Source organism: Leucopleurus acutus (assembly GCF_964270905.1).
Source record: "Leucopleurus acutus genome assembly, chromosome: 2".
Classification (NCBI taxonomy): Eukaryota; Metazoa; Chordata; class Mammalia; order Artiodactyla; family Delphinidae; genus Leucopleurus; species Leucopleurus acutus.
In genome coordinates this window covers 160894467-160966555 of record NC_139143.1, presented here as the reverse complement: position 1 = coordinate 160966555, position 72089 = coordinate 160894467, and the positions used below count along the sequence as shown (strand labels likewise).

Genomic DNA, 72089 nt, shown 5'->3' with positions numbered 1-72089 from the left:
ATGGTACTTAAAGGGCTGAGAACCTAAAAGCCTTCTTAAACTCAGGAACTTATTGGAAAGAACCAAAAGAACACCATTGTTGAATAGGTTTAGTCATGTGAAGAACATTTCTGTATCATCTTCTAAAACATTTTTTTATAAAGTCATTTCTCTTTAAGAAAAATAAGCAATAATATTCTGTCCTCCTATGCTTGTTCATTCATTACAAATAATGGTTGCAAGCCTCCAGAGTTGAGAGACTTCTGAAGACACAAAGTAGGGAACAGATCCAACTGATCCTACACTTTACCAGGAATCACAGGGACAAGTCATAGATGAGGAGTTCCTTTGCACTTGTCCCACTCTCCTTGGAAATATCCACTCCTGTTCCATTTTTCTGGTGACTTCTTGGTGCAGGGAGTGCCATTCTGGAGTGTCCCAGCTTTGGTGGAGAGCAGTGGTTCTTGCATCATAGATGTCCCATCTCCTCCCTTCCCATCATTTGGAAGAGGTGATAGAGGGCAGGACTGAGAGGTTTATGGAGAGAGGAGGAACTCTATGACCTCGCAAATGTTTCACACACACTGCAGCAATACCCATCTCTCTCTTGGCATTTGTTGGAGATTGCCTATTTCAGAGATTTCACAGGAGAGGGCTCTGGACAGGAAAACAGAACCCTGGTTCTAGTCTGAGCCCTGTCCTTCTCTAGTTAACCTGGAGCTAGAATCTGGTTGGAGTCTGCATTTATTCTGGTGATACATACAAAATTTAATGACTAATTCTTTGATTCCTCAAAGAAGTGATTCTTAACCTTGTTTGGGTTATGCATATTTTTCAAATCTAGTACCCACTCCTCAGAAGAGTGAACACACCCACACACCCATGAAATTTGTCTTATAATTTCAGAGGGTTGACAAGGCACTAAAGTCCATCTATGGACCCAGGTTAAGATACCCTCCAAGCTTTAATGATGTTAGGAACATTGTGAAGTTCAACCTCCTCAGCACAGCAGACAAGGTCCTTTATAATATGGCCCTTTGTTCCTTCTCCAGCTTTTCCTAACACTCATCACATGTACCCTTTCTAACAATTCACAGTTCTCCTTTTCCACTTCTGCCTTTTCATGAATACGTATATCTCTGCCTGGAATGTCCTCCTGCTTGATTGCCTGGAAACTTACTCTATTAAGACAGAGTTAAGCACTTCTTTTTGTGTGTTATAGGTACCAAAACAGGGCATTTTGATGGGCTGTTTGATCAATGGTATCAAACAGTCACTATGTCAAATCTCCATGTTAACATGTAAAAACAGTGTTTCTTTCAGCCAGTGTGACTGGAGAGGATTTTCTGTCCCCTCTTTCCTCTATTCCTTCCCCTGCTTATTTCTAATGGAAAGGGATTCTTTCAGCATAATGAATTATGATCAGAACCACCATTCCATGAGAGGCAGATAATATTAATAAGAATTCGATTTCTATGTCTTGTAGATTCTCCCATCTGAAGAATTCGCAAGTTCTAAGGCTACTTTTGCAGAAGAGTGACAAAATCTTCTGCTGCTTTTCCAGGATGGGGTCAGGAATGATGTTATCTATGACTCTGACCATCATAAACCCTGCGGCAGATGCTGTCTGCTGGCTGTCCACAGCCATTCCCAGCCCCCTTCTCCACTGTTGCTTTCCAGTATAGGGCCTGGAAAACCAGTCACACACTTTCCCCACCACCTTTGTAGTTAGGGGTTGAGTCATGCAGCCTGGTTCTGGCTAAGGAGCCTTAAAGGAAAGTCTGCTGGGAGGTTCTGGGGAAAACTTTGCTTTCTTGATAAAAGGGATTGAAGGCATTCTTTCTTCCTCTTTCTGTCTTCAAAGATGATGTGATATTTGGAGCTGTGGCAACTATTTTGTGACCATGAGGTGATTAGCATGAGCAGTGGTTCTCAAACTTGAGTGTGCAGCAGAATCATGCAGAGGGTTTCTTAAAACACAGACTGCTGGGACCTATTCCAGAGTTTCTGATTCCTAGGTCTGAAGTGGGCCTGGGAATTTGCATTGCTAACAAATTTTCATGTGATGCTGATGTTGCTGGGCTGGGGACCACTCTTTGAGACCCACTGAATATGAGAGTGGAAATCCAATAGCCTAATGAGGGCAAAGCAGAATGATAGAGTCTGGGTGATGATGGCCTTGTCAGGTAGCTTAATCAATGTAAATAACTGCCCCGCCTGTGGATTTCTTGTTCTGTGAGAAAATAAACCACTGTTTGTTTAAGCTGTGGTTATTTGGCTTTCTTATGACTCACATTCAAAAGCATTCAGAACTTACAGAGAGCTGGACTCTGTGGGGAGGGCAGATGGAGAGAAAAATCCAGAAGGATGCTTATTTGAGGCTAACTTAGCATGGAGTAAAAACCGCCTCAACAGGAAATATTTTGAAACATTTCTCAGAGTCCATGGGTATGATTATAGTAAAATTGTGGTTTTTTAAAAATGTTAGGTTAACTAAAATTTTTTTTTATCAAACTAAAATGTTACAATATATTAAAAGTCTAATTATGCAAGGCTTATAATGACAAATGATAATGACCTGCCCTACCCCTACCCACCCTGCTCCTACTCCTCTGAGGCAACTCTTTTCAGGGGTTTTTTTGGGGTTTTTTTTTATCTTTTTTTTTTTTTTTTTGGCAATCGTTTTTTTTTAATAAATTTATTTATTTTAGTTATTTATTTTTGGCTGCGTTGGGTCTTCATTGCTGCGCGTGGGCTTTCTCTAGTTGCCGTGAGCGGGGGCTACTCTTCATTGCGGTGCGTGGGCTTCTCATTGCAGTGGCTTCTCTTGTTGTGGAGCACGGGCTCTAGGCATGCGGGCTTCAGTAGTTGTGGCTCGCGGGCTCTAGAGCACAGGCTCAGTAGTTGTGGCACACGGGCTTAGTTGCTCCGTGGCATGTGGGATCTTCCCAGACGAGGGCTTGAACCCATGTCCCCTGCATTGGCAAGCGGATTCTTAACCACTGCACCACCAGGGAAGTCCCTGGCAATCGTTTACAATGCCTCTTGTTTCTTCTGGAATTTACAAATTTACCTAAATGACATGCTTATACTACCATTATATATCTTTTTGGCTTTGTTTATTCATGTCCTGCTATGGAAGATGAGCATTTAGATTTCTTTTTCTATATCCTTCCCCCCCACACACACCACCTACTTCCTGTCCCACATCTTCCCAATATAGTTAAATAAAAATATTTTGCTCAATTAATACTCAATGTCTCATATTATGACTAAATATTATTGACTGCTGAGCCTTGTATTCACTGATTACATTTTTTTCTGGCTAAACTATTTTTTCCTCTGGAGTCAATAATTGCTCCATTTTTTATTTGCTTAATTCTCTATGAATCTATGATTAATTCATACCCCTTATCCTCTGACAGAAGAGAATTTCCTCTTGGTTCCAATACATCACCTAATCTATAAATTTCATTTTTCTTGGCACTGGCCATTCTACTGCTCCAATCTGGGGTAGCTACTCTGCTGTATAACTGTCACCCTGGAATTTCCCTTCTCCATCACACTGGGAATAACCTCTATCTTTTTCCTGTTGAATTCTCTCTTTTTTGGATTTGGTGTTTCCCTTTTCCTTGATTTACTCTGTCATTTTGGACAAAGTATGCATGGGAGGTGAATCAGTTAGGTTCCAACAGGAAGCATATGGCCAACACAAAGAGGGCAATTGAAAAGAGTTTAAAGAAGGGACCATTTTACAAAATGTGGGCAGGGTTAAAAAAAATTCAAGGGGCATGATGTACCTCGGGGCTAGCAACAGCCGGAAGCTGCTACCCTCAAAGCTGAAAGGGGCAAATGGAGCTGGTGTTCCCAGAAGGTGGTGAGAGCCACAGCCACAGGAGAGGGCCACCCCATAGGCACTCTGGCTGTCACTTAGGAATGTGGTGGTTCTGCCGGCAGGAAGAAAGCAGAGAAAATAAATAATTCAACTTCTATTCACTCCTGCCCTCTGATATCCCACTCATGCCTCCAACTGGCTGAATTCAACCAGAAGCCAGTGTGCAGGGGAGCTGAGCTGATACCATACACAGAAGTTGCCTCTTCGGGCACAGAGCAGGGTGAAGGGTGGAGAGTGGATATGGGGGGTGGGTGCAGTGGAGCACAGCCAGCATAGGAGGTAAAATTTTGAAATCTAGTGTATCTGAAAGTGTCTTTACTCAGTGCTGCCTCTAGAGCAATAGTTCTGCTGGTATAGAATTCTGGGCTGGCAACTCTTTTTTTTTGCTTTTTGAAAACATTCTTATTGGAGTATAGTTGATTTACAATGTTGTGTTAGTTTCTGCTACACAGCAAAGTGAATCAGCTATACATATACATATATCCACTCTTTTTTAGATTCTTTCCCCATATAGGGCATTACAGAGTATTGAGTAGAGTTCCCTGTGTTATACAGTAGGTCCTTAATAGTTATCCATTTTATATATAGTAGTGTGTATATGTCATTCCCAATCTCCCAATTTATCCCTCCCCCACCTTTCCCCCTTGGTAACCATAAGTTTGTTTTTTACATCTGTGACTCTATTTCTGTTTTGTGAATAAATTCTCTTGTACCATTGTTTTAGATTCCACATATAAGCAATATCATATTTTTCTGTGTCTGACTTACCTCACTCAGTATGACAATCTCTAGGTCCATACATGTTGCTGCATATGGCATTATTGCATCCTTTTTTATGGTTGAGTAAAATTACATTGTATATATGTACCACATCTTTTTTTTCTTTTTGAATTTTATCTATTTTTTATACAGCAGGTTCTTATTACTTACCTATTTTATACATATTAGTGTATACATGTCAATCTCAATCTCCCAATTCATACCACCACCACCACCCCCGCCACTTTCCCCCCTTGGTGTCCATATGTTTGTTCTCTACATCTGTGTGTCTATTTCTGCCCTGCAAACCGGTTCATCTGTACCATTTTTCTAGGTTCCACATATATGCATTAATATACGATATTTGTTTTTCTCTTTCTGACTTACTTTACTCTGTATGACAGTCTCTAGATCCATCCACGTCTCTACAAATGACCCAATTTCATTCCTTTTTATGGTTGAGTAATATTCCATTGTATATATGTACCACAACTTCTTTATCCATTCATCTGTCGATGGGCATTTAGGTTGTTTCCATGACCTGGCTATTGTAAATAGAGCTGCAATGATATTGGGGTACATGTGTCTTTTTGAATTATGGTTTTCTCTGGGTATACGCCCAGTAGTGGGATTGCTGGGTCTTATGGTAGTTCTATTTTTAGTTTTTTAAGGACCCTCCATACTGTTCTCCATAGTGGCTGTATCAATTTACATTCCCACCAACAGTGCAAGAGGGTTCCCTTTTCTCCACACCCTCTCCAGCATTTGTTGTTTGTAGATTTTCTGATGATCCCCATTCTAACTGGTGTGAGGTGATACCTCATTGTAGTTTTGATTTGCATTTCTCTAGTAATTAGTAACGTTGAGCAGCTTTTCATGTGCTTCTTGGCCATCTGTGTGTCTTCTTTGGAGAAATGTCTATTTAGGTCTTCTGCCCATTTTTGGACTGGGTTGTTTGTTTTTTTAATATTGAGCTGCATGAGCTGTTTATATACTTTGGAGATTAATCCTTTGTCCATTGATTCGTTTGCAAATATTTTCTCCCATTCTGAGGGTTGTCTTTTCGTCTTGTTTGTAGTTTCCTTTGTTTTGCAAAAGCTTTTAAGTTTCATTAGTTCCTATTTGTTTATTTTTGTTTTTACTTCCATTACTCTAGGAGGTGGATCAAAAAAAATCTTGCTGTGATTTATGTCAAAGAGTGTTCTTCCTATGTTTTCCTCTAAGAGTTTTACAGTGTCCGGTCTTACATTTAGGTCTCTAATCCATTTTTTTAAATTTATTTATTATTTATTTTTATTTTTGGTTGCATTGGGTCTTTGTTGCTGTGTGCGGGCTTTCACTGGTTGCGGTGAGCAGGGGCTACTCTTCGTTGTGGTGCACGGGCTTCTCATTGCAGTGGCTTCTCTTGTTGTGGAGCACAGGCTCTAGGCGTGTGGGCTCAGTAGCGTGGCACATGAGCTCTAGAGCACAGGCTCAGTAGTTGTGGCACACGGGCTTAGTTGCTCCGCAGCATGTGGGATCTTCCCGGGCCAGGGCTCGAACCCATGTCCCCTGCATTGGCAGGCGGATTCTTAACCACTGTGCCACCAGACAAGCCCCTCTAATCCATTTTGAGTTTATTTTTGTACATGGTGTTAGGGAGTGTTCTAATTTCATTCTTTTATATGTAGCTGTCCAGTTTTCCCAGCACCACTTATTGAAGAGACTGTCTTTTCTCCATTCTATATCCTTACCTCCTTTGTCATAGATTTTCACAGTACTGATTCTTCCAATCCAAGAACATGGTATATCACTCCATTTGTTTGTTTCATCTTTGATTTCTTTCATCAGTGTCTTATAGTTTTCTGAGTACATGTCTTTTATCTCCTTAGGTAGGTTTATTCCTAGGTATTTTATTCTTTTTGTTGCAGTGGTGAATGGGACTGTTGCCTTAATTTCTCTTTCTGATCTTTCATTTTTAGTGTATAGGAATGCAAGAGATTTCTGTGCATTAATTTTGTATCCTGCAACTTTACCAAATTCATTGATTATCTCTAGTAGTTTTCTGGCAGCATCTTTAGGATTCTCTATATATAGTATCACGTCATCTGCAAACAGTGACAGTTTTACTTCTTCTTTTCCAATTTGTATTCCTTTTATTTCTTTTTCTTCTCTGATTGCCGTGGCTAGGACTTCCAAAACTATGTTGAATAATAATAGTGGTAAGAGTGGACATCCTTGTCTTGTTCCAGATCTTAGAGGAAATACTTTCAGTTTTTCACCATTGAGAATGATGTTTGCTGTGGGTTTGTTGTATATGGCCTTTATTATATTGAGGTAAGCTCCCTTTACGCCCACTTTCTGGAGAGTTTTTATCTAAATGGGTGTTGAATTTTGTCAAAAGCTTTTTTTGCATCTATTGAGATGATCATATGGTTTTTATTCTTCAATTTGTTAATATGGTGTATCACATTGATTGATTTGCATATATTGAAGAATCCTTGCATCTCTGGGATAAATCCCACTTGACCATGGTGTATGATCCTTTTAATGTGTTGTTGAATTCCGTTTGCTAGTATTTTGTTGAGGATTTTTGCATCTATATTCATCAGTGATATTGCTCTATAATTTTCTTTTTTTGTAGTATCTTTGTCTGGTTTTGGTATCAGGGTGATGGTGGCCTCATAGAATGAGTTTGGGAGTGTTCCTTCCTCTGTACTGTTTTGGAAGAGTTTGAGAAGGATGGGTGTTAGCTCTTCTCTAAATGTTTGATAGAATTCACCTGTGAAGGCATCTGGTCCTGGACTTTTGTTTGTTGGAAGATTTTTAATCACAGTTTCAATTTCAGTGCTTGTGATTGGTCTGTTCATATTTTCTATCTCTTCCTGGTTCAGTCTTGGAAGGTTATACCTTTCTAAGAATTCGTCCATTTCTTCCAGGTTGTCCATTTTATTGGCATAGAGTTGCTTGCAGTAGTCTCTTATGATGCTTTGTATTTCTGTGGTGTCCATTGTAACTTCTCCTTTTTCATTTCTAATTTTACTGATTTGAGTCCTCTCCCTCTTTTTCTTGATGAGTCTGGCTAAAGGTTTATCAATTTTGTTTACCTTCTCAAAGAACCAGCTTTTAGTTCTATTGATCTTTGCTATTGTTTATTTTGTTTCTAATTTCATTTCTTTCTGCTCTGATCTTTATGATTTTTTTCCTTCTACTAACTTTGGGTTTTGTTTGTTCTTCTTTCTCTAGTTCCTTTTGGTGTAAGGCTAGATTGTTTATTTGAGATTTTTCTTGTTTCTTGAGGTAGGCTTGTATTGCCAAAAACTTCCCTCTCAGAACTGCTTTTGCTGCATCCCATAAGTTTTGAATCATCGTGTTTTCGTTGTAATTTATCTCTAGGTATTTTTGGATTTCTTCAGTGATCTCTTGGTTATTTAGTAATGTATTGTTTAGTGTCCATGTGTTTGTGCTTTTTGCGGTTTTTTTCCCTGTAATTGATTTCTAATCTCATAACATTGTGGTTGGAAAAGATGCTTGATATGATTTCAATTTTCTTAAATTTACCAAGGCTTGATTTGTGACCCAAGATGTGATCTATCCTGGAGAATGTTCCATGTGCACTTGAGAAGAAAGTGTAATCTGCTGTTTTTGGATGGAATGTCTTATAAATATCAATTAAATCTATCTGGTCTATCGTGTCATTTAAAGCTTGCGTTTCCTTATTAATTTTCTGTCTGGGTGATTTGTCCATTGGTATAAGTGAGGTGTTGAAGTCCTCCATTATTATTGTGTTACTGTCGATTTCCTGTTTTTTTTTTTTTTTTGTGGTACATGGGCCTCTCACTGTTGTGGCCTCTCCCGTTGCGGAGCACAGGCTCCAGACACGCAGGCTTAGAGGCCATGGCTCACAGGCCCAGCCGCTCCGTGGCATGTGGTATCTTCCCGGACCAGGGCATGAACCCGTGTCCCCTGCATCGGCAGGCAGACTTTCAACAACTGCGCCACCAGGGAAGCCCAATTTCCTGTTTTATAGCTGTTAGCAGATGCCTTATGTACTGAGGTGCTCCTATGCTGGGTGTGTATATATTTATAATTGTTATGTCTTCTTCTTGGATTGATCCCTTGATCATTATCTAGTGTCCTTCCTTGCCTCTTGTAAACAGTATTTTAAAGTCTATTTTATCTGATATGAGTATTGCTACTCCAGCTTTCTTAGATTTCCATTTGCATGGAGTATCTTTTTCCATCCGCTCACTTTCAGTCTGTATGTGTCCCTAGGTCTGAAGTGGGTCTCTTGTAGACAGCATATATATGGGTCTTGTTTTTGTATCCATTCAGCGAGCCTGTGTCTTTTGGTTGGAGCATTTAATCCATTCATGTTTAAGGTAATTATCAATATGTATGTTCCTATTATCATTTTCTTAATTGTTATGGTTTGTTTTTGTAGGTCTTTTTCTTCTCTTGTGTTTCCCACTTAGAGAAGTTCCTTTAGCATTTGTTGTAGAGCTGGTTTGGTGGTGCTGAATTCTCTTAGCTTTTGCTTGTCTGTAAAGCTTTTGATTTCTCCATCGAATCTGAATGAGATCCTTCCCGGGAAGAGTAATCTTGGTTGTAGGTTCTTCCTTTTCATCACTTTAGGTATATCATGCCACTCCCTTCTGGCTTGTAGAATTTCTGCTGAGAAATCAGCTGTTACCCTTATGGGAATTCCCTTGTATGTTATTTGTTGTTTTCCCTTGTTGCTTTCAATAATTTTTCTTTGTCTTTAATTTTTGTCAGTTTGATTACTATGTGTCTCTGCATGTTTCTCCTTGAGTTTATCCTGCCTGGGACTCTCTGAACTTCCTGGACTTGGGTGGCTATTTCCTTTCCCATGTTAGGGAAGTTTTCGACTATCATCCCTTCAAATATTTTCTCGGGTCCTTTCTCTCTCTCTTCTCTTTCTGGGACCCCTATAATGCGAATGTTGTTGCGTTTAATGTTGTCCCAGAGGTCTCTTAGGCTGTCTTCATTTCTTTTCATTCTTTTTTCTTTATTCTGTTCCACAGCACTGAATTCCACCCTTCTGTCTTCCAGGTCACTTATCCGTTCTTCTGCCTCAGTTATTCTGCTATTGATTCCTTCTAGTGTATTTTTCATTTCAGTTATTGTATTGTTCATCTCTGTTTGTTTGTTCTTTAATACTTCTAGGTGTTTGTTCTTTAATTCTTCTAGATCTTTGTTAAATATTTCTGGCATCTTTTTGATCTTTGCCTCCATTCTTTTTCTGAGGTCCTGTATCATCTTTAGTTGTTTTTCTGGGGTTTTATCCTGTTCCTTCATCTGGTACAAAGTCCTCTCCTTTTCATTTTGTCTATCTCTTTGTGAGTGTGGTTTTCCTTCCACAGGCTGCAGAATTGTAGTTCTTGCTTCTGCTGTCTGCTCTCTGGTGGATCTGGGCTGGCAACTCCTTTTCCTTGGGATTTTGGAGGCAATTTCCATTGTTCCCTGTCAGAGTTGCTGTTGAGAACTCTGTGCCATCCTGATTCTTGATCCTTTTTATGTGACTTGTTTTTCCTTTCTGGAAACTTATGATCTTCTCTTTGCCCCAGTGTTCTGCTATTTGGTGAGGGGTAAGTTTCTGTTATTATACAACAGGGTCCACAGAGTAGGTCAGGCCAGGTATACTTGCTGGATCCCTCCTAGGCCTTGAAAATGCAAGAAATATGAATATCTGTGCCCACTCCCCTGCATCATTACATAGTTGCAATGCAACTGCTCACATGTGATGTCTGGTCACTGTTATGCACCTGCAGGCAACATAGCATGATTGTAGTGATGGTGAGTTAGGCTGGGATTCAGACACTGCTAGTACAGACAACTCTGCCTCCCCTCCCAGATTCGTACTGGTTGATAGTCATGGGAGGTTTTATTGCGAAACTAAGAGAGAGAAGGGAGAACAGAGATGTTTAGTAGCAGTAGGGAGCTCAAGTTGTCTTGAGGAAAATGGTGAATTTATATGGCATTGAAGTCTGTTCCCCTCAGACTCTTCAGGTCCCTGGGCAATGGACCTGAGCCCTTAGGTTAGAGGGAGAGGTTCAAACCCAGCTAAGCTGCCTTTAAGAAAGACTCTGTGAGGACTTCCCTAGTGGTGCAGTGGTTAAGAATCCACCTGCCAATGCAGGGGACATGGGTTCAAGCCCTGGTCCAGGAAGATCCCACATGCTGTGGAGCAACTAAGCTCGTGTGCCACAACTACTGATCCCGCACTCTAGAGCCCACAATCCACAACTACTGAGCCTGCATGCTGCAACTACTGAAGCCCGCGAGCCTAGAGCCCATGCTCTGCAACAAGAGAAGCCACCGCAGTGAGAAGCCTGTGCACCGCAACGAAGAGTAGTCCCAGCTCGCTGCAACCAGAGAAAGCCCGCATGCAGCAACGAAGACCCAACGCAGCCAAACATAAATAAATAAATAAATAAATTTTAAAAATAGAAAAGAAAGACTTTGTGAGACTGCACACCAGTCATATGGGGCCCAGATGAAAATGTGTGACAGAGCTGGGGAGAGGCCATCCTCTCTGTCCTTGCAGGGAACCACCACTGATCACCTGGAGTCCTGAGAAATGCTATGGACAGCAAGAAATAGTGCTGTTGACAGAGACACAGCTTTCTCACAGTGCGCTCCATCAGCAATGGAAAATCGAGGCTCTTCCTAAAGTCTCAGGTTGTGGAAATAGACAAATGGGAAGTGGAGCAGGAGAGCAGGGGCATGTAGCTCAGCCTCAGAGCTCAAAGAGTTGGCTTATGGAGCAGATATACACTCGCAAGGCAGTGGATCTGCAATCCACTGCAAGGCAGGGGAAGCTTTTAAATAATCACAAGTTCTCTACACTGAGAAAAATATTGAGAGTTGGCTGAAGAGAGTTATTGAATAGACTATGAGTTCACTTGAGACCCTTAGTTCATTTACATGTGACAAATAGTACAGAGCTAGCAATAAAATGGAGAACCTAATTATCCAGCTTTGTTTTTCAATTTTTATTTTACATTGGAGTATAGTTGATTTACAATGTTGTGTTAGTTTCAGGTGTACAGAAAAGTGATTTCATTTTACATATACATATATCTATTTTTTTTCAGATTCTTTTCCCATATAGGTTATTATAAAGTATTGAGTAGAGTTCCCTGTGCTGTACTGTAGGTCCTTTTGGTTATCTCCGCTTTCTTGATGAAAGTCATTTTATTGAGTATTACCCTGAATTGGTAAAGTGTCTGACCAGTGGATTAGAAACTGCTTTATTTCAATATGTGACTCAGAAGATGTGATCTCTTAGCAAGAAGATATACTAATGATATTCTCCCATAGCAACAGTCCCAAAATATTCACCATACCATTTTTTTGGTAGTATTCTGGGCATTTTACCACAGTGACTATTCTAATATAACAGTTTAAAAACAAGTTTCTATTTTGTACTTTTATTTATGTGAGTTGGGGTTTCAAAATATTCTGATATAAAGATCAAGAAGAGAAATCACCTGGCAGTTGAGTATATGTGGTGTCAGGTCTCTTCAATTCATCCCAATTTTCTGAATTCCATAGGTATAATGCAACCAAACTGTATCCAGTAGCCACTGAGACAGAGAGGGAACTCTTCTCTCTGGCAGTAGCTAATGTGAAATAGTTTTATAACAAGGTAACACAGTCAGATTGTGGAATAGAGGGAACATTTTTGCAAGAATTGTCAAGGAAAAATTCAAGACTTCAAAAACAAATATATGTCCTTGGGGAGAGAAGAAGTTTGCTTTGGTCATTTTCTCAGACCCTGGGATATGCATTCACTTTCCTCTGCTTTTTTTTTTTTTTTGCCACGCCACCTAGGATCTTAGTTCCCCGATCAGGGATCGAACCCATGCACCCTGCAATGGAAGCATGGAGTCCTAACTACTGGACTGCCAGGGAATTCTCTCCTCTGTTATTAATAATAATAACAATAATAATAATAGCAGCTAATACTTGATGTATCAGTTGGGATAGGCTCCGTTATGCCTGGGGGTAAACAAAATTCAGTGGCTTAACACAAAGAAAGCTGATTTCTTGCTCATGCTACATATCCTTTATGGGTTGGCAACGGGCTCTCACTTATTAGCTACTCAGGAATTTAGGATAATAGAGCAACCACTGTTATGGACTGAATGTTTAAGTCCATAATTCCCCAAATTCATATGTTGAGATCTTGCCCCCTAACGTGATTGTATTAGGAAGTTCAGCCTTTGGAAATTGATTAGCTCATAAGGGTGGAGTCCTCATGAATGGGATTAGTGCCTTTATGAAGGGACCCCAGAGAGCTCTATAGCCCCTTCCGCCATGTGAAGACACAGTGCTAAGTCCCCTGCTGTGAACCAGGAAGCGGGCTCTCACAGAATCTTTTGGTGCCTTGATCTTGTACTTCCCAGTCTCCAGAAATAAATTTCTGTTTATAAGCCACCCGGTCTATGGTATTCTGTTATGGTACTAAGACAACCACCATCTTGAACGTTGATGGTTTCCATGCCAGAGGGAAAAAGAATCTGAGAAGTCTCAAAGCAGTAAATAAATGCTTCAGGCATGAAGTGACACATATCCTTTCTGCTCAAACTCATTGGCCACATCCAACCTTAAGAGGGCCATGAAATAAAACCCTACCATGCACCCAGAAGGCAGAAAGCCAGAGATACTTCGTGAAGAGCATTAATTGTCTATCGCTCACTGAGTGCCAAGAGCTATTCTAAATATATTACAGGCATTACCTCAGTTCAGCTTCACAAAAATCCTATGAAATAGGTGGATTTAATATCATTATCATACACATTTTACACAGAGAGGTTAAGTTACATGATAAAAGTCATACAGATAGTAAGTGGTAAAGCTCTTTTAAAGCTTTAAAAGATTTAAATCCAGTCATTCTGGTCCCATAGTCTGTGTGCTTAACCACCAGACTAGGCAATCTCTCTCTAGATGGGAAATTTTGAGAAGGATTGTCATAGATCATGGAGAGCCACTAAAGGGTTTTTAATCAGGAGAGCTAGTCAACCAGATTTGCCATTTAGAAAGCTCTCTCCAAAGAGTGGGGTGAAGGATCAAATTAACTAAGGTTAGACTATAAGGCGAGAAGGCTATTTGCATAGTGCAGGGATGAAGATGAGAATTTGAACAAAGGCACAATGATCGCAATTAACTGGGTAATCTTGAGCCTTTCTTTCATCAACTTGAGACTCTGTTTCATCATTTTTTGAAAAATGATTATGTTAATACCTATCCTGATGGGGTTTTCTGAGGATTATAATATATAACATAAGCAAAAACTCTGATAGTACTAAGGCTCTTGAATCATAGAGATCTAGGTTAAAAATCCCAGCTCTACTACTCCCTAGATGAAGGAGTTTATTTTTCTAACTCTCAGTTTGCTCACTTGTAAAATATGTGTTAAAATAAGAAAATTTAAGTAAGTTAAAGTAAGAAAAATTATTACAAATGGGATATAGGTTGAGAAAATTAGCTTAGGAGGAAGGCAGAATTCCTTCTAGAGAAAGAACTGAGAGTTTGTTTAGGAAAAATACCTTAATGAACATTTTTGTTTATGAAAGTCAAATCTCCTCAGGCATGGCTTAGAAGGAAAGAGCTTTAGACAGAGAATCAAATTGTTTTGATTGATAAAGTAATAGAAAATTTTAGTTTTTCTCTGATGAAAGTTTTCAGGGCATCCTGATGTTTGGGGGAAAGTAAAGAGATGGAGGAGAGTTTGCCTAGAGATAAGATAACTCTGAGCATCTGGTCTTACCAGCTTCCCTGAACCATTCTTCCCATAGCAGCAGTGACCTTTTAAAACCACTAATTGAATCATGTTGTTCCCCTTCCCCCCAGGACAGTGCCTGATACTTAGAAGTTTCTCAGTAACAATCTGCTAAGCGAATGAATGAATGGAATGAGTGAACAAAAACATTTGCCAGATGGCAGGTGGGTCCCTAAAGAAAAGGACAGCCATTGAGAAATTCTGTACTTACTACACTCTGTAGTGAGGGTGGCTTTGGACAATGGTGTTTAATAATCATTTTAAAGTAGTTACCTCTTCTTTTACTGTAATTACCCCTCCTCTCCACCCCACCTCCCCAAATAACCTTCAGTAAAGGTCTGCTGCACAAAACTGCACTATTTTGGGAGGACTGAGGAATGAAACAAGAAAGTATCTAGGCACCAGGCAAAACAATGCCCAAAGATGTCAGTAATCACAAGAAGAGACCTAATGAATAGGGGGACCAGGAATTCAGCAGGAGCATGCATTCCAAGTGAGAGGTAACCAGAATCCTCTGAAAAGCTGGGGAAGTTGTGATGTCCTCTTATCCTGGGTTAGGAGGTTGGGCCCTTCTATTTGGCTGTTGAAGGAAAGAATAAGCTGGAGGACTTTGGAGTATCCACAACCACCACGTTACATAAGGATGGTAAATATTTAACTCGTAGAGAGGTTTTGGGATTATATTGGGATAATGCATATAAGGCGCTTAGCACAGCGCCTGGCACATAGTAAGAGCTCAGCTAATGTTAATTGTTGTTTCCCTTCGCTTGCCTCTACTCTCTCCACTCGCTTTCCTCCGGCTCCATTCATTCTTTTCCAAGGACATGCAGGGGGCGGGCCCACTTCCCCCTCCGCCCCACCCAAGCTCCGCCCCTCACTTCTGCCCCGATTGGTTCCTGAGAGGCGGAGCGGAGGGAAGAGCCCAGTCCGAAGCGGTGGGGGCGGGGCGCATGCGCGGGCTGGGAGGGGTGGAGGAGGAGAGGAAGAGCTGCCGGAAGTAGGCGGCAGAGGTGGTGGCAGGGCTGGCAGCAGCTGCCAGGGAAACCGAGGCGCGGGACGCACGGCTCACAGACAGGCAGGCCTGGGAGTCGTCTCTGCGCCCGGCACGCAGGAGGCCTGAGCGCCCCCCTTGCCTGGGCTGAGGGTCCCTGCCTGGTCCGGCAGCCTCGTCGGGACCCGGGTCTTTCCCTAAGCCCGCCAGGGGGCGCCGCGCTGAGGGGCTGCAGAGTGGGGGGCGGGCGCGGCTGACCCGAGAAGGGGTGCCGGGCCGGGCGGTGGGAGAGGTCTCTTCCCCGCTCAGGAGGTGCCCCTGGGCGGGGGACCAGGAGTCCTCACCTCTGGACTGAAGCAGGGGTTTCTGGGGGCGAGGAGGGCGCGTCGCCCTCTGCCCCCGCCGGCACCCTGGCCATGACGGGCAAATCGGTGAAGGACGTGGATCGGTACCAGGCGGTCCTAGCCAACCTGCTGCTGGAGGAGGATAACAAGTTTTGTGCGGACTGCCAGTCTAAAGGTAGCGCATCCCTCCTGGCGGGCGAGGGGTCCAGCCTCCGGGCAGCGCGGGGGAGGCGGCCTGTGTGGTGAGGGGGCGGTCTCTGGAGCTTAGGTGGCCCGGATCATCTAAATGGTAACGCGTGCTACCGTTGCTGATGAGGCTGCTAGGTGTTCTGCCGCGCCGGGATTGGTGTGGGGAGAGGTTGGGAGGGCGAGCGTGTGTGGTTGGGGGGTGGGGCGGTGGTGGTGTGGGTGGAAGTGGCGTGGTGTGTGCAGGTGAGAATGTCTGTATTTCAGGGCTCTGAATGAGTTCTGGGCCGACTGTCAGTCCAGAGGCAGCCCAGAGCTCTCAGCCTTCCGCTTGCAAAGCTGGGGGCGAACTGCGGTGGTGCGCGCGAGGGTGGGGGTGGGGGCGGGGAGAAGCGAGATGACGGGGAGGAAAACTGCTTAAATGATTTTTAAAGGTGGTGAGCGTCGCTGCCTGCTATTTGGTTAGCAGTTCCATCTGTCATTTTACAGCCTTGCTGAGATCTGACAGAGCGCTTAGGTGGCTTTCCTCTTTCTGGATGTGTGGAGGGGGGAACTGCCTTATGCAGTGACACAGTGCGGACTTCTAGACAGCCTAGCCCTGGCTTGTGGAGTGTGTTGGAGGCCTGATGTGTGTGTGGTGGCATAAACTAGCAGACTGTGTCTGTAGTGCAGGATTGGTTTAATCAGTGCGGAGGAGGAAGCAAGGGATACATCGAATTTGTTGCTTTCATGGCCATCACCCTTCTAAAGGTGAAATATGACCATTGTAGATTGGCAGAGCCATTTAGTCTTTGTTTTCTGTGCCCTCAAAGATTCATGATTTGATACAATTACAAATCAGTATGCTACGAAAGCTTGGTTATTAGTGAAATATTTGCACTCGAAATTGATTATAAATATTTTGTTTCCTTATTTTCTTTCTGAATTCTTTGGAATATAAATTGGAGAAGTTGGGAAAATTCTTTTCCTTTTTGGTTTGGGTAGAAAGGGATATATTTTGGGAGCTATTGTTAATTTACTTTTGTTCATAATGCAGTGAATTTGCCTGGATTGTTTGCCATATAGCATGTTGGGCGTATAGTACACAACAAAGGTTCGATTGTATTTATCAGTATTGAGAAAGGAAGTACATGCTTAATTGACGCTTTCACTTAATTACCTTTTATTTTAGAGAAGTAAGGTTTTGTTTTTATTTTTTGGTTTTTTTTTTGGCTGCGTTGGGTCTTCGTTGCTGCACGCGGGCTTTTCTCCGGTTGCGGCAAGCTGGGGCTACTCTTCGTTGCGGTGTGCGGGCTTCTCATTGTGGTGGCTTCTCTTGCTGGGAGCACGTTCTCTAGGCACGTGAGCTTCAGTAGTTGTGGCACACGGCCTCAGCAGTTGTGGCTCGCGGGCTCTAGAGCGCAGCCTCAGTAGTTGTGGTGGACAGGCTTAGTTGCTCCATGGCATGTGGGATCTTCCCAGACCAGGGCTCGAACCCGTGTTCCCTGCATTGGCAGGCGGATTCTTAACCACTGCGCCACCAGGGAAGTCCGAGAAGTAAGGTTATTTAAGGAGAACAGGAGACAGATACTTTTATTTGGACACCTCGTAGGATATTTTAGTACCTTTACCAATGGATAAATGACATTAGGAAAGCAGGTCCCCAGACTTCTCTCCTGAATTTTTGCATTGGCAATAATTCATTTTAAAAAGTACTTTAGAATCAATTTACATTGAGTAAGTTAATTTCTTATAGTTGACTCTTGTGAGATCTTGTGCTAGATCTGTTGGAAGATTCGGTTTAAAATTTAAGAGTATATCTCTTGGTTTTACTCAAATTCCCTTGTGTCCTCAGTTGACAGATCTTGAGTCACAGTGAAGCAACCCACTGGAGTGAGCATGGCTACATTTGGGGAGTCAGATGCCATTCTGATGATTAGTACCACCCCATCCCCTATTTTGCATACCACTCTTATATTTACTCATATTCCTATAAAATATAACACATGGAAGAGTGGTTGATTCATCACTTCTTCCTCCAAATTTTCCGTTGCTCTTTATCAACAGAATTACTGGGGATCAGGTAATAAAACATTAGTCAATTCATTCTTAATGAGAGCTAGTAACTGCTTGTTTGTAAACTTTATTAACTGCTCTTGATAGTAGAATTCTGGTTTCTGAAACAATTTCTTTTCACAAATTAGCTTTACATTTTGGCTTGGTGGCTTCAGTGACTCGGCCATTGTATTAAAAAGGAGATGACAATGTGTCAGTCAGTCATCTTTCAGTTAAGACATTTGTTGTGGCCTCAGTTTATCCAGTTTGTGAATTAGCTAGCCCCTTCCACTCTTTCAACTCCTTTTACTCATTTTCCCTCTCCTTTTTCCTGATTTTAGTTGTTGTAATCATCATGTGGACAAATGTCAGACCATGGAAGGAGGAGACACTTGCATCTGTAGATTAAGTAAGCTGTTAAGCTCTGGTAAAAATAAATAATAATAATATACTTAGTGGGAGGAGGAATTTTAAAGCTGTAAGCTAAAATGAGGTTTGTACTTGAGTATTTATCTGTAGGTCTCATGTCCTTTCTTCCTTAGAAAACTGAGAGCTTAATTGTATAGGACCTGGTGAGTGACTGCTTGCTAATCCATTAATATAAAATCAGATGATGTAGCCCTGAACTGCAGACCTTTGAGCAGGTATTTTTGTAATGTTCCAAAATAACTCTGGCAATAAATCTTTTTTTAAAAAAATCTTAAACTGATTTAAGAATGATATTATCTTTAGATATGTAATTTGAACATCAGAATAGAGAATAAACATGTGTTCTCTTTGTATAGTACAAGTTTTGTTGGTCCTGGGGTTTTTTAACTCTCTTGAGCATAAGACTCACCAGTTTCCGGTACCTCTAATGCATTGAAATAATTTCTGTGTGGGAACGGAGGCTGCTTTGGTATTGCCTTTAAAAAAATGCTGTGACTTGCTTTAGGCTGAAAGATGTGGTTTCATCACCCAAAACCCTTAAGTTATTGTGACCTTTAGGGTAAAATTTTGGACTGACTTAAGTTGTGGAAGAACAGAGGACAAACATACTGGAAATTTCAGATATGTTAATGGTTAATTCCATCTAGTTGAGGCCAGGTCCCGTTTTTGGATAGACCCTTGGTGGGGTTATACTGGTCTAAGGTTTAGTCTTTAGATCTGCAGTTGCATATTTTATCAGTGTGCCTGGAATAACCGCTAATCAACTTCGTCAAAGACTGGTTTAGGACTTCCCTGGTGGCACAGCGGTTAAGAATCTGCCTTCCAATACAGGGGACACGGGTTTGAGCCCTGGTCCAGGAAGATCCCACATGCCGCGGAACAACAAAAGACTTGTTTAAACTGGACACTATCTTATTTACGATGAAAGGATCTACCTTTCTGATGACCTTAATACTCATATACACTGTTGGGACACTCCTTTCTCAGTATCAAGTTTAGTGAAAAGTTGAGAGCTGTTTAATGAGCAAAGAATTAGAATGAAAGAAGTTTGATGGTCTTGAGGAATACTTACTTCTAACTGTGAAATACCACACGGAATTCTGGAGTCTGACAAAAACTTTGTGATACCTTTTTACTTCTCTGTTCTTCTGCTACATCCCATTTCTGAAATGTTTCACTTTGAATCACCTAACCATTGCCTTTGTTCCAACTCCCATTATGTATTCTTAAATTTCAATTCACTCTTTGCAAAACCACTTTCATGTGGTTCAAAATTTAAAAAGTTCAAAAGGGAATATGTACAGTGAAAAGTTGTGCTCCCTAGCATTCATGAGTAATAAACTTTTGAATGCTTGCTTGAAAAAAAAAAAAAAAAAGTTGTGCTCCTGTCCCTGATCCCTTAGCCATCATTTTCCAGTGCTTCTGCAAGTTACCACTGTTAGTAATTTCTTATGTGACTTTTAAGAGATAGTATATGCATGGACAAAAAAACCTACATTTAAATATATTTCTTTTCAGTGTTTTTATGCAAATAGTAGCATGTTACCCACAGTTCATGGCACCTGGCATTTTTCAGTCCACAGTATAACGTGGAGGGCATGGATATTCCCTCTCCATGCACATTAAAGAGCGTCCCCATTCTTTCAGGGTATTAAGTTGAAAGATATGCGTAAGTGATTTGGAAACGGCTACTCTCATTGAAGTCATCTTAGAAAGTGTCCTAGGCCCATCCATAGCACAGGTAGGCTCACCTTTCAGGTGGCAAAGAATCAGAGCTGTAGACTTTTGATGTTGGAACATACAGTTAAACTCCATTACTCTGATTATTTTAGCTTTGTGACCTTCAGCACACTACCTTTCTCCGTTTAATTTTCCTCATTTGAAAAATAAAAATGCGTCGTAAACTAAAGTGTTACACAAATGTAGGCATTATTTATTATTACCATTGCTGAACTTGTTTATTTTATCTTGATTTTATTCATTTCACTTTCAGACTTTATTCCCTTAAATACTCTAGTTACTGGAAGCCACAGTTAGAATGACTCACTGAATAACTCACCAAATAAAAAACCACCTAGTTTTTAAGCCAAAACCATTTCCTATAGGACTTTATGGTACCCTTGAGGATGGTCTCTGGATGAAATTTCCTGACTCTTCAAAGTTGTATGAAAGGTTAGACCAGGGAATCTTTCTGTAGACTTTTTTTTTTAATATTAGTCCCAAATTTTAACTCTGGTAAATTAATCTCTAGCTTTGCTTTACTTTTGTTTTCTGTCAATAGCTAAATCATTGCTTGTTAAATATCATTCCTTAGAAATGAACATTCCTATCAATTTTTAATTATTTTAGCTGTATCTGTGGCACCTCTTAAGAGATTTTTTTAAATTGCATCAGATCTGGACAACAGAAGGAATTTTCCTTCCATCTCTAGTTGTTAAATACCCTTCTCCAGCCAAAATCAAATAACTTTCTGGCTTTTTACAGCTAATGTACCTTAACTCTGACGGTTGTAGTCAGGTTGACACAGTTTTACTGAAAGTAATTTATAAAAGTCCCCATTAGGTTGTCTTTTTTTTTTTCCCATTTGAAACATGAATTATTTTATTTACATTACTCTTTAGTTCAACAAATTTTAACAATATTTAAAAATTATCTAAATTCATAAAAGTAGTTCATAAATTTCAACATTTAATTATTATGTACATACTAGGTTGTCTTTTAATATTAACTTGTTAAACCTGTTCCCTGGGAGATACTTTCCTATTCGTTCTCCTTGCCATTATCCAGTGGCAGTGGGATAGATAGAGAGTACAAAATGCCTTATCTTTTAAGAACTCTTTGCAAGCCTGAGAGTACAATCCCACACTATATATATTCATTCAGAAAATAGTTCTTAAGCACCTGCTTTGTGTCAGACACTGTACCAAGACATGTAGATTAAAAGATAGGGCCTTTGGTTTCAAGGATTTTATAGTCTAATGGGCAAGCAGATGTGTAAGCAGATACATGATGCAATGTAGTAATTATCATTGTAGGATTGTGTACAGGGAGAAATGAAAGCATTGAAGAAAGCAAGAAAGTCTGCCTAGGAGGTCATGGCTCAGAGAGACAAGTAGGCTATGTCTTGAATGATAAGCATGACTTTGTCAGGTGAATTTACGGCATTCCAGGCAGAGGAAGCAGAATGTGCAGTAGGCAAGATGTGCTGTACCGTGTGTGTGTGTGTGTGTGTGTGTGTGTGTGTGTGTATGTGTGTGTGTGTGTGTGTGTGTGTGTGAGATTCTTTAGTATATTCTCACTACATGTTGGGGATTGACAAGGGATAAGGTAGGCAGAGACCCATAAGGTTAAAATCCTAGCTCTGTAGTTGACTTGCTGTATGGCATTGAGATTATGAATATGCTTTAGACTCCCTGTTGTGTAAGAAGCCCCTAGTATTGGAAGCCCACCTGCTACTCAAATGGAATTATAAATATTGCAAACATGCAATGTTCTCTAACTGCTGAGTAGTAAGGAAGGTCTGAGTATTGTGCCCACTAGATCTCCATGGAAGTGTACCCTCATGAGTACATTAAACTATCTTAGAGAAGTCTAGTGAAATGTCAGCAGTAGATGTCATGCCATTTCTGGAGTTGATGACGTTGAATTTTGAGGCTGAGCGTGCTCTCATACTCAAGCAGTCTAAGAGTGTTGAATATTTGAGTGTGTCCTTGGTTGTTCAGTGCTTAGGATGTGTAAACAGGCAGTTGCAGCCACATCTCTCAGTATACCTTTCAACAAATCTATTGCTTTTAAATAAATCAGAAAATTTCCTTCTTTCTGCATTTTTCATCTGATGTCATTATGGTATGTAGGTGGCAGCTTTCTTGGGCACAGTTGTCTATATTACTGTTCACCACATGAGTCATTGTCGGTTTCTGTTCTGCCTGAAAATTCCATCTTGGAAATAATGTCCTGCAGCTGGAGACCACAACACATTACTCATTATGAACATTGCAGCTGGCTTTGTGTGTTATGTTGAAAGCTACCTGTGCCATAAGGAAGAGATAAAGTGACTTATTAAGTGGACTCAGACTCAATTCCTCCAAATGATATCCCCTGTGAAAAAGATGTCCAACAAGAATCTGCATAAAACACAAATGTGTTTTACATTCTAAGCATACAGTGCCTAACTTTTGTCATTGTGTCTGCTTAAATCCTTATCACAGTTATACTTCTGTTTGAGCAAGTGGCCAGTTTAAGTAGATACTAACTTTGAAGAAGTTCTGTGTTGGCCCCTGGAGTGTGACAGTTCAGCATACCACATTGAAAAGGTAGGAACCAAGTCTATGTAGAGTAGAACCCCTTAAAGTTAATTCACTTTTACCAAATTCCTCTATTGTTAGAGAAATATTCCTCTGCTAGTTAACTTCTTAAAATTGTAACTTGCTACAGTTAACGCATCCACTAGAATGTAAGCCCCATGAGGGCAGGGGTTTTGTGCCTGTTTTGTTCACTATAGTATTCCTGGCACCTAGAACAATGGTTGGCACAGGTCAGGCTCTCAGTAAGTATTTGTTTGAACAGTATAAATCCTTTGTTTCTTATTAGAAGAAATCCTTTATATGTTATCTGAATGTTTGTGTAATTCTTAGGAAAGCTAAGTTTTAAAATATATTTTAAAGGTAGGGACCCTTCAGAGAGAAACAGAAAGCACTGTAGTTAGTACAAGCAGAGGGAATTTAATATGGAATAGTTTCCATAGGTGATACAAGAGCCAAGAAGGTCAATGGGGTGGTGAGACAACCCAGAGATTGGCAACACCTGGGAGCTCCTAGGCCCCTAAGGAAATTAGAAGGTGCTGGTGTCACCAAAGGCTAGAAGCCTGAGCCATCTGCTGTGAGCTAGAAGCCTGGAAAGAAGAGCTGTCTGGTGGCAGCTGGAACTCGGACCAAGTAAGATAGAGAGCATTACCCTGGCTTCCCTCCTTCTCCTGCCTTTCCTCATCAGTGCCTCCCATTGGTGGAACTTACTCATAAATCAGTTGGCAAGGGAGCCTGGGGGATGTAGTTCCCTGTGATAGTGTAGAGCAAGGGGAGGATCCAGGCTGAGACAGGCAAAGGCACAAAGGCACTTAAATCTCCAAGATGTAATTCTTTCTCCTTGTAAGTAAACAGTTATTTTGAACAAGCAATAAGAAGGGTTTTCAGGCAGATAACCTCTTGTGCTTCAAAAGGATCTAGGATCTTAACTGTTGCCAAAACAATAATTAGTCCTGGGAAGTAATGTAACTTTGTATAGTCACGTAACAAGTAATGTAAGTTTTATATAGGCATTGCCTATATAATTAGGATGTGCGGATTCTGTGGGATCTGTATTTGACTTTTGGTCTCCACCAGGACAATTTATCATTTGGTTACTCAGAAGATAAGTTCCCACCCTGTTAATTCTGGGAAGGCTTAAGCATGATGTGTATGCACTGAGCTTGTCCCATCTACAACTAAAAGCTTTGAGTAACAAAGAACACTTAAGATGTACAAAGAGAGTTTTGAGGATTGCAGCCTTAAAACGTGGTACAGATTAGACTTTCCTTGATAGTTAAGGAAGTTTTCCTTGTGCCACGTATTTTTTTAAATAGTTTGATCGGTTTGCCCGTGCCACCTGCCCCCTGATTCAGTCCAGTTACCACTGGGTGAGAGAGGTAAGATCCCTGGACATACTATCTTCTATCCTGAACCTGAAAAATAAAAAATATTTTGTCTTATTTGGAAGGTTGCTGCTGCTCCATTTAAAGACAAAGCTTCTCAAGTTATGGCTACTAGTTTTCTCCTTGATTATAAAGTGTTTAATGAGTTACGTGATACAAGTTTAGCACTTTCTAGAAGTGCTTTTTTTGTCAATCAGGTCACCTGCCTTTGGGCGCCTGCCACGTTAATGGAATTGGTGGAACTAGGCCAACAAGGGTTTTCAGTGGAGTGTGAGTATGTTTGCTTTTAGGCTGTTATTTTCCACAGAAGCTATGGATAAGGAACCTTCATTGAGTAAAGTTACCAACGGTAAAAAAAAAAAAAAAAAAAAATTGCATAGGTTTCATTGTTTTTCTGTTTTCTCCCAAAATTAATTTCCTCTTAGCAGGTACTACTATAATTCACAGATGTGATTGAAATGTAATTTGGTATTGTAAAAAGCGTATCAGCCTGCTTCCCAGAGTACCAGTTGTTCCCATGCAGTCCATTTTACCTTAAGAGGTACATCTATGCGTTTTTGAAGCCTCATGTTTAATAACTACAATATTTCACTACTGTATTTGACTCTTCCATTTTCCAAACTTTCTCCTTCCCTACCCCACTCTTCTGGATCCTATATCTCCCCACAGGCTTTGTGGATGCTGGTCCATTGATGGCTGAACTGCAGGTCCCTTCCCAGTGAAAAACCCCAGAGATGAGCCAAATCTGCCTTCATCTGTGGCCATCCATCAGTGTAAGGTTGCCCTGGAGGTCGTCTTCAGTTTGTCCACCACTCGCCTTGACCCCCATGCTCCCTCCTGTGTGGCTGAAACGCCCTGGAATCCCACCTTTGCAACATATTGCTGGGATTTTATTATTGCTGCTCGTTTGCATTTTCAAGTAATGTTAAGTAGTTTTCTGACCATTTTTGTTGACCGTAGCCCTCTTTTCCCCATTTGTATATTTCCTATGGATATTCTGGTTTGATTTTTACATACCTGTAGGATATGGTTTATTTAGAAAGTACTGGACTTCATAAGCCCACTTGGAAAATGCTCTGTTGATCCTTATTTAATTTCAAGTCAAAACTTTCAAAAAGAAATGTCTTAATCGGAAACAATGAGAACTGGATCCCTCAGGCTTCATGTCATTTCTCCACACCCAAAAAACAAATGTGTAACTTTCTCATTTTATCATGTGTTGAAAATAGTAGAGCAAATACAGGAGGAAGAGAGACCTACTGTCAGCTGTAGCTGATAAGCCTGTCCCAGCACAGAGATGTGAGAAAATAGAGCACCTTTTCTTTTCCTCTATTGCAAATAGCCATACTGTCTTTCACAGCAGTTGCTAGTGATGGGAAGACCATAAATCCCCATGCCTCTATCTCAGAGCTTATACCTTTAGATGTGAGTTTACATGTTAATCCTACAGTGTTACTTCCTGAAGTGCACACGAAGTAAATTTTAACTTCTTCCTCTTTTCTTGTCTTAGTGGAAGTCCCCTCTGTGTGTGTGTGTATTTAGAAATGAGATCTCTAGTGTTTCAAGCCTTGAGTTAAAAACTTTGTCTTAATATTGTTTAGACGGTTTTTGTTCTAATGCCTTTGAAAAATAATTTCGTACAGAATTTTCCATGTGAACTGGTAATATCATATGCTGGTGAGGGAAGAGGCATTGGTGTCTTTTCTTGTTGATACTTTACCACTTGGGTTATAACTGACCCAAGCCCTCTGATGAGAAATAGGAAGGAAATTCCCTGTTCTTATCATGATGCTTGTGTTCAAAATAGCTGGCAACAACGGACCTAATGGAAACCAATTTGTGTGACGGCTGATTTGAAAAAGAAAGAAAGAAAAGATTCAGGCTCTTCTGCTGTGCTGAAAGCATTTTTATTGAAATAATAGCTGTAAGGACTGGGGACTTTGTCTCTCTGAAGGTAGATGTGAGGGGTTGGGTTGGAGAAACTGTTTCAGACCGAGGAGAATTTTGAGCAAAGGTCTTTCGTAGAGTGTGAGTGCCATTATTAACGTTACTAGCTTTTATGTGAGAGAAAGGAAGCATCATTAAATACAACACTGTAATCAGGAAGATTCCAAATCACCTCCTCTGAGCATTCTGACTTGGTTTTGAGCCTAGTCTGTGAATAGGCACCGGGCACAAGTGACTCAAATCAAGGGCAGAGTAGAAATAAGGCTCAGTTTCATTAGACTTCTTATGCATATAAGGGGAAAAAAGGGACTTCCTTGGCGGTTCAGTGGGTAAGACTCCTCGCTTCCACTGCAGGGGGCGGGGGTTTGATCCCCAGTCGTGGAACTAAGATCCCACATGCTGGATGACCAAAAAGAAAAAAGAAGAAAAAAAAATTTGTTACCATAGGAACAGACTCCCAGACCAGTTGTGCTTATTAGCTAAACATCATTAAATGCTTTTCTTTAAAGAACAAAAACTTTATTTTTTCTCATTATGAAAGTTATTCATATTTGTGATGAAAATCATTGGAAAGTATGAAAAAGTATGATGCAGAAGGTATTTCATATAATCCTTATCACCCATTTTTTATTTCAGCTTATGCTATTATAATTTTGTATCATTATTGTTTTGCTTAACATTTATCATAAGCATTTTTCATGACATTAAAAACATTTAAATGCCTTTATTGTATTCCATTGTTTGAATATATCATTACTTAACTCTTGCCCAATTGTTGGACCCTTGGGTCTTAATTTTTCAGTTTTATAAGATAATGAGACATTGTGAATTTTTGTGTTGCTGTGAGACTAATGGGTTATTTATGTGTTCAGAGTTGAGTAGTTATGTGGGCCCTCTAATTTTAAGGAGTTGTCAGGGAGTCCTCTGGGTTGAGCCCATGTAGAGATGGCCTTGCCATGGGGGCAGTTCATTTTGAACTGCCTCATGGCAGTGGACATTTGAGACAAGGAGCACAGAGAGCTGGGGAGAATTCAGGCTTGACTGTAAGGAACAGATTTATGGGACATGATCACAGCAAGATGGGCCAAGATATATTCTTATATCTCACGTGCAATTTCCACGTTATATACTTGGTATGTGGAAATACTGTTGGGCCGTTGATCAGCATCTTATGTTGTTCATACAGGCCTCCTTCACTTAAACTCAGTCCACTGAGAAGGAGGATTAGAAGCCCCACATTGGTGGAAAGGGGAATAACAGCTACTGTGTTCTGTTTTTGTTTTACAAAGCTTTCCTTAGACTGTGAATTCCATGAGGAGAGGGACTGAGTCCCGTGTTTTCCTGTTAGCTAAAGCACAGCATCGGGTACATAGTGTCTGTGTCTCCGTCGTGAACACTATTCTAGTTATGTGTGTTCAGATCATAATCTTGTTTAGTTTTTTGAAAGTCACCCTCATACTCTTAACTCAGAGATTTGAAGCTCTGTGACGTTGCAGGAAGCCGAGCAGGTGAATCTCAAGGTTGCTCTGTGACAGTTGCTTCTGTGCACCATCTCTTTTGTGTGCTCTGGCATCTGTACCACCTTGAAAGCTGGAGCCAGTCACAGAGCTGGTATTCTGCCCTTTCCGTAGGAGGTCTCAGTGAGACACACCATTTTAGGGGAAATGGAGCAGGGAGTGTAAAACGGGAGGCTGAAATAGCAGTCCTTTAGCCTTTTTGTGGGCTGGGAGTAAATATTTAGACACTGTCCTCAGCTGCCATAGAGATTAATCATAACCTTGCAACACTTTTAGAAGCTCCCCTTGTTCCTGCTGGAACAGGTTTGTCTAATTTGAAGAACCTTGCTTTGGCTCTTTCGAAGCCGCGATTTTTTTCCCCAAGAGACCTGCTCTGAGTTCCTCTGCGTAATGTCCCCTTTGCAGGAACTTTCTATCCACACGGCTGGCATCTTTGCGCCCCCCACTTGCACCATACCTTCCGACCCGTACCTTATTATACCCAATTCTGAAACACCTGGCTTTTGAAACATAGTGAATATCTTCTTTTGAAAGGGCAAATCTCCACTTTTTACTCTGCTCCCTTAAGCCAGGGCTGTTTTGATGACTAACATTCTGCGTGTCCGTGGACTAACCATCTGTATTTTGGTCCCAGAATTCATTTCTATTCTGCTGTTTCTGTAGCGATGAAAGTTCTCTAGCTTTTGGATACGGTTGTGATTCAGTTAAACTCTCACTGGTTTTCCATCTGTTTGCCATTGGTTGGGGCTCCTCTGATGTGTTGGGAAAGCTGCACGCCGTCGTGGAAGGAAGAAGTTCACATGTCTGTGGTCTTGTACAAGAGTTCATTTGCTGACTCGGAAGGTTTTGTGTAAAGCCTCTCTCTGCCTGTGTGAAAAGCACGAGCTCCCCTTCAAACAAGTGAAAAATGAGTTCTGCCTGGCTTCTTGTTCTTCGCTCTCCTCCACTTCTGGGCTTCCTCTGAGGAAGAGGAACGTGGCTGGGAAGGGGTGTGGATGAGCCTTCACACACAAGCTCAGGCCTTGGGCTTTCCAGCAGCAGAGAATGTGTGTGTGAGAAGAGAAAAGAACCCCTGAAGAATAGGATATCAATTTAGGGACTATTATTGAGCATCTACTATGTATAACACACATTTGGGGTGTAGAAAGATGATTCTCATTCCAGTCCAGCTGATGATTTCTTCTATGAACTTGGGTAAATGACTTGACCTCCCCGGGCCTTAGATTCTCCAGCTGTGCTTGGACTAGATAATCCTTAAGGTTCTTTCCAGTTTGGGAATTCTGTATCAAAATGTTTATCTCTTTGTTACAGAACAAGAGAAACGGCTTTTCCACAGGATTGGCATATTCTTATGTCTCACATGCTTCAAACTAAGTGGCTTCAAGATGGTTTTTCAGCACTATTGATGTTTCGGATACTTCCTTGTTGAGAGGTTGTCCTGTATAGGAGGTAAAGCAGCATCCTTGGCCTCACCTGCTAGATGCCAGTAGCACCCCAACTTTCTGCCAGTTGTGACAACTAAAAATGTCTCCAGACATTGACATTGCCACTTGTGGGGAAAATTGCTTCAGTTGAGAAGCACAGCTCTAAAGAAAGAAGAGTGGTACTGTTTGAATGTGGCTATTTTTAATATCTATTTTCATATTGGTCCTCTGCTGCTTGTTACCTGTCCTGGGGTTGGAGGATGAAGAGCAATCTCATTGGTCAAGAGCTCTATCACCTTTCTTTGGTAGCTTCTTCTAAAGATATGCCTCCCCTCAGTGGGCAGGCTTACTTTGCATCTTCAGTATTTTTTTCAGAATATGAGAAGCTATTGGTTGTTGCAAAGAGGAAGCTAAGGCTTTAACGGGAAGTAACTTAAAAAACATAAAGAACTAAATGTCCCCAGGGAGTGAAGACAATAACTTCTAGAGAATCGAGTTAAACATCTGTTTCCTGAAGTGAGGTCATGAGTGATAGGAAATTAGTTTAATTATAATGTCAAGTTTTGAAATATCAGGCCCACCTGGCCAACTTTGAAATAATTGCCCAGCTGTTAGCTCAGCGATCCATCTCTACACACCTCCAACCCCCAGCCTGATGAAAGCCATTGAGGTAGTGATTGAAATGTTCTAGCTCTCTTATAAGATCTGGGTTTTATCCTTATTGCTTTTGCTACAAAATGTTGGTTTTATTTTATATTAAAATTTTTAAAAATTTTTTTGAAGTATACTTAGTTTATAACATTGTGTTAGTTTCAGGTGTACAGCAAACTGATTCAGTTATATATATATATATATATATATTCTTTTTCAGATTCTTTTCCATTATAGGTTATTAAAAGATATTGAATATAGTTCCCTGTGCTATACAGTAGGTCCTTGTTGTTTATCTATCTTATATATAGTAGTGTGTATATGTTAATCCCAGAGTCCTAATTTATCTCTCCCCCACCCCCAAAATGTTCTTTTTAGGTTGAATTACTTTACATTGTCCCCAGTGTCATCTTTTTCTTTTTTTTTTTTTTTGGTCATCTTTTTCTCATCTCTTTTCAATCCACATTCTGGACTGGGTTGGGTGCAGAATGATGCTCTTTGCTGATTGGGGTAGAGTGTGTTCTATGAGCATCCTTGCTGGGATGCTCTGGGATCCCAGAGCCATGACTGAGACACTTGAGCCTGTGTCAGTCTCTATCCCTCAGTCCTGGCAGGCTCCGTGTTCTGTTCCAGCTGAGCCTTTGCCGGAGTAATTGGCCACATGGAGCCTTCAAGCCAAACAATTGTTTGTACTGAGATAGTCTCACTGTTTGGCTCCTAATGAAATAATCTCCTTCCTGCCCCCAGTGAAAGCAGCTATTTTTTATTTCCTCCCTCCCCTTTTCAGAGAAGCCATGCCTCAGCTACCACTCTTCTCGCTTATTCATGAATGCTTTAAGCAGGGTCTTTGTGCAGAGGAAATTAGCTAGAGCCAAAATATCCGAGCTAACCAGGATACCAGGAACATTAAGGACACCCTTCCTCCTAATTTTCTATGTAGGATATTTAAATCACCTTTGTGTGGTTTTTCTGAGTAATAAGGGATTCAAACCTCAAGTCCACATAAGAAAAATACTCATTCTAGGTTTTTAAAAAGTATGCTAACTTAGGCAGTTGTTACCTAAAGGAGCTCACAAAATAAAAACAAATATAAAACCCAGCGACAGAACAAGCATAGCTGAGTGCCACCGGAGAATGACACAGTGCTGTGAGAGTCAGAAGAGGAAGGAAAAAAGGCTTGATGGAGACAGCAAGATTTTCACAAAATGAGGTTTTGCAAATGGAAGTAATAGCCCACGTAGAGCTATTTGTGAGCAATATTAAGTTGATCCAGAAAGTATAAGTAGTCCAGTTTTCCTTATTTTTCAAACCTGTGAACCTCCAAAACATGAATTCAGGAAAGAGAATCCACAGGTAGAGATAGAAAGTTGCCCAGGTGGCCCCAGTGTGTCCTGCTTCTCTTTCCCTCTTTGGGTGCTTCTTCTGGATTATCGATTGCTTTCATCGTATTGCTGCCTCTGCTCTAAAGCTCTGGCTCATATATAGACACAAATCACTTCCTTTGATTCTTTTCCCTTAGCCCTGTTAACACCATTCAGAACTTTGAGTACAAAGAGGGAACAAAAAAGGGAACTTATCACAAAGTATATGAAACTAAAAAACAGCCACCCTTTTCTTTGAAGGTTTAACTTCTGATCCTACCTCGCTCGGCTTGTTCCCAGTCCCTGTTCTGTTTCAGAATCCTGAGGTCACGTGCCTTAGCTTCACAGGACCAGTGTAGATTCTTAGTTACCTTGCTTGATTTTTTTTTTTTTTTTTCCAGCACCAGGTCCTCCTGCATGTGAAAGGTACTGTCTAAGGACCCACCACCAGCAATTTTCTCTCTAGAGAACTTGACCCAGAGGATAAAGCCGAACTAGCCTTCTTGTGCTGCTGCGCACTTAGGGCTCTTTTACTCATTTCTCAGTGGATAGGCATCCAGGCCTCTTCCTAAGGTTACTGGCATAATCAGAGACCTCATCCTCCAGGCTGAACTCAAGATTCTCCAGAAAGAGACGGGCTTCCCACTTGGAGGCCCAGCACTGTGTACCACAACTTTCATACTGATCTCTCATGGGAGCATTTATTTAACAAGAGCTATGAACATACTGTTTTTTTTTAGAAGGGAAAACTTTTATTTTGACTTCATAAAAATTTAAAACATTTAAACAGCAAAGCATTTGCTAAACAAAATAACAGAGGTTAAAGAGAAATTTAAAAACAAGAAACAAAAAATTGCAAAATGTCAATTCCCCTAATCTATGCATTTAGGGCTAAACCAATAAAAATAGTGCTGAGATTACCTGGGGATGTTGTTATTTAGTTTTTGTTTATTTTTACATTGTTTTTAAAACCAATCAAAATTTATAGGGATAAATATTGTTACTTGTATAGATTTTTAATAACAGCTTGTTGCATTTCCTGTATTGTTTCAAATGCCTCCACCTGGTCACATCAAACTTCAATTGATGCTTTAAGTAATAGAGGATCTTTTATTGCAGCCAAAGTATAGCAGATATGCTGTCTAATTCTAGAGAGTCCAATGAAGTGGAAATAATATATTCTTAAGCATTATATTAAACCCTATCTTAGGAATTACAGTAAAAGCAAATGTAGCATCAATTGAATAACAGCCATTAACTAAAGAGAGAAATCAGGAGGACGTTTAAAGACAGAAAACATTAGGCAGATGTCCTACTATGCTTGTGGATATTTAGGAGGTGGCTGCTCTGGAATTAAACCTGGACATGACACTGGGTCCCTCAGCCCTCACGGTTTGACCTCCTTCTTCCCTGGGAACCTGATGAAGGAGAGGGATTTCCTGACCCTCTCGGGCCTCTGCTTGCTGAATAGCAGGGCAGAGGAGCCCCTGGGGGAAAGCTGGAATTTAAACCCTGCTTTGGCCAATTTTGTCTCCTGTGACCATTTCTTTTCTTAGCTTGTTGAGCTTTCTCTCAGTCAACAGAGATGCCAGCCAACTTTGTTGAGGGTTTTTTCTCATGGGACATGATCCGTCTTTGATAGAAGGAAATGTTTCTTTCCAATTCTCTCTCTAGGTCTTTGGCCAGCTTTCTGTAGGAGTTGCACTTGGGGAGTACACTGCTGATATTTTCGTACACTTTGGGAAGTTTCTTCTTTACTTCTAAGCAGTAAATTCCCTCCTTGATAAACTTTGTGCAAAGTTTCATTATATGTTCTTGATGTAGTTCAGTCACTATTTGAAGTTTCAGCTGAAGCTTTTGAATTTCACTTTCAAGCTGTGAATATTCAAATTGCAAAGAGGGTTGCTCAGTTTGGAAATTTCTCATTTGACTTGTAAGCTCCTTTTCATTTGATTGTCTTCAATAATTTTTTTTAATTAATTAATTTATTTGTGGCTGCGTTGGGTCTTCATTGCTGCGCCTGGGCTTTCTCTAGTTGCAGTGAGCAGGGGCTGCTCTTCGTTGTGGTGTGCGGGCTTCTCATTGCGGTGGCTTCTCTTGTTGCGGAGCACGGGCTCTAGGTGCTCGGCTGCAGTAGTTGTGGCATGCGGGCTTCAGTAGTTGTGGCTCACGGGCTCTAGAGCGCAGGCTGAGTAGTTGTGGCACACGGGCTTAGTTGCTCCGCGTCACGTGGGATCTTCCTGGACCAGGGCGCGAACCCATGTTCCCTGCGTTGGCAGGCGGATTTTTAATCACTGTGCCACCAGGGAAGCCCATCTTCACATAATTTTTAAAATGTTCCTTGCTTTTCTCCTTCGAGCCTTTTTAAGGAAACATTTAAGTAACAGCATGGATGAGTTTCTTTGAATCGACTTCTGACTCATAGTCTAGGTGGTCTCCATTTTCTGATCCATTCTTTTTGTCTAATCCCAAATTGCCGTCATCCACATAATCTCTTAAAGAGAGCAGGTAAATTTGTCCTCTCCAGCACAGTTTTTGTCATAGATCTTTTTAGCTGGCTCTTTTTATGATTTACAACCTATTTCACCCGTGTAGTTGAGTTTTCAAGCTTTTTTTTTCTTCACTTCCCACACTCTTTGCCCCCATCCTGCAGCTTCTCGGGAAAGCAATCCTTGGCTTTCCTGAAAATGAGTGTTTTCAACCATACCATCCATCCTTTCCCTCTGAAGTTGTTCTGCATTCTTCTGAGGCGCTTTTAGGGTGTTTTGGCACCAGTCACTAAGGGTTGGAGAGAGTTTGACATATCTTTGAGTAACCATGTATGTCCTTGAAGGCAAGCCACCATCCCTCCATGAAATGAAAGTTTAGGGGCTCACTTCTAGTTATTTTTCAAGAAAATCTACTGTGTTCTCAAGTAAAGAGGTGGACATGTTTAGATTATTACGTTTTGCCATACTCAGGGTTTGTAATGTCAGAGGACTGGCCTCTGCTGCAGGCATCAGCTTGTGTAATCAGTCTAATCTTCTCACTGACTTTATGAGATTCTTCAACCCGGGCAGAAGATGTTTCGGCTAGCTCTTTTCCCCTCTTTAAAATATATCAGCTCTCTACTATGAAAACAATCATAGCATCACATACCAGAACCTCCCAGGGAAACCCCAAGAGACTTGGGCCTCAGGCTTTTAGAGAGCACCGCCAGCAGTACTGCACAGCTGCTGCTCCAGGACTGGCTGGAAAGACACCTCTGTGGCAGTCAGAGGCCCTCTGTGTAGAATCAGGGACTCACCTTGTCCGGGAGTCCCTCAGTCTGCCTCTTGTTCCCAAATCAGAGAAAGGCCTCTGGGTGTCTGTGGGTGAGAGTCACCCTCTCAGATTTCTCTGTGTGGCTGGAACCTAGCAGCTGGCAGCTACACACACCGTTTTAGAGGAAGTGATGTCTTTGTTGGTGTATAGAAGTAAGAAGAGGAATAACAAGAATTGATTCTAGAAAGGCCCAGATCATGGAAGAATTTAAGCCACACTTAGTTTGGAGTTCAGTTGACAGTGGGGGTCTAAATTACATGTCTTCAAATGGGGCAGTGACATCATCAGCACATACCTTGGCAGAATGTCCTTTTCAGAGGCAAAAAAAAAAAAAAAGTTCAAACTAGGACCTGGTCCTTTCCCTTCTGAAGTATTCTGGGAAATAGAGTTGAGTAATAAAGATACAGGTTGTTTGATTTGGTAGTCTTTATTACCAGAAACATCACCTAAGTATACATTAGTTACCGTCCACTGCTGGGATAGCCAGAAAGGAAGAGTCAGAGCCTAACCTGCAATAAATCTTTACCTTCCAATAATAAATAAAGCAAATAAGATTGATGTGGAGCTAAATTTACTAAAAGTTAATTGCCCTTCCTTCAGTCTTTTCAGAGTAGTTTAATTAATTTTAGAGATACAGTTATTATCTTTTAGCCCATAGCTTTGTGGCTAGCAGGGGTCAGGTAAATACCATGAGATATGTACAAGCATGTTACTGGACTAATTCAGAGCAAGTACTGGTTTTCCTAGGATTTAAAGGAAATGAATAGCCAGCGTATAGAGAAACTGAGAAAGCTGCTGCCCCCAGCAGTAGACATGTGCCTTGTTCTAGCGCTGGCCCTTTGGCTGTTTTATTGTTTTAGTTTTATTACTTTCTGTAGGCTTTTTAAAAATTGTATTTAATTTTCTCCACCACCACCCCCGCTCCAGAGCAGAGCAAGGTCAAGGCCAATCCATTGTCTGTAAGCACTGCTAAGGGCAAGAGAAAGATTAACAATGTCTCCTCCTTTTTTCCCACTAGCCCCCATTCCACTTCCCTGTTGATTTCCTAGTGTTACAAGCTTTAATGTCTTTAGAGAAAGACCATTTTATTTTATTTTAAAAAGAATTTATTTATTTATTGACTGAGTTGGGTCTTCATTGCTGCGCGCGGGCTTTCTCTAGTTGCGGCGAGCGGGGGCTACTCTTCATTGCGGTGCGGGGGCTTCTCCTTGCAGTGGGCAGATTAATGGGACTCAGTGTAAAGAAGGCATCTCTAGTATTCAATGCCATCCAACAGTAGAATGGCCTTCCTTTTGAAATGGTACATAACTGACTTAGTACCAGAGCTGTTTAGGGAGGAACCAGAAAAAAGGATCTCAATGACTAATGAGAAGGTTAGACTCACCGACTTCTAATGTTCTTTCCACCTCTGATTTTCCAATTTTAAATTCCTTGGCGTAGTATTTACCTTTATTCTCTAATTAATCTAAGGAATCTTTCAATTTGTTTTGTCTCAAACATTTAAGAAGATAACTTTTAGGGCTTCCCTGGTGGCGCAGTGGTTGAGAGTCCGCCTGCCGATGCAGGGGACACGGGTTCGTGCCCCGGTCCGGGAAGATCCCACATGCCGTGGAGCGGCTGGGCCCGTGAGCCATGGCCGCTGAGCCTGCGTGTCCAGAGCCTGTGCTCCGCGATGGGAGAGGCCACGACAGTGAGAAGCCCGCGTACCGCAAAAAAAACAAAACAAAAAAAGATTGACTTCTGCTTTTTCAAATATATGAACGTGGACAGTGTCTCTTTTTGACAAAAGGAAACAACATTCTTACAAGATGTACCGGATGGAAAGGGACTTACTTCTCTTGCAGAGCGTACTCAGAGCAGAGGTTGATTGAGTAAGCTTTTATTTTGGCCTCATGGTTCCTTAAAATGTTTGTACTTACAGAGGTTCAAAGTTACTGTTTATTGTTATTTTGGAATAGGGAACTAGGTGAATTCTCTTTTGTGTAGATGGAAATAGGCTGATAAACATACCTCTTAGTAGCCCTACTTAATTTCTCCAAGATGCCACTGGTGTTTATGTGTATTCTTCTTTGTAGTGAATCAAGGGTTGAAGGGATATAATGAGTGGAACTGAGGTACCTAGCGTTAGAATTGTTAAAATAAATACTGCTGCTTCTTTGCTTTGATTCTCGAATTTCATGCTGGAGTTAATGACAGGCCAAGTTCAGGAGAAATTTGCTTCTATTTTCAAATCAGAATGTGTTGATGGAGGTTCTTCCTTACGTGTCTATCACGTTTAAACCAGCTTTCAGTGCCAATCATAGGCTCCATGAACTGAATTTGATTTCATGTTTTTAGACTCATCAAGATCTAACATCTTCAGGGAATTCCCTGGAGGTCCAATGGTTAGGGCTCCGTGCTTCCCCTGCAGGGGGCACAGGTTTGATCCCTGGTCAGGGAACTAAGGTCCTTTATGACTCATGATGTGGCCAAAAAAAAAAAAAAAAAAGACCTAACATCTTCATAGATTATTTCACGTTGTACCTTCAGAACCACTGAATTTCAAGCAGGAAGGGACATGAAAATTTCCTACAAATCAGCCAGTAGAACAATGGTACTAGAAGGGACTTTACAGCTCATGGTTTACCCCACCCACTGTGCAGGGATCATTTCTCCACCATCCCTGAGAGTTGATCATCCAACCTTTTCTTGAACACGTGCACTTACTGGGATTCCACTGTTTTTGGATATGCTGCATTTGTTTGCACGCAACCTTAATTATGAGTTAGGAAATTCTTCCCCGGAGTGTGCCCAAATCAACTTCTACTCACTGGTGCTAGTTATGCCTTTGGAGCCTCACCAAAGTAACCTAATCCCTTTTCTGGGTAATATCTTTGCCTTGAAAGTGTTTGAAAAGTTCTTCTCCCTTCATTTTACAAGACAGAAAAAAAATTGTATGCTTTTTATCTTGTTAATTGATGACTTCATTTAACAAATACTTATTTTGTATGTACTACTTGCAAGTATGGTGGTAAATGTTTGGGATAAATGATGAAGGGACAAGGTCCTTGCCTTCCAGAGCTGATAGTCTATTTAGGGCAAGAAAGTTTCGTAAGCAACTAATTGTGATAAGATATTAAGTATTGGAAGAGCAAAGCATGCAATGGACTCTTAGCCATAGCAAAGGTCAAGATTTATTCCCTTGATGGCCTCACAGAAAGAGGTGACATTGGACTAGATTTTGAAGTTTTCGAGCAGGGAATGGAGGAGAAAGCCATTTCAGGTAGGAAGAAGGTGTAGGCACAGAGGCGTGAGTCATGACATTTTTCAGAATGATGACTTGCTCATCCTGTGTAAAGCACTGGGCTCTTAAAGGGCTTTATTATCATGCTAAGGAGTTTCAACTTATCTTTCAGCCAGTAAGGAGCCATGGATGGCTCTGTTGTTTTGTTTTTAAAATACCTGTACTGTTTTTTCTCATTACAGAAGTAATGCAAGTTCATTGCAAACAATTCAGAGAGTATGTTAAAAAATAGGAAAATAAATATTTCACAGTCCCACTACCCAGAAATAATAGCTTTTAATATTTTATATATATTCTTCTAGACATTTTTTTCTGTGTATACATATACATTTATTCACATTCTTAAACAAAAATGGTTTGATTTGTTCTGTTTATACCATTTAAAATTGTATTTTATAACTAATATAACATGGACATGTTTCTATATCAAATAAAGAGCTACAATTTTCTTTTCCCTAACTGAGTAGTGATATCATAGTTCTTTTATGGAATCTGTTGATGTTTTTTGTTGGAACATTAATATATTACTGAACATTCTTAATATATTTCTTTGCGTACTTGACCTGTTGTTTCCCTGATGAATTCTTACAGCAGGGGTGGGTGGTGTTCAAAGGATTTACTTAGTTTCAATTATTATTATTTTTATTTTTATTTTTTTGCGGTACGCGGGCCTCTCACTGTTGTGGCCTCTCGCGCTGCGGAGCACAGGCTCCGGACGCACAGGCTTAGCGGCCATGGCTCACGGGCCCAGCCGCTCCGCGGCATGTGGGATCTTCCCGGACCGGGGCACGAACCCGTGTCCCCTGCATCGGCAGGCGGACTCTCAACCACTGCGCCACCAGGGAAGGCCTCAATTAATTTTTAAACAAATTTTGCCTCCCTGCTGTGTGCGAGGAACTGTGCTGTGTCCTGGGAATGTAACAGTGAACATCACAGATCTGCCTGCTCTTGTGGCACTTACAGTTTAGTGGAAAAGACATGTTCAGCGATCACACAAATAAATATATGATAAAATATGGTACAACTTAGAAAGAAAAAGTAAAGGGTAAAATAAGTGAAAGTCTATAACCTTTGAAAAGTCCTTATTTTTAGAGGTATATACCAAAGTATATACAGATTGCATGGTATGATATTTGGGATTTGCTTCAAAATATTCCAAGGTTGGGAGTTGAGTGTGTGGGAGTATAGCTGAAGTAAGATTGGCCAGAGGTTGATAATTGCTGAAGCTGCTGGTTAATTATGCTTGGCTTTTGTGTGTTTGAAATTTTCCATAACGAAATGTAAAAACCAGAAGAAAAGATGGAAGAGAGAATATAATCTGGTTTAGATTGGGGGACCAAGGAAAGGCTCCTTTGAGGAAGAAGCTTTTCAGCTGAGACCTTCATGATATATAGGAGTTGACCAGGCTACAAGGAGTGGATAGTGGTTGGGGAAGGAGCTCTTTAGGCAGTGAGAGCAGCGTGTACAAAGGCCAGAAGCCCTAAGTAAAGAACATGTTGGTGTTTTGAGGAAACGAAAGAAGGCTGGCGTGATTGGAGTTGAGAAGCTGGGGAAGTAGCCATGGGCCAGATCATATAAGACCTTGGAGACCACATTAAGGATTTTGTTCTTTAATCCAACAGTGACAGAAGGCAGGCTTCCCTAGAAAGGTTTTAAGCAGCTGAGTGACAAGGTCACTTTTGCTTCTTTAAGAGCTCAAGCTGACTGTTTCGCAGAGAATGGTTTTGGTTTGGTGTTGGAGGAGAAGGGAATGTAAAAGCGGAGAGAGACATTAATTAGGAGGTTATCGCACTAGTCCAAGAGATCTGGTGCATTTGGATTAGAGAAATAGTGTTGCAGATGGAGAGAGGAGATACTGATTTGAGAGATATTTGGTCTTGGTGATGGTGTAGATATGGCGATTTATACCTCTCTTGAAGAAGAGAGGTATAAAAAGTGATGTATAGGGCTTCCCTGGTGGCGCAGTGGTTGAGAGTCTGCCTGCCAATGCAGGGGACACGGGTTCGTGCCCCAGTCCGGGAAGATCCCACATGCCGCGGAGTGGCTGGGCCCGTGAGCCATGGCCGCTGAGCCTGCACGTCCAGAGCCTGTGCTCCGCAACAGGAGAGGCCACAACAGTGAGAGGCCCGCGTACCAAAGAAAAAAAAAAAAAGAAAGAAAGAAAATGATGTATAAATTTCTGACTGCTGCGTTTGAACGGATGGAGGTGTAATTGATTAAGATGGAGAAGAATGGAGGAAGAACAGGTTTTGTGGCAAGAGATTGAGAGTTCAGTTTGGAATATGCCATTCAGAAAATTAGCACCAATTTACATTTTCACCTCTATATTTGAGACTACATGAAAAGTTTACATTTGGGGGCCTGATCTGTACAGATTTGTGTTTTGGAGAGATTATTCTGGTGGGAGTCTGTTTAGTTGTTACTTTGTGAGCTCTTTGAAATAGGGAATCTCATCTTTATTGTCTCTGCCTTCGTATTCCTGGTACCTAGCAGGCAGAGTGCTTGGCACATAGTAGGTACTCAATAAATAATATTAAAAGAATGAATGCTTAATACAACATTGTAAATTAACTATATTTCAATAAAAATTTTTAAAGAAGAGCTAACAAAAAAATCTTACGCCCATTTTAAAAAAATGAATGCTTATAGGTGAGATATGAGAAGGTCTAGGTAGAAATGGATGGATTCTGGGAAAGTTTCCAAGGTAGATTCAACAGGGCTTGGATGGAAGATGGAAGAGAATTTCTCTCCCTTCCTTGATCCTTCCTGCTGAAGAGCTTTTCAACAGCTCCAAGATGCTGGTCTAACTTATGGGTATCCATTGATTTAGCAATGTTTTTTTTTCCCCCCTTAACATTTATTTTTTGGAACTCCATAGGTTAGAGATCAACCAGTTGTAATTATTATAATAGTAGCTTCAAGCTATCTGTAACTCTAGTTCTCTCCTCTCTGCTGATTTCTCAAGCCCAGAACCCTCCTAGGCCTAGTAGCTCTGGTGATGGGGGAAGTTTCAGCAGCAAGAAAAATTTGCAGCTGGGCATCAGTAGTTAACTCGGTTATGTAGAAGCCATCCAGTAGTTGAATGTAAATTGGATTTATTTATATGCTTTCCATTTTACAAATGGAGAAATAAGCCCTGGAGACTCTTGTCAAAAGGCGTGTAACTAGGCAGTGTAAGCCCAGATTTCCCTGATACTGGGCTGGTACTTACTAGAGCTGATTGCTTGGCAGATTAGCCAGATCCATATACTTTCTTCATTTTTACTGATCCCTCATTGCAGAATGATTATTTATTAATTTTAATATTGCTTAATGCTTCCTGAGCCTGCTTGTAGGCCCCTGATGAATATGTTCACTTAGCCATGACCTTGCTCTTTTGTTGTGCTAATCACTACCTGTTTATATCGCTGTCTATCAGCCTCTTTGCTTTCAAAATGGTTTGAAACATTGCCTCTCAGAGTCTCTTTCCATTTTCAACTTCAGAATGGTATCTTTTATATTTTCTCCCTGGTTGCCATGGCCAATGTGTATGGAACAATTGGATTATCTTTGCATGTATCCCATGTTTAAGTAGGCTGGCCTTGTAGCAACAGTACCAGGTACTGTGGAATCCAGGCACATCAGATGGCTGTCAGCTTCCCACCTTCATCTGTGTGTGCAGTGGAGGCGTGTATGGACACCAGGGCAGGGTGGGGGCGTATAACAGAAAAGGGGAACAGCTGGGGGTTTAAGTAGTATATTCTCAAGGAATATTTTGAGGGAGATAAAAGAAGCTGCTTAAAATTTCATGTTTTCTAGAAGACTTTGAAATTGTATCGAGGGTAAGTTTCTTTCTGCTCTTCAGTCCGTTGATTTTGATTCTGACGTTTTAGGACTAGAACTCACATTCCTGTCTAACAAGCAGCATTCTGTGGTGTTGCATAGTGTTGGCTTATACATATGAATTCATTAACATGCCCTTATCGGACTTCCCTGGTGGCGCAGTGGTTAAGAATCCACCTGCCAATGCAGGGGACACGGGTTCGAGACCTGGTCGGGGAAGATCCCACATACCACAGAGCAACTAATCCCGTGCACCACAACTACTGAGCCTGCGCTCTAGAGCCCGCGAGCCACAACTACTGAGCCCACGTGCCACAACTACTGAAGCCCGCATGCCTAGAGCCTGTGCTCTGCAACAAAGAGAAGCCACCGCAATGAGAAGCCCGCGCACTGCAACGAAAAGTAGCCCCCGCTCACCGCAACTAGAGAAAGCCCGGGTGCAGCAACGAAGACCCAACACAGCCAAAAATAAATTAATCAATTAAAAAACAAAACAAAACATGCTCTTATCATGAAGGAGATGAATGGGAAATGGGTTCCAGAAATCTCATTCTATGCCATGTTCTTATATGTAGCTCTCTTTTATTATTACCCCTCCATATTCTCAGCACTGTGAGGTGAATATTATTGTGTACATTTTGTAGATGAGGAAACTGGGGTTTAGGAAGCTTAAGTATCTCTCTGAAGGTCACACAGCTAATCATTGATGAAGCTGACCTTCGAAATGTAAGTTTTTTTCTGGCTGCAAAGATTATGCTTTTAATAACAACACCATTTTCCCATATTTTCAGCCATGTAAGTATCTCTCCTGTGTTTTCCCTTTCTCCAATTTCAGAATCCTTTACGGAGCATGCAGTTATTGATTAATAAATCTAGTGGCTTAAAACTAAAGGAGGCTGAGTGTCTGAGATAGAACTGTCCGTATTTCACTGGGAAAAGGTTGTAAGAGGGATGTGGGAGGGGGAGCAGAGAAGGCTTCCTCTGACCTTTCATGACCTTTCATTGCCTATGTTTCTATACTGAGGCCTTGTTAGTGGCTCCAGAATATCAGGATTTAGTCTTGTATTCCTCCAAGGCAAAGAGACGTTAAATACTCTGGAACGGGATCTGGAGAAATTCCACAGTGGTGACAGTAGCTTAGATGTTTGGGAATCACCTTCTCCAGACTTAGGGTCAGGAAGCAAATAGCATAACATTCCACAGGTAACTTTTTACTTTTTTAATTTTTAATTTTATTTTTGGCTGCGTTGGGTCTTTGTTGCTGAGCACGGGCTTTCTGTAGTTACAGTGAACAGGGGCTACTCTTCATTGCGGTGCGTGGGCTTCTCACTGCAGTGGCTTCTCTTGTTGTGGAGCATGGGCTCTAGGCGTGTGGCCTTCAGTAGTTGTGGCTCGCGGGCTCTAGAGCGCAGGCTCAGTAGTTGTGGCACACGGGCTTAGTTGCTTCCCGGACCAGGGATCGAACCCATGTCACCTGCATTGGCAGGCAGATTCTTAACCACTGCACCACCAGGGAAGTCCCACAGCTACCTTTTAATTAGCGTTTTTGGCTTCTGATTTTGTTAGCAAACAAATATAATGTAACTATCTTATGAGTTCTAGAATCTCGAGCAAAGGGAAAATGGTAAAGAAACATGAAATATTAACTTTTGGTCCCATTTTAAATCCTGTATAATTTAGATTTTATCTGAGTTCCTTTATGAAAACTGTAACCCAAAATAGACATACAGCACGCTAAGGAACCTCATTCACATCTATTTAGGTTTTCTGTTTTGTGTTTATGTTAACTCCCACTGAAAGAAGTGTGTGGATCATTTGTGTGTTTATTGGCTACGTAGCAGATCTACTGTGCAAATCTGGGGATTTGAAGGGACTGAAGGTCTTTTTAGAAGATAAATCTGAGCCTAGCAAGATTAGAGCAGTAAGAGGGTATTGGGATAAAATTTGAGGCAGAGAACACCACCTGGTGGTTATAAGGAGGACTTGAGCCTTCTGTATTTGTAGTTTTTGCCATAGTATCAGTAATATCTTTGTCCAAAAATTACATTCTTACTTATAGTAATTGCAGATTCAAATTTCTAAGAATAGTTTTCTGCCATATGATTTTAGCATTCCCTTATTAAAACTGCTGCCAAAACCCTTAGACCAACCAAACTATTATCTGTGTCCAGCAGAATTGAAACCTCATGTCCTTTGTTGCTCCAAATGCAGGTCCTCTTTATCTCTGTAGAAAATCAATTAGTGTCTTTTCACCTCTTTATCAAAACCTCTAACTTTGACATCATGCTTCTTTATGTGGTAAATTTCTGCTTAGTGGAATGATGGCAGAGGAAATATTAGTGATTTTTCAGCAGGTGTTTGGCAGGCGTCACATAAAAGTAAGTCAGTTTTGTCCTGTATAAAAATTATGAAGAAGGGTTTGAAAATTTCCCAGAGTGATTATTAGGGTGAGCAAAGTTGGCAGGGGATGGGAGATTATGTAACAGAATTTTACTGAAATACATATCTGAGATTTCTTTTTTATTGCTGTAAGTATCTTTATTATTTGACAATTGTGAATCTAAATAATTCTGTAGTTGGGTAAAGTAGGGACATCAGCCCAAGGGGAAAGGATCCTAGTAAGTGAATCTGGATGCATATTTTATAGGCCTGGTTGGGAGGGGAAGATAAACAAAGTTTTAAATTTCAGGCTGAGCCTTGAGCTGGCATGGCATGTCTGTATCTTTTTTCCTGGTAGGAAAACTGAATCCAGGTCTCAGTACCATTGAAATGTTTCTTGAGGGAGGGCTGTTCGTGTAAGATACTAAATAGAATGTGACATGACTTCCCATTGTTCTCCTGGGATTTTTAAAAACCATGAGTAACAGTATTATAATATTTGCATTTCAACACTTATATTATCAGATACTGTAAAAAGCTACTCCCTAGTCAAATGCCCACACATTATATAATCCCATTTATATAAATGTCCAGAATTGGCAGATCTACAGAGACAGAAGGTAGATTTGTGGTTGCCTGGGTCTGGGGTGGGGGGAAGTTGGGAGGAAATGGGGACTGCTTGCTAATGGGGTTGAGATTTCTTTTTGGGGTGTACACCATCACCAGAATTAGATAGTGGTGATGGTGTACAACTGTCTGAGAATACTAAAAACCACTGTGTTGTACACTTAAAAAAAATTTAAACTTAAAGAAAGCTGATTCTTGGAGGAATGAACAAAACCAATTTTTTAAAGAAAGGTGATTATGGGAATTCCCTGGCAGTCCAGTGGTTAGGACTCAGCACTTTCACTGCCAGGGCCTAGGTTCAATCCCTGGTTGGGGAACTAAGATCCTGCAAGCTGCACAGCACAGCCAAAAAATAAAAATAAAATCTAAAAAAAAGTTTTTTAAAGATGATTGTGGTAACAGTTCTCTCACTTATGTTCTAGCAGAAATGTTGTCTGATAACCTAAATATTCCACTTTGGGTCTTGAACGTTGTTTTAATTGGTACTTTATTGCCCTGTTCCTGACCTTCACAGGACCACGATGGGCCTCCTGGAACATTGGTGTGTTCATCTGCATTCGATGTGCTGGCATCCACAGGAATCTCGGGGTGCACATATCCAGGGTAAAATCAGTTAACCTCGACCAGTGGACTCAGGAACAGATCCAGGTATTTACACAGCCCAAGAGTGAGTCAACTGCTCCCATATTTCCATGTAAAAGTAGTTCCGGATGAATTTCAGTCAAACTGGGCATGAAGGTGAAGGTAAAGGAAAGTTTAGTTGTTAAACACTTATGTCACATTTAACATTTTTAATCTTTGTATTTAAGACACAGGTTATTCTACTTATATTTTGCTTCCTTCAAAGCACTAATAGTCTATGGACTAGGACCCCATGGATCCGTGAAGGTATAAAGGGGGATCTTTGGATTATTTTCTAAGGGCCTTGGCATTTGCAGATCTAACATTTATAGTTTTAGATACTCACTTAAAAGAAGAAAACCCTCCAACACATAGACTTATAATAGTGTTTTATTGCAGAAATGCATATATGAATCTTGCTTGCTGTTAGGTTGGTGGGCTGGGCATGAGACACTTAAGTTAGTGAGTCCAGCCTGGCCCAAGAGCTGCACCTCGATGTGGCTTCATTGTTCTATATTCTCTTCCTGCATTGAAACTTGTTAAAGTAATTTAAAAAAAAATTTTTTTCCCTTTGTTTGGGGGGAAAGAAGCTCCAAACAAAACGAGTTGCTAAAGTTGGTGTTAGAAATAAGAGGTTATTCCTAACAGAAAATGGCTTTAGAAGTTACTTTAGATTATTTTTATGGATTCACTAAAGGACTAAAAGGTTAGTTATATTTTCCAGTTACACTTTACTGTATCTTATGAAGGAAATTACATGCCACGGAGGTATTTGGGAATTTGAAGATTTTTTAAAATCTTGGAATTTCTCTCTCACAAGTGTTAAGGAGTCTTTCAAAAGCCTAATGAGAAGCACATTTATTGGTACTACAACGGAATAGGTTAATTACTGCTATAAACTCAGAATTGTGGTTGTTCCTGATTATTGCCTGCCTGATTAGGCACTGATTATTGCCTGCCAAGTAGACATTTTGATTGGCAGCTATGTCTTGGACTTTCACATGGGATCTTGTATTATTATTGAATTAAATGTATCCTGTCAGACAAGTCTTTCAATAAAAGGAGGAGGGGTGGCAGGAAAGACAGCTGTGAAAGTAAATGGTTGGGAGTAGAGCAGAGAGAATCATGGATTGGAAACCAGAAGACAGGTTTAAATCTCGGTTCTCCCACTCCCTAGGTTGGTTCTTCAATTGTAAAATGGTACAATTGGGTGAGAAGTTTTTTTTTTTCCTGATGTGACATTCCTTGTTTCCACATCTTTTTTATTGCAGTGCATGCAAGAGATGGGGAATGGAAAGGCAAACCGACTTTATGAAGCCTACCTGCCTGAGACCTTTCGGCGACCTCAAATAGACCCGTATCTTTTCTGGAGCAACTCAGAAGGCTGAGTGGTTTTTTTGGTGTTTTGGGAGAGTCACACAAGACTCAGAACCCATGATCTGACTGGGCCATATTTATATGTGGATTAGTCGAAGTCTGGCTTTTCCTCTCTCCAGCAACCAAGGCACACAGGAAGTCCACATATACTGTCTAATGTCAGAATGGTGGTGTCACATGGGGAAGACTGTTCAGGAATTAAGACTGCAGTGGTTCACTGTGAATTCTTCCATAAAGTGACATCTCTAATAATTTTTGTATCTCTGAAACCATTGTTTGATAAAAAGAATATTTATTGTGCTATGTTGAGTTAGCAAAACTACCATTCATTTTTAACACCTTTTTATGTCCTAGCTCAAAGAATTAACTGTTGTTGACCAGTTAATCCATAACTTTCTTCCCCCATCCCCTCAAAAGGAGATAGCACCCAGCTCACAAAACCAAACCCCCTGAACACAGTGCTTCTCAAAATGTGGTTTGTAGACCATCTTGTTAGAGTTTGCTTTTGGTGGGTGCAGGTGGAACCTGTTAAATGCAGATTTGGGGCCCTGCAGAGGATCCACTGATCAGAATCTGGCAGTGGGGCGCAAGAGGTTATAAGGGGCACTCGGGTGCCTTTGTTTAAGACTTGTTGACTGAAGGGCTTTAAAATAGACAACTGACTGCTTTACCTGTATTCTAGAAGAGCCACAGGCTCCACTGATGTCAAAATGAAGATTGATCCCATTTTCTGCTATCATTACTCTGAAGGAAAATCCTAGGAAATGGTGATTCCCTGCAGTAACCACGAAGGAGGCATTTAAAGGTTTTGGTCAGGGAAACCCCACGTGAAGAGACAGGAGCCATATGGGGAAACCAGGCAGGAGGGAGAGAGGAGAACAATGTTCCATGAGATACAAATTGACCTTTTATAGTCATTCCATGAGAAAGATTTGTTTGATTTATCCTTAATAAGCTTTTTGCAGAGCTGTCGAGGGATTTATTCGAGATAAGTATGAGAAGAAGAAATACATGGACCGAAGTCTGGACATCAATGCCTTTAGGGTTGGTTGTAAATCTTTCAAGTTTTGTTCATAATAAGTAATTTGCTTATTAATCAGCCCAGGTGGGAATTTGAAGAACAGCTACCAAAATACTCTTAAGTCCATAAAGAAAAAAAAAAGCCAGCTATAGAACAAAGACCATGAGGTATCATGGAGCAAACTTTTGCCACAGGGATGGACCAACCACCAGTGAATTCTTTACCATGATTTGGATTTAGGTGTTAGTGATTCCCAGTTCCAAATTCTTCAAATGGACATGTTGGGCATACTAGATCAAACAGAATAATATGTGTGCGTGTGTATATACACGTGTGTCTCTGTGTGTGTGTGTGTGTGTGTGTGCGCGTGCATTTTTTTGCTGTAAATGCCGTCAACAAAATTAGGTGTAATTAAAGCACCAGAGTTTCCTTCAGTTTGACCAGCATATTATTTCCAGTGTGTCGACAGACTGCCAATGGGACCCTTGTTCTTGAGAGGGGGTTTTAGGAGACTCCCAGTCGCCAAGTACACTTTTCATCCTAGGCGTGTAGTTAGAATCTGAAATACAGTGTATGATAACTGGACAAGTATAACATACGGGAGGAAATACAACACGGTTTCTGGAAGAAGAAAATATGCCTGACTAATGACAACTAGAGTGGAACCAATCAATATGACTATTTAGACCTTCAAAAAGCCTTTGACAAGACTCTATAGTAAATTTGCCTTGGAATAATTAACTGTTTCTCTAACCAAGGAAGTATGGAGAATATGGGATTCTCCAGTTCTAGCCAAGGACCTATCTAGCTATCCTCTATCTTCTATCTGTTATTTATTTTAATGGAAGATGTACTAGCCAGTGAAATCATTAAGTTTACACAGGGCTCTAAGCCCTTCCAGGTAATTTAAAGTCAAGCTAATTGGAATCAGCTGCAGACTGATCTTTTGCGCTTGTGTGAAAAGGGACACTAACTGGGAGGTGAATTTCAATGTAGGCAAGTGCAGGGTAATACGTGTAGTTAGGTAAAGATAATTCCTTCTCAACTTAGTATGAAGGACTCTTACCTCACAGTCATCCAGAAAAGGGACCTGGAAGTTATTGTAACTGTCCCAAGAAAGAATTAACCCAGTGCACAGCTATGGCTTGGATGGCATCATCAAAAAGGGTTTGAAACCAAAGCACAAACGTTTCCTTTCACTTGTAGAAAACTATGGTCTGTTTCCTTAGCTCTATTCATTGTACCAGACCATATGAAATCAGACAAGGTCAGAAAAAGGTATCTGAGATAATTCAGAAGGTGGGAGAAGAGGAAAGAGTAGCTATATGGAGATAGATAGTGTTCATTCGTAATTAGGTTGCTGGTGTACCGTACCCATGAAAGCAGCCTGTTTTACTCACTGAATGTTTTCATTTAGGAATGAAATATTTCCTATGTGCCAAAGAGCTATTTCAAACTTTTTTATTTGATGTACTTAGATTTTTAAAAAATACTCTTGCAAAGATTTATATGCCAAGAATTAATATTTGCTAAGTGAAGGCATTTATTATCAAATCTAAAAGAAACTGGCTTTGTTAATTAAAGAGTATTCTTTTTAAATGGACAGATAAGACATTTTTAACTTCAAGAAATAGTGTTCTGTATTAAAGCATTACACTATGCATGAAACAGACATAGCTGCATGTGTTCTTCATGATTATAATACCACTTTATAGATAATATGAAAGTTAAAGTGGAAAATCCATGCCTACTCTTATCTTTACTAATGATTATCGTTTTGGTGTGTTCCCCCATTTTCTCCTACTTTTTGGAGGCGTAATTATAATACAGTTATATAGAATGTCTCCTGCTTTCACTCGACTTAACAGATCATTTTTTTGGTAACGTTACTTGTTAATTTTCACAACTTGTAATTGTTGAATCTTATTCAGTGAGTAACTAGATCACAGTTTATTTTACTATTCTCCCCTGTGGCATAAAGGTTAAGTTCTTCTTCAGCATATAAAATTATGGGATGAAGTTCTTGGTGTATATAACCTTTTCCATGTTTTGGATTATTTTCTTAAGATACATTACAAAATATCGTATTATCTAGGGTAAAGGGTTTCAGTATTTGTCTCTTTGTACTTTTGCCAATATACTTTCTAGAAGTTGTGCTGTTTTATACTGTCTTCTCAGCATTGGGTAAGAGTGGTAGTTTTACTCAATCCCTACCAATATTAGATATTATCATTAAGATTTTTCTCCCTCAAAAAGTGCTTTTTTTTTTTTTTTGGCTATGCCTTGCAGCTTGAGGGATCTTAGCTCCCCAACCAGGAATTGAACATGGGCCCTCAGCAATGTAAGCACAGAGTTCTAACCACTGGACCTCCAGGGAATTCCCCCCAAAATGAATTTTAAATTTCACTTTTCGATCATTAGCAGGGCTGACCATTTTTCATGTGTATGCTATACTTCCTTTTGTTTTTAGTCAAATTTTATTTTTTAAAAAAGCAGCAGATCAACATTACAATTCAAGAACCTAGTGTAAATATGCACTTGACAATGAAGCACATCTGAGTATGGAGTGAAAAAAGTTTTCCAAAAAACCATCAAATGTATCATCTCCAAATACCCAAATAATAAATCACTTCTACAGGCCTTTTGTTGAGTGGAATCATAAACAAAGAACAGAAGATTTATTGCTGCGAAAACAAATCTGTAGTACAGTAGTATGAATCTTGGGTATTAAGCATAATCAGTTGAATCAAGTTAGGAAGTTGAAAATCTAATAAGAAATTTGTGTGTATGAGAGAAGGTCTATAAGCCAGTTGACCCAAGAGCAACTGAGATATCAAACTTGTTCAGTGAGACCAGACGTTATTTTAAATCTCCATATTTTGAAGGCAATTAAAAATTACAATTCCAACAGCCCACAAACTAAATTTAAAAAACTGTAGAAAGCATTAAAACTATGTTCAAAGAGCCACTTTTTCAGCTCAATTTCAGCACCCCAAGGGAAAAGAAAAGCATCCATGACTATCACAGGTGAAAACAGAATGAATGTCATCAGAATCAGTTATTTTTTCCCACTGAGGTATAAAATCTATATAGAAATTTGATACTATAACAAATTGTACTTCTCATAGTTCTGTTTTAATTTCCTTTAAACCCTGTTTAATACAGTTTTTTTAATTGTTATAAAAATGTTTTCATGATTCTGAATCTGGTTCCAGTTCTTTTTCATTTTTTTATATCAATATTTAATACACTGGCTACCAGTTCTAATCAGAAAAAAAATCTTGGACGTCTCTTCATTATAACAGCATATTCAGCAGAAATTACTGATGTGCAAGCAAACCATAAAAGGTACAGCTCTCTGGAAATCACATTTCGTAGATTGTTTCAGTCTGAATATTCTTTACAATGATTCTTGATGGAAGACTCTTCCAATCTTGTAAACATCAGTGTGCACAGTCTTGCTACTACGTAGTTTCATATCCTTGGACAGGAGGGCCGGTTCACAGCTAGTGAAAGCGAGAGCAGTCTAAGTTTTAATGGCTGATAAACCCTACATCCTACAGGAGGAAAGCACTTTTCCTTTTTTGCTACTTAAGAATGTGGCAGAAATGGATGCTGAGGTAGCCCCGTCAATCCTTATTTTTTTCTTTCTTTGTAAATTTGGTCTCAGAATTCTGGAAGGGTGACATTTCGAAGAAGCCACTGCTAGGACTGGCTTCCATTGCAGTCTCTAATGCTGGGCACCTGGCTATCCTCTTCTGTGGCTTTATCTAGGCACTGATTACTGTTCACACGCTGCAGGGTTAATTTCGCCGGGTCATACTCCCAAAGTTGGTTGCCTTTTAGGTGGTAGCATTTGAGCATTGTGACTGGGCCATTAAGTTTGGAGACACCCAAGCAAAGGTCATCTGTTCTAATTTCTTTGTTGGCAGTGTAAGAGAAAACCTGATTACCTCCCATACCATGACAGTTAAAAATTCCAACTTTTTCATTCTCTTTTCTAGCCATGTTATCCAGACACTGATTTGTTTCCACATTTCGTATCTCTCCCAAAGAGAAATAGTGATGTGGAATCTGAGAATCTGCATAAATATTCTCTAGGTACCAAAAGAAAGGTCTGCATTGGGGTTTGCGTCTTAGACCAAGTCTTGGTGATATATCTCCATAATCTACCTTTGTAACACCTGGATAAATTATATAGAAGAAATGCTTGAATTCATCCATACACACTTCTGCAGGTCATCTGTTATTTTTATTGATAATCTGCCCTGTGCCTCCCGGAAACGTGTAGGGTGTAGCTTTCCGAAACACATGTCCAACATGTGAGCAAGTGACAATCTCCAAAGTTCCTCCACACTGCCAACTCCTAAAGGAAGTTTCTAGGTTTCTCCTCCCCAAATATCCATTCCAGCATCATATGTTCCAGTTTCCTGAAAGTAATCTCTGTCTGTTGAAAAAAGGCCTCCTGCCATTGTAGGTGTTCTCACAGGAAGAATTCCATCACCTTTCCTTCTGTCCATTTCTCTTTGGGGAACAGGATACCAGCGAAAATTAAGCTTCCAGTTGAATCCACCATAGGTCATGTCAGAACCTGCCTTGTACTCAAAAGTATCATCACTGATCACATCAATGATAGGATAGTCCACTGTCTTCCTGTCATGTTTGATCCTGGCTAAGAGAGGCTCCAGCCACCCCACTGTACACTCACAGTGAGCATCTTAAAAGGTGATCACTTGGCCTTTAGACACTGCAGCTCCTTTTAACCTAGCTCTGATCAATCCAGAGCATTGCTTCATTCGAATGACATGAACTGGTAATTTAATTTTTTCACATAACTCTCTAGAGGTCTTTTCAAAAAGTCTCTTTCACTGGCCTCATCTACTAGAACAATTTCTTCTCGCATGTGTCTTGGTGAGCGATTAATGACACTATGGACAGTTCGCAGAAGTGTGCTCCAAGCCTCATTGTGGGAAACAATCACCACACTTGTTGTGATAATATTCCTTGTATTCAGGAATATTATCTGGATACACCTTTGTTTTACACCCTTCTAACCTAACATCTGGCAAAGATCTGTTGAGTGCAGTCATCTCACTTGCCGTTAAATTGAACTGATTGATTTTAAACATGTCTTTCATCTTTTCTTGACCCTCTTTAGTAGGAAGGACGACTGGTTTCCCCATTTCTCCAGGACTTTCATGAGGCTTTTGTACTGGCTCTAGAACATCCCCAGCAGGAAGTCCTCTCTCTATTTTTTCATCACAGTTGTTGCATTCACTGAAGTAACGCAGCAGGAACATATCCAAGAGCACCCAAATCAAGGAGGTGGCCGGCACCACCTTGCAACACGCAGATTTTCTCACGGCACTTTAAGTCAAATGCAAAATTTTAAAATATATATAAATATACAAAAATCATGAAAATTATTCCAATCCAGTTTCATCAGAAATCACGTTCATAACCTTGGTCCGCGCGCGGCAGCGGCGGCGGCGGCGGCGGGCGCTCCTCGGCGCCGGCCCGGGAGGTCGCGGCGCGGTCCCGTGGGCCGCAGCGCGGGCGCTGTTTGTCGGGCTGCCGTCCGCCGCTTCGCCTCCTCGGCCCCTGCCTGCGGCTCGCCCGACGCGAGCCCCGCCTCCGCCGCCTCTACTTCCTTTTATATGCCTGTGTTCTTGTTTACTTTGTGGCTCTGTTATGCATTGAGATTTGATGATAACAATGTGGCCAGTAACGGTATAATCTGTGGAAGTATTACGAAACTGCCTCTGAAAGTAACAAAAACTGGGAGAGACTTTCTAATATTCTGGTTTTGATGTGCTTTTTGGTTTTATACAGATGATGCATTCAGGACACCCTAAAAGGGATACTTGAATCCTTTTACTCATTTTTGCCTTATTTTCTTGGTTTTTGTTTTTCTAATCTTTAAGCTTGGTTTATTTTCTTATTTTTAAGAAAGGAGATGAAGAGGGAGAGAACTTTTGATGGAAGTTAGAAAATCACAAAGGCTGTATGCCGAGTAAGATGAACAGTTTTCACCCCTGTGCCAAGTTGAGCAAGTTAAACTAGGGGCAAAAAGGGGCAGCAAAACCGGTGAAATGGTTTAACCCCTGTAGATAACCCCATCTGCACACTAGCGATCATAAGTGTGTTAGACAGAACAAGGAGGGAGGTGCTTAAGAAATTTGAAAGATGCCTCTTGCAGTCTTGAGGCCAGGGTGGAAGAGGCCAACGCTCATGGCCCACACCAAGAAACCCCGAGTTTGTCAGACTCCTGCATCAGATTCAGTAGGGATATTTGTGTCCTTTGGGGCCATTTGAGGTTATAATTTGTTGAACTGTTAGTCACCACGGGGCCTGTTCTTTGTCTTGTTTTGTTAAATCATCATAGAAAGAAAAAGATGACAAGTGGAAAAGAGGGAGCGAACCAGCTCCGGAGAAAAAAATGGAACCTGTTGTTTTTGAGAAAGTTAAAATGGTAAGTGGGGAAGTATGTGCACTGTGTGGACGGCCTTGTTCACATGGCGTGTTCACATGTGGAGGGGACAGGTGGGGTGGTGTTGATAGCATATCGCACCGTTGCACCTGGGGCTAAAGGGGGGCCACGTTTGGGTTAGATCACCCGCGGACATTTCTGCTGCTTTCTCGTTGCCTTGTTGCTGCCTGATCTGCTCTGTAACACTTCTTCTGGGGTCCAGATGGGAGCTTAGGAAATGCATCTGTCCCATCTGAGCAAGAGGCACGTTTCATGGCAGAATGCCAAGGCTCTGTGACACCTTCTGAGCAGAGGCTACATTAGTCCTTCTCTCCTTAGACCTTCTTTACCTCGTTTTCCTGTTGTGGTTAAGGACAGTCCAGAAGCCAGGCTATCCTCATCCATTTTAAACCATCCCTTCTTGTATTCTTTCTCTGTCATAGGGAAGTAGACACCTTTCTTTTCCCACAGGACGTATTGTGGCAGTGGTAGTAGATGCTCCACTCTAGGAGTTTAGATTCTTGGGAAAGAGGACTTTTTACTGTTTGCTTAAGGAAGAGTCTTTTATCATCATTCTGAATTGCACTGTCTGCAGAACACATTCCTTAGTGATACTGGCAGAGTGAATTAGGTAACCTTTAACTGAGCTCCTTTTCGGTATTAAAGGTTTTCTAATCACTGGGAGATGTGCTGGCTCTTGTACCGTCGGACACCTGCCTTTATTCTTGGCTTTCCTGGGACCAGAAACTGCTGCTCCCGTTGGATACCCTGATCTGTGGTTGTCTTGGTTTCAGAAAGATCTGTCTCTTCAGAAAGCCAAATAAGCACAGATGACAGCTTTGTTTTTCGCTTTAGCTTTGGTTTCTGCACTGTGCCTCCTGGCTTGATTTTTTCTCGCGATACTTCCTGAGTTGTGTTTCTTTGGTAACTCTCTTTGAATAACAGCAACCATGCCACAAGAATCCCTGTGGCTTTACAGTAGAGAGGAGAATAGAAGGTTCGAAAACACCTGCTTATGTTTTTCTGTAACGTATTTTCACCTTAGCCACAGAAAAAAGAAGATCTACAGCTACCTCGGAAATGTTCCCCGAAATCCACAGCACCTGTCATGGATTTGTTGGGCCTTGGTAAGAGTTAGACTTTTCCACTCCCATAATCATACAAATTTTGATGAATTCTCTGTGATCCTGGGAAGATAGGTAGAGATGGGACTCTTCAGTTGGTGGCTTCATCACTAAGATTGTTCCCTCGTGTTCTTCCTGTTGTTTTACATCTGAGCAGTTGTTCTAAGAGGTGTTTCATTTTTCACTGTACTGTGAAAAATGTACAGTGATAGAGTAGTGGTTAAGTACAGCAGTGGTGGAGCATGGCCTTTGAAGCCAAAGTCCCAACTCTGCCACTTACTCTCTATGTGACCTTGGGTAGCTTACTCAACCTCTAAACATTACTTTCCTAACCTATGTAGTAAGGATGATACGAGTCTACTTCAAAGATGATGTTGGAAGGGTTAAAAGAGATGATGCCTCTAAAACTCTTAGCTCCTTGCCCAGCACAAACTAAGCATTCATTAAACATTAGCAAGTTTCACTAAACCAGCACCTGTGAGCCCTGCCACCATCCCTCTCATTTTCCAGGTGCATCCTGTTTCTGAGACGGCCCATTACCTTGTGATCATGATTTTCCTCCAAACTTTTGAAACCCTGAGCTAGTGGTTCTACCCCTTTCAGAAATAAGAGCCTATTCTTACCTTTCACAGTACTGATGGCTATACTTTGTTTCAGTCCATTCCTGCTGATTTAGGTTATTGGCTACTTCGGCTTCTAATGTCTGTACTTTTCATTTCTCTCTGAAAATGAGTCCTACACAGCTTTGCTCCTCAAATAGCCCGAAAGGAGCCAGCCAGCCCCCTTGTGGTGGTGCTAACGTAGCCTTCAAGCCTGGGTTTCTGCTGTCCTTTGCCTGAAAGCTGGGCTACAGGCTTCTCCAGACTGTTCTGGGGAATGTGGGGTGAGGCCTCTTGTGAGATGCCCCATCCAAGCTAGGTGGTTCCAGAGCATAGATTTCTGGGTCCATGATGGAGCATGTGGGCCTTCGCTGCTTTGTGTCTAGAATAGAAGGAAGGAATGGGCTTCACGAGCAGTGCTACGTTTTAACTTTGATCTGTCTTTCCAGATGCTCCTGTGTCCTGCTCCATTGCAAATAGTAAGACCAGTAATACCCTAGAGAAGGATTTAGATCTTTTGGCCTCTGTTCCATCTCCCTCTTCTTCGGTTTCCAGAAAGGTGAGTCTTATGGGTGCCTCAGGATTAAAGGGCATTCTGGAAAGGGTGATTTTGATAACTTAATCATGGAACCAAGTCATGCTTCCTTGGTGGAATTGGACTTTGGTTTTCTTGATTCTTCCCTTAACGCTATCATCTCTGTTACAGCCTAAGATTACTATTCATTCCATGTTGTCTCCTGCCCCAAAAGAGTGGGCCCTTTGAGTGGACTTCTGTTGAAGGTGTGTCAGATTGTAAAGGCTGATCCTCTAGGTCAGCTCCTCAGCCTGAGTTATTGCCAGAGAGTTTGTAAGTAGGAAAGACTTGAAACCTTTAATGGCTACCGTGTGTGGAATACCTGCTGTGTACAACAGGCACAGTGCTAGGTGATTTTGTGTCTCATTTTGTATATTTCATTTATGATTTAAAATACCACAGGGCTCCCCTGGTGGCGCAGTGGTTGAGAGTCCGCCTGCCGATGCAGGGAACACGGGTTTGTGCCCTGGTCCGGGAAGATCCCACATGCCGCAGAGCGGCTGGGCCCGTGAGCCATGGCCGCTGAGCTTGCGCGTCTGCAGCCTGTGCTCCGCAACGGGAGAGGCCACAGCAGTGAGAGCCCCGCATACCGCAAAAAAAAAAAAGACTAAAATACTCACCACAACCCTGCAAAATGGATCTTTTATAGATGAGGACATGTTAGTTCAGAAAAGTTAATGTGACTAGCTTCTTGTTGCACAGCTAGTAAGTGGTGGCACTGGGATCTTAATTCAGTTCTCTCTGGATGCATCGGTTGTAGGTCATTTTTATTTGTTTATGTGTTAGTTTTCCACCAAATCACATTGTTTTGCTAAAGAACAAAGAATTGTACCAGAGCTTAACTATCAGGTGTTTCCAGATATTTGTATGGTAAAAGTGTCAGGAAGCTATTAACTCGAGCCACAAATGCTTTTGCAAATGTTAGAAGCGGCAGAGAGATGCGGGAGGTCCATACAGAGACCCCCCATGAGGACCATTCCAATCCCCACCCCCCTCCCTCTTTGCCCTAAGGTTGTAGGTTCCATGCCAACCGCGGGGAGTGCCGGCTCTGTTCCCGAAAACCTAAACCTGTTTCCAGAGCCAGGGAGCAAATCAGAAGAAACAGGCAAGAAGCAGCTCTCTAAAGACTCCATCCTTTCACTGTATGGATCCCAGACGCCTCAGATGCCTGCCCAAGGTAGAGTTCATGGGGGTCATGGCAATGTGCCGGACAGAGACGTGAGGCCTTACATGCAGGAATCATTTGTTGTGACAGGGGCAGTTGCTCTGGGGGCCAGGACATCACACTCCAAACAAACCTGAACATGACATTCCTTGTGAAGCTACCAAGTATCAGGAGATAGAGATTAACGTAACTCAGAGCCATACTTCTGTGGGGTCTGGCATCACAGCTCTGTGAAGTCTGACCCAGGGTCCGGGTCTGGACCCTAAAGGGGAAGTGGCTGGGTCAGCAGCCCGCTGGAAGCCATAGCAGGTCTTGTAGGGGTTCTGTCCAACCGTTTTGCTCTGTAAAAGAGCATTCTGAGTTGAGTAATCCTGAGGAATTCTAGCTGGAAAGGAGCAGCCAGTGAGAGTTTGGACTCACCTTGTTCCTCACCGCGTTCCTCTTTAACAGATCTGTATGTATGTTTTCTTGGCAGCAATGTTCATGGCTCCTGCTCAGATGGCATATCCCACAGCCTACCCCAGCTTCCCTGGGGTTACACCTCCTAACAGCCTAATGGGGAGCATGATGCCCCCACCAGTAGGCATGGTAGCTCAGCCAGGAGCTTCTGGTATGGTTGCCCCCATGGCCATGCCTGCAGGCTATATGGGTGGCATGCAGGCATCCATGATGGGTGTGCCAAACGGAATGATGACCACCCAGCAGGCTGGCTACATGGCAGGCATGGCAGCTATGCCCCAGACTATGTATGGGGTTCAGCCAGCTCAGCAGCTGCAGTGGAACCTTACTCAGGTAAGCGGCTCCATTTCACTCAGGACAAGAGTTTTGAGCCTCCCTCAAGTCTGTCTCACTTAGTGTCTCTCCCTTACCCTTTGAATCCTTACAGTGTAAATGAGATATTGCCAGAGACATTCTTGGGTTTGCTTCATTTATTCATTTTTTTAACAGAAGATCTGTCTAACTTCAGACTTTCTAAGGCATTTTGGGTTCCTGTAGAATAAGGGTAACTGCCTAATTCTAAAACTCTCCACACGTTCATCAAAACAACCTATACAGAGAAACAATGAGTGCAGATAAAAGCACCCATAACTCACGACTACCGCATCTAATAGAATACTACAAACCTCAAATTACATGACAGTAGGCACATAAACACCGAAATCCAGCAGAGCCAGCATCACAGAGAGACCATGTGAAAGGAGGAGAGGGAGCAGGGGGCTAGAGGTGACAGAGCATAGATAAAATCACCCCCTAGAAAGGGAAGGCCCTGTCCTGATTAGAGACATGCTGAGAAGAGGTCTGAGACGTGGTGGAGTAGAACTCTGGTTACTTGGAGAATCAAAAACAAGGGACTTGAAATATATAGGTTTATGGGTGGTAGCTTTGGAAAAGCATTGTGTCTAGGAGAGATGGGGATGACCTAGAAGGCGGGGGTGCTCTTTGGAGACCTGGTGGCGAAGGGGAAGTAAGAAATGAGAAGTGGAAAAGAGAATCACAAAATCAGAAGATCCACCATTCTCCTTCCCACCAAATAATCATTTCACTATACTAACAGAAGAGGGCGCTCTTGTACTAACAAATCTAGTAGTCTCCCCAGACCCTCTCACTTGTCTGTATTATTGCTGATTCGGAAAAATAGAGCACTACAAACTAAACAGAAAGTGGCAGACGACATTCGTACAAAACTACTATGAGAAGAAAATGAAAAATCAAAACATTTCAGGAAGTGGAAATTCTTCCCCAAAAGCAGTCACGAAGTAGAAGAAAACTGTTACACCATCCACCAATCTGAATTAAATGTCCTACAACAAACACTTGCAGATAAGACAAAACAGCCTGAATCAGAAATTTTAAAACTTACAAGCAAAATGGACAAAAAACTGGAAGTTGTGAAGTGAAAGTTTACTGAACTCAGGAAACAAATTGAAAAATGACACAATTATCTTAGAAATAGACTGAATTACAAGTTAGTCAAAGGAGAATAGATTCAACTGAAAATATATTTGGCATTGAGGAAAGGCATGAAACAGCTCAGAGAAGAGAACTAAATATAGAGAGCTGTAATAAGAATCAGAGAGAAAGTAATGCAGAAGTTAGGCAAAGAAGACCTAACATAAATATATTTGGAGACTCCCAAAGAAAAAGACAAGATAGTGGAACAGAATTAATATATTTAAAACTATAATACAAAACCATTCTTAGAAATAAAAGACCTGAATATAGTATTGAAAGAACCCACTGTGTATCTGGAAAAATTGACTCAGAATGGTCAACTCTAACATATCCCAGTAAACTTTTAGACTCCGTAGACAAGAAAAAAAATCCATGAGTCCATAGTGATATTTTTTAAAAGTGGGTGTGGGATAGAAGGAGGGAAAGCCTTCTTTGCTGAAGAATGACAACTAATAATTGTAGAAAGAACAGGGTATTCACACATTCTCAAAGAAATACCCTTCAGATTACTTATTAAGTACAGTGAAAGAACATATGATGGATACAACCTTAGATAAGTGATCAAACATAGAATTATCAACAGTGAGGCACATTAATTTCATGTGCTTCCTGGTATCTTATACTAAGAAGGACACATTATCACTTACATAGAAGTTTTGCCCAAAATATTTAACTTGGATCCGATCATAAGAAAACATGAGATAAATCTAAATTGAAGTATTTTCTGTAAAATAACCAACCTGGACTCTTAAAACAGTGTCAGGGAAAAATGGCGGGGGAACTCTTCTAGATAAAGGAGACTAAAGAGATGTAAAATTGAAACGTAATGTATATTAGAATATAGTGTTAATATTAAACATCTTGGACATATTAGTTGTAATGTGGTTCTAGGAAAGTCTTCTTTCTTATGAGATGACTCCTGACTTATTGAGGGGTGAAATGTCACGATATGTGCAATTTTCAGTGCCCATCAAAAATTTTAAAAAGCTGACACATATGTATATATCAGAGAGAGAATAAGGCAAAAGTGTTAACAATTGGTGAATTTAAGGAGCGATATATGGGTTTCATTGTACTATTCTTTCAACCTTTCTGTAAATTTGAAATTTTCTTTAAAAGCTGGCGGAAGGAAAATAGTTATACCTTCTCCTAAAGGAAAAGAACTTAAACAGAAAAGGGACCAGGCTTGGGAAATTTAAGGCATTTTTCTTTGAGAAATAGCTTCTTCTGTTCACTGCCAGAGCCCAGGCTTTCAACTGAATTCATAAAGAGGCCCCAACCCCACCCAGGCCTGATGCCACCGACTCTTTTCTCCCAGCAATTTCCCTTCTCATACACTGAAGTCCTGAAGACATGTTGGTCTTTTTTTTTTTTTTTGCCTTCCTTTGTTCATTCTGAATCGTCCAGTTTCCTTTTCTTCTTCTTCTTCTCTCTGCTGGATACTTTCCCTGACACTGTCAGTAATGACTCTGCTGGAGATAAGACAGGAGCACCAGCATGGAGGCTTCTCTTTATACTCTCAGGGTTGGCCACGGCCAGTTCACAACAGGCCCCTTCTTTTCAGGATGAGAGATTGGAAAAGAAAGAGAGACTAACCTCCCATGCCGCTTTTATGTTGACTCGCTCCAGGATTCCCCCTTCCCCTTACTGAGCACTAGTCTCAGACAACATCTCCCTTCTGGAAGGGCCTTCATCTTCGTGGTCTGGTATCCTCGGAATGATCCGAGAGGGTTCAGGGCAGTTATGGACCACGACAGAGCTCCCCTTTGTCTCACTCTCCCCTCCCCGCAGGCGGAAGGACTCCTTCCCTGCCTGTTGCTCTAATTGGCCACAGGCCCACAGCCTGGTCTGAGAGTCTCCTCTCTCCCTTTCAGATGACCCAGCAGATGGCTGGGATGAACTTCTGTGGCGCCAACGGCATGCTGAGCTATGGACAGTCCATGAACGGCGGGAACGGACAGGCAGCAAATCAGACTCTCAGCCCTCAGATGTGGAAATAAACACAACGCACCTGGACGACTACCACTCTCCTCAGCCGCCTCTCTCCCCGTGTTTCCTCTTTCCCCAGCTGCTCCCCCACCCCCATCCCCTTTCCTACCTCTCTCTGTTTGGTTTAGAAACTGCTCAATCCGTCACTTGGGACTTGGCATTCTGCCCAGCCACGTCCCAAACACGCGGACCTCTCTGTTGTTTTCTGTCGTGCCTGTCCCCTAGCTCTCCTGACTCCCTCCCCAGCCTCAGCCCTGGTCCTCTCCTGGCACCAGCACCTTAGCAACTGTTGGCAGAAGGCACTTAGAGCAGGATCAATGTGCACACCTTTGAGCACCTTTCCCACCAGGTGAAACCTCCTATCAGACTCAGAAAGGTCTGATAAGCTATTTCCATATGTTTAAATTTGGGGTGAAAACAGAGGCATCATGCTCCCCTGACTTATGGGAATGAAGAAAGTAATGAAATCAAATTAAATATTCCTTGGGTCTTAGAGCAGGTTGGCCCTAGCCCTGGCATGAGGCAAACGCCCTCCTACGAGGACGAGCAAAAATATGACTCTACTTTGCCCTGAATTGCTTTCTGGATCTGAGGCTTCAGGACTTGCTGCTTCGGCCAGCCTTTATTAACACCAAAGACTCTACGAAGGTTCCCCACAAAAACACACACCCATTTCCCTGCCTCCATCCTGCCTTCAGTAGGATCTGACTTTGTGGCTGGAGGACCAACCCCTCCCGTGGGAATGCAGAGCTTAACATGTGTACTGCTTGTGTGTGTGTGTGTGTGTGTGTGTGTGTGTGTGTGTGTATTCCACCTCCCACTCCCTCCCCATCTGCTCTGGGTATTTTTGGTTTTGTTATTTTAGTTTTAGGTTTGCAACAGAGAGGAGTTAATTTATCAACAGCCTAAAACTGTTGCCAGTTTTTCTTTAGTTAAAAAAAGGTACAATCTCATTGGTAGCTCCCGTCCTCCTTTCCCCTCTCCGCCCTGCCAGTCGCTCTCTCCTGCCGGTGTGTCCAGGCTGCTCTGTGTCCCCACCTGTCCAGGTGTATGAAGCAGAGTGCCTGGGCAGCTTTCCTCTTAGTCATCGTTCACCCTACTTGAAAATTAAAACAAGAAAACTTTGCTTAAAAGATTTCATCTTTGGGAACCACAACTCCTGGTTGCCTTTCTCCTGTGTGTGTGTAAATTCCTTAATAAATATTGCAGGGAAGGACCGCTCGCTTGCTCTCACTGTGTCCCTCTTGGAGGAGGGTGAGTTCCACGCAGGTTTTCTGCTTTCCAGGGGCAGTTCCCTCACTTTCCGTATTTTTAAAAACTATTACATTTAGGATGGATAAGCAACAAGGTCCTACTGCACAGGGAACTATATCCAATCTCCTGGGATAAACCATAATGGAAAAGAATATAAAAAAAGAATGTATATATGTATATAACTGAGTCACTTTGCTATACAGCAGAGATTAGCACAACATTGTAAGTCAACTGTGTTTCCATTAAAAAACAAAAAACTTTGTACAGAACATACCCAGGGGCCAGGCCCAGGCCCAGGCAGTCAGAAAGGGGGCCTCTCTCCAGGGGTGTCTAGAGTTGTGAGGGAGGGAACTCTGGATTTCTGTACCTGCTGGAGTCCCAAAACATCAGAACTAGAAGCACTCCCCCCCAACCCCCCAGCCAATAAAAAGCTGAGCCCACACCCACCCTTCCTTGGAGTACACCTTTTGAATACTTCCAGGTGTAAGTGAGAGGATAGCACAGTGGCTAAGAAAGTCAGCTCTGGATCAGACTGCCAGTGCTCATATCCCTTCTTACTCTGTGACCTGGGCAAGCTTCAGCCCCTGGGTCTCAGTGTAAAATGGGACTCATGGTAATACTTAAAGTAAAATGAAGCAATTCCTGTGGTGCATTTAGCACACAGGGCACTTTGCACTCAAATGTTAGCACATATTGTGTGCCATTATGTGTTAGGTATTAATTCATTCAACAAATATTTAACAAGTGCTTACAATGTGCCGAGTACTGTCTTAGGCTCTGGAATGAAGCACTGAATCAAAACTCCCTGATCTCATGGGGTAGAGTGGTAGGAGAGATGGACAATAAACAAGTAACTAAATTATTTAATTTCAGGTAGTAATAATACAAGGTAAGACAAGTTTAGAGGGTGGATATGGGACCGTTTGGATGGAACAGTCAGAAGGAGGTTACATTGGAACTGAGACCTGAATAAGGAGCCAATCGTGTGGAGATCTGGAAAAAAATGAGAGCAAAGGTAGGCGTCTGCGTTGGAAATCGTTCGGTGGAGGTATTGGTTTGGGAGTCATCAGGGTGTGGATGGTATGTAAAGCCATGAGACCAGATGAAATCGCCTAAGGAGAGAGCATAAAGAGAAGAGGACTGAGCCTTGGGGGCCATCAGCTTTTAGAATTTGGGAAGAAGAGATAAGAAAAAAATGAATCTGATGTAGTCCCTGCTCTCAAGAAGCTTACAGAATCATGGGGCAACAGACTTAGAATCTCTTTTGCATATTTTATGGGAGCTAGGAAGGTCAGGGAAGCCTTCCTAAGGTCAGAGGCATTTGAGCTGAGTCCTGGGGGCCAGGGAGGAGTTAACCAGTGGGCGAGGTGGGGGTGAGGAGAAGAGTCGTCCAGGCAGTACCATGTGAAGGAAGAGACAGAAACCTGCAAGAGCACAGAACATTCCAGGAAGCACAAGCAGTTCTGTTTCTAAGATCTGATGTGAGTCAAGGTGTGGTGAGAGGTGAGACTCAAGTGGGTTTGGGCCAGATCACGGGGGGCTTCCTTCACCCTAGGAAGGAGTTTAGCCTAAAGCATTGTAAACAGTGGAGTGACATGGTCAGATCTGAGTATCAGGCGGCTCACTCTTGGATTGCTGACAACAGTGTGTTTGAGAGAACAAGACCAGGTCTAGGGAACCAGAGCAGGGCAAGAGCTGAATGAGAGCCTTGGTAGTGGAGGTGGGGAGACTGGAGCTGCTTGGAGGAGCATTTCATGAACAGCTTATGAGGCACATGGGGTGCTAAAAGGTGTAACACAAAAATGCTAAAATAAGTTTGGAAAAGACTGCATGTTGTATCACTTCTTGTACAGACAGATCTAGAATATAATATCCAAAAAAAAAAAGGAATTCTCTGGCAGCCCAATGGTTAGGACTCGGTGCTTTCACTGCACCTGGTTGTCCTGGGTCTATCCGTGGTCGGGGAACTAAGATCCTGCAAGCTGTGCAGCGTGCACCAAACCAAACCAAAACCAAAACAAATAGTAATGGCTCCAAAAAGTCCTGTGGTAAAACTATTTAAAACAATTAATAACTATATTTTTTAGAGTGGTTTTAGGTTCACAACGAAATTGAGCAGAAAGTACAGAGAGTTCCCATATACCCCTGTCCCCCACCTAGCCTCCTCCGCTTTTGACATCCTGCACCAGAGCTGTACATTTATTACAAACAATGAACCTACACCAACAGATCATTATCATAATTTACATTATGGTTCATTTTGGTGTTGTATATTCTATGGGTTTTGACAAAAGTACAATGACATGTATTCACCATTATAGTATAATACAGAATAGTTTCACTGTCTTGAAAACCCTCTGTGCTCTGCATATCCATCCCTTGCTCTCACATAACTCCTGGAAACTAATGATTTTTTTTTTTTTTTAACTGTCTTCCATAGTTTTGCCTTTTCCAGAATGTCATAGAGCTGGAATCATACAGTTTGTAACCTTTTCAGATTGACTTCTTTTACTTAGTAATATGCATTTTTGTCTTTTCATGGCTTGTTAGCTCATTTCTTTTTAGTGCTGAATAGTATTTCAGAGCCTGAATGTGCCACAGTTTATTTTATCTATTCACTTACTGAAGGACATCTTGGTTGCTTCCAAGTTTTGGCAATTATAAATAAAGTTGCTATAAATATCTGTGTGCAGGTTTTTGTGTAGACATAAATTTCCAATCCATTTGAGTTATTACCAAGGAGCATGATCATATGATAAGAGTATATTTAGTTTTGTAAGAAATTGCCAAGTGTCTTCCAAAGTGGCTGAACCATTTTGCATTCCTACCAGTGATGAATGAGAGTTCCTATTGCTCCACATCCTTGCTAGCATTTGGTGTTGTCAGTGTTTTTGGATTTAGGCCATTCTAATAGGTGTGTAGTAGTACCTCACTGCTGTTTTAATTTGCAGTCACCTAATATGTAGTGTTGAATATCTTTTCAAATGTTTGTTTGCCATCTGTATACTTTGATTAGATTAAATTTAAGAACTGTTTATCAAAAGATTCCATTAACAGAGTAGAAAGGCTTACCACAGAGTAAGGGAAAATATTTGAAACACATGATAAAGGCATGTGTTTATCATGTGTTTAGGCAAGACAAGCTAATGGAAAAAGACAATGTGGACCTGACTAGGCACTTCAAGAGGCTACCTAAATGACTAACAAACATATGAAGGGATGCCCAATCTCATTAGTAATTGGGGAAATACAAATAAAAACCACAATGAGACATCACTAAGCACCTACCAGAATGGCTAAAATGAAAAAAGATAATCCAAGTGTTGGCAAATATGTGGAGCAATGGGAACACACAACTGGTAGGAGCGTAAATTGATACAACTACTTTGGAAAATGGTTTAGTATTATCTACTAATGTTGCTACATAGATATACCTATAATTCAGTAATTCTGCTCCTAGGTATACACCAAATAGAAATGCATGCACATGAGCATAAGAATGTTCATCATTATTCATGATATCGCCAAACCAGAGACAATCCAGATGTCCATCAGCAGAAAAATGGGTAAAGAAATTGTAGTATATTTATGTAATAGAATACTAAACAGCAATGGAAATTGCCAAACCAGAGTTATATACAACCACATAGAGAAATCTCACAAACTTAATGTTGAAAACATTTTTCACTGTGTCGTTTGAAAGTATGTTGCAGACATAATGATACTTCACCATTAAATATTTGAGCATGCACCTTCTAAGAGTGATATATTCTTCTATATAACCACCATACCATTTTCATACCAATGAAGATTAACAATAATTCAATACCACCTAAAATTCTGTCCATTTTTAATTTTTGCCAGTTATCCCAAGAATGTCTTCTGTTCCTTTTTTTTTTTTAACCAAGATCCAATTTAGGTTTATGCATTGCATTTGGTTATTATGTCTATTCAGTTTCTTTTCATTTGGAACAATGTCTCTACCTTTTTTCCCCATGACATTGACTTTTTGAAGCCAATTCGTAGAAAGTTCTACAATTTTCATCTACCTGGAAACTAGAAAGTATGTCTAGATTCACATTAAATATTTTGACAAGAATATCTCATAGTTTATCTGGAATACATCATATCACATCAGGGAGCAAATAATACCTGGAAGAAGGGACTTACACAGTCATTGGCAAAAATATGAGGAATCCATATGAAAATATTGAGTGTTCGATCAAGAAGACCAAGATGTAATTTAGGGTCAGGTGGTATGTATTGGCATGCATGCACGTACCACAGATCTTAGATTTAATGTCCTGGATGCAGCATCTGGGCATATTTAAAATAGATAAACATTATATTGGCCAATCCTAAAAGCTGGGAAGACAGAAATTCCTTTGTATAATGTAGAGAAAAGATTCCAAAACTCAAGGAATTCTGGAATGAATTACCAAATATGTCATCCTTTTTTCCAACCTGTCCCTGGTAGAACCCTGAAGGCATTCCCTTTACCCAGTGGCTTGAGACATACTTTCTTATAGGAGTTTTAGAATCCTTAAAACATGACTTAGCAGGTGTTCTCTAGAGGCCAAGAATGCTAAAGTGTACTCCCTATCTTCAGTGGAGTTGGGACGTTTCCAATAGTAGCCTTTAACAGTGGCCCACCTGCAATTTATGGTAATCAGAATGGATACCAAGATCTTTGGAGATGATTAATTGAGGATAGGAACCCAGATAAGTAGCAGCTCACTAAAGCCCTGCTTGATCTGCATAGCCAAAATTTCTCCAGGTTTGGAGACAGATGTCATCAAGATAAAAATGTAGCCCTGTATTCTATTGCTAGACCTGAGCTAGTTCAAAAACCTAGAGCCGATGGAAAAATGCAGAGTCCAGGTGTCCTTGAGGAGGGAGCTTATAAAAGCCCCATAAGTGTACAATGTGTATCTTACTTCTGGCTTTCCCCAAAGGGACCCGTTACCATTTTACCTGGGTCAATACGCTAGGGAAACTACACAAACACTTTGGCAACAGTTGGACACTAACTGTTAGCTATCAGTATGTCCTTAGTACACATAATGTTGGCCACTTGTCAGAATGGAAGCATATAGAGATCAGGTAATGATGGAGTTTTGAACTAATTCAGTCTCACCATAGGCCCGATGGAACCTTAAACCCCTCCCATAGTAGTTTCCCCATTTCTGAGTGTCTAGTTGGAAAAGATGCCCTTAGCAATTGAAAGATTCTCACATTGGCTTGCTGACCAGTGAAGTAAGGACTGTTGAGATAAGAGTGGAGAAGAGGAAGCTCCTGGAGCTCTTCCCTATCAAAATAATAAATCAGTAGCAATATTACATCTCTGGGAGAATTTAAGAACCACATGTCCATTTAACTTCAGTCTAGCTGGTGCAAAAGATGGATGGGTTTGGGAGACATACAGTAAATTACCATTAACTTCTTCAGGTTAATACCTCCAAACTGGGTGATACTCATTACAGGTGCTTTCCCAGAAGTTATTTCCTTACTGAATCTAATCAGGATAGTGTTTGACACATGATATATGTCTATTAACATTATAATTTTGGAGAGGGAATTTATCCTGATAAACAAAAATATCAGAAGGAATTTGCTTTCCCTTGGTAGAACAGCAGTGTGAGTTTACCACCCCATCTGAGGAATGTGACACCTCTTAGATCTATGCAATAGTTCAATCTGCAGGGGCTTTGGCTCTCTCACCACAGTAGACTGTATTTTCCAAGATGGCTCCCACCAACATATACCCCATCCCACACTGGCATTCTTCCATTGAAAGGTGGGATCTATTTTCTCTCCCTTCGAACATGAGTAGTCCTTTATAACTGCCTCAACCAATAGAATGCAGCAGATATGACACTGTGTGACTTCTCAGGCTAGGTTATAAAAGGGCAGTACATATGTCTTCTTCCTGGCTCTCTCTCTCTGTCTCGGGACTCTTGCCCTTCATACCAAGGCAACAGATTTTGAGAAAGCCCAGGCCACATAGAGAAGTCATATGTGGGTTTCTGGCAAACAGCCCTGGCCAGGCCTACGTGGCAGTAAATAACCTTCAGATGATTCCAGCTCTTTGCCTTTTTTTTTTTTTAACATCTTTATTGGAGTATAATTGCTTTACAATGGTGTGTTAGTTTCTGCTTTATAACAAAGTGCATCAGTTATACATATGTTCCCATATCTCTTCCCCCTTGCGTCTCCCTCCCTCCCACCCTCCCTATCCCACCCCTCTAGGTGGTCACAAAGCACCGACCAGCTCTTTGCCTTTGAGTCTTTCAGTTAGGCTCCCAACATAATGGCACAAAGACAAGCTGTCTGCACTGTGCCCTGTCTGTATTTCTGACTTATGGGAACTATGAGAGATAATAAATGATTATTATTGTTTTAAGCAGGAAGTAATAGGCAATCTATCATGTAATCTAATCTACAAGGAGTCCTGCCACATCAATGAATTATCTGAGGCATGTTGGGCTGATTCTTTTATTTTTTTTATTTTTTGGCCACACCGTGACCAGTGATCAAACTCGTGGCCCCTGCATTGAGAGCGTGGAGTCTTAACCACTGGACCACCAGGGAAGTCCCTGGGCTGACCCTTTTAAAGGAAAGAACACGATGCTGAACTTGCTACCCTCTGTATTAAAAAAGAAGTACTGCACTTGATGAGTCCCTTTGGATTTGTAAAGCAAATATACCATAGTTGGGTGTGTTGACACAACGGATTTTGGAGGTGACCTGAAAAACTGCCTACTTCAAGTGGAGTCCAGAGTGACAAATGTTCCTGTTGTTCAGGCTACAGGTACTTCTTCCCTCAGTCCGCATGATTCAGTAGATCAGTAGCAGATCAGGATACTGTTTGGACACTCTTATAAGCCCCAATTAAAGAATCACCAAGAAGGCAATTATGGTTTTTAAAGTTATGCCCTCTTTGGCAAGTAACTATTTCCCCACCTGGCCTTGGTGGGGATTGAATCCCAGATCATGAGACCCTAGGTGCCATGGGACCAGAGCTGGCCATAATGAACTGGGTAGTGGTCTGCCTGGGCCATATCTTTGGAGAAGCTTCCATGTCAGTATCTTTAGATCTTTTTCTCTTCAACCGATTGGAGTCACTGGAGAAGTGTTTTCAAATTTGCTACCCAGGGAGTATAGACCTGTGTGGAAGCATTCTGGGAAGAAGATTGGGAGTCTCAAGTTCAGTGTGCAAATTTTCATGTATCCTTGCCCCATTCCCTCCTCCATTTCCAGCATAGTACCCTGCCCTCAACTGTGCCTGGTGTTCTTCAGTTCAGAGACCCCTCTGTTTTATCTTCTCCTTAAACTACTCCTCCAGTCTCCCACAGAGAGATAAAGGACAGTCACCTGACTGTGGAGTACTGTAGAGATGTTGGAAATCTAACTGCTTCTAACAGATTTGCAACCAATATTCTATGTTTAACATTGCTTTCACTCCCCATTTCCAGAAGTACCCCAGGCAACCAGTTTGTTTGCTTTTGGGGATTCTGTAATGCAAATCAGGTTGCTTCTTGGCTTTCCCCACTGCTCACTTAGGATTCAGCCTTTTAAGAACTCATAAAGCTATCATCATTCATCCATTTCTTGTCTTCTGGATTTATGCTTTTGGTTTTAAATCCCGTTTTTCTGCAGTTATGATGGGATTTTGTGAGGGAGCGGAGCTAAGTACATGTGTTCCATCTGCTCCCTTTAACTAGAACTTAAGACCACAAGACAAGGGCTAATAAGGCAGAAAGGCCAGAGGATGGGACCCTTCTTTTGGAAAGGGGTACAGTTTTCCCAGGGAAGAGAGTTATGGACTGAGAGCCTCAAGGACAATAACACCTGTGGGACGAGGGTTGTGACTACAGTCCTTGTGAAGTCCAAAGTGTCAAGTACTTTCTTTCTAAGAGAGTTCAAGTTCATCACGATTATAATTCTGAATTTCCCTGACTCTCCCATAAAAGTTTTCATAAGACTGTTCAGTCTGGTTTATGAATATTGTGGGAGTTTAAGGAAAGCAAGAAGAAGGTGGCTTTAATCTCTCCCATTGTCTCCCAGGATGGAGAAGGGGCATTAGCTTTGAGTGCCCACCCCCTAGTGAAACCAATGGACCCCGGAGGATTGTTCCAGAGAGGACAAGAGAAGAAAGAGTAACCATCTGTTAACTCTCATGTGTTAGTGAAGGTTGTTCCTTTGAGGAGAAAGGACTCCAGCAAAATTCTGGATTTTTTAAGTGGAGTGGCAAGATGATTTATAAACTGAATGAATTCACTGGGAGCAGAAGCTCAGAACCAGGGGTGACTTTCAGACAATTTTATTTTTTATTTTTAATTGAAGTATAGTTGATTTAAACTGTTGTGTTCATTTTTGCTGCACAGAAAAGTGACCCAGTTATACAAATATATACATTCCTTTTTATATTCTTTTCCATTATGGTTTATCTCAGGACACTGAATATAGTTCCCTGTGCTATACAGTAAGACCTTGTTGTTCCTCCATTCTATATGTTATAGTTTGCATCTACTAATCCCAAACTCCCAGTCCATCCCTCCCCTACTGCCCTCCCCCTTGGCAACCACAAGTCTGTTCTCTATGTGAAAGACAATTTTAATTGCTACATATTTATCTTTTTAACTGTTTAATTAAAGTATATCTTACATATAGGAAAGTATACAAACTATACATGTATAGCTTGATGAATTTTCTATGTATTTATTTTTAATGTGTATTAGAAGAAATATAATTGGTACATTAAATATGGAATTTCAAGGATATTATTGCTTGGGATTAGAGTAGTGTAGGCTGGTAAGGCACTCACCTTACAAGGACTGCATGACCTGTAGGATCATTGTTCACACATTCAGTGACTGATTTGGGTTCTCTCGGAAACACATCCTGACAAAGGGTTGGGCACAGGTAGTTTATTTGGGAAATACCAATAGGGGGTGGGGGGAATGAGACAGGGAAAAGAAGATAGCCAGTAAAGGATACCCTATTAAGCTAGTTATCTCTGTAGGAGACTGGAGCTTAATCACACTGAAACTCTGGGAAACTGCATAATACAAATCTCAGAATCATTCCACCTAGTGGTGAGCAGACTGGGTATTGTCAAGCCAACCGGCAAGAGTCATCGGTTGAGCCCCGGTGGTGGGTGTAGTGGGAGGGTTATCAGTGTTAATTCCTTGCCCAGCCGCAGAGATGCAGATACTGGCAGCTGGCATCGCTGAAGCACACTGGGAAGTCTAAAGGGTATGCACAGGACACAAACAGTGTCAGCGACTATAACTAAACTTACCATCATAAGCATGGATAGTATAGATAGTATAGTATAGATGATTCTGAGTGCTAGCACAGTTCCTCCTGCTGGAAGTTGACAATCATTTGTGATGGAAAATATGTAGAAGTTTATATAATTGTAAATTGAATTGGGCCTCACTCTGTCACTAATCATAATGTCCTTTTGACTCTATCATGAATCAGTGGTGAAAATGGTATTTCTAAAGGATAAGGCTGAAAATTGTAATAGAAAT

At 41.2% G+C, this 72089-nt stretch overlaps 1 protein-coding gene and 1 pseudogene across 3 annotated transcripts; one reads left to right on the top strand and one right to left on the bottom strand.

Moving 5' to 3' along the window:
- Positions 1-15442: 15442 nt before the first annotated feature.
- Positions 15443-62465, top strand: SMAP2 (small ArfGAP2). Of its 2 annotated transcripts, none has more exons than XM_082834620.1 (10): positions 15443-15930; positions 44919-45052; positions 46297-46382; positions 47368-47446; positions 53809-53895; positions 54938-55019; positions 56065-56174; positions 57201-57366; positions 57830-58146; positions 61182-62465. In XM_082834620.1, exons 1-10 carry the CDS (start codon positions 15828-15830, stop codon positions 61305-61307), a joined length of 1290 nt encoding a protein of 429 aa, XP_082690746.1. In that variant the 5' UTR covers positions 15443-15827; the 3' UTR covers positions 61308-62465. The 2 variants fall into 2 exon arrangements, with proteins under 2 accessions (XP_082690746.1, XP_082690747.1); XM_082834621.1 differs by lacking the exon at positions 15443-15930 and adding an exon at positions 22456-22717.
- On the bottom strand, positions 51000-52662 carry LOC309958593 (polypeptide N-acetylgalactosaminyltransferase 1-like; annotated as a pseudogene). Its single transcript has one exon. The product of its transcript is annotated as a polypeptide N-acetylgalactosaminyltransferase 1-like (transcript).
- Positions 62466-72089: the final 9624 nt, after the last annotated feature.

Excerpts from the sequence above, each read along its gene's own strand:
- SMAP2 (XM_082834620.1), top strand. The coding sequence starts at position 15,828 with ATGACGGGCAAATCGGTGAAGGACGTGGATCGGTACCAGGCGGTCCTA. Across the intron at positions 47,447-53,808 it reads TGGACATCAATGCCTTTAGG|AAAGAAAAAGATGACAAGTG; the intron begins GTTGGTTGTAAA and ends AAATCATCATAG. Across the intron at positions 53,896-54,937 it reads TTTTTGAGAAAGTTAAAATG|CCACAGAAAAAAGAAGATCT; the intron begins GTAAGTGGGGAA and ends TTTTCACCTTAG.